This window comes from Poecilia mexicana, unplaced genomic scaffold (genome assembly GCF_051168715.1).
Source record: "Poecilia mexicana isolate PSO_F unplaced genomic scaffold, ASM5116871v1 scaffold_2, whole genome shotgun sequence".
NCBI classification, from domain to species: Eukaryota; Metazoa; Chordata; class Actinopteri; order Cyprinodontiformes; family Poeciliidae; genus Poecilia; species Poecilia mexicana.
Genome location: NW_028263371.1, coordinates 49,850,435 through 49,922,523, shown reverse-complemented (window position 1 = coordinate 49,922,523; position 72,089 = coordinate 49,850,435). Strand labels below are relative to the sequence as shown.

The window sequence follows — 72,089 nt, the reverse complement described above, 5'->3', positions numbered from 1 at the left end:
GAATGTGTGAACACATGGAAGAATGAAAGATTGTAATGTAAAGTGCTTTGGAGTCCTCGGACTTGATAAAGCGCTATACAAGTGTACAATGTATCAAAAAAGGACATTTCAAAATTACTTATCTGCTTTGAAAAAAAATGGAAAGTTTGATTTATTGATCTTTGGAGTTCAAAATGTTTGGTCAGTGAAAAACAAAAAATAAGTTAAAATAAATCCGGTATTCATTAATATTTTGTATTCCTTTTTATGTATTTACAGCACAGAATGGCATGCAAATAAAAGGAAGCAGAGGCTGCCAAAATGTAAGGCCAGGTCTTTAATATTTGTCATGAGGGGGAAACCACAGAGAGGGTGTTCCCCTCTCCAGCTGGGGTGACCACTGCCTGCCTGCTGGGGCCTCCTGTTAGCAGTGATGTTTTATCCCCGTGAGTCCAAGATCTCTGGAAAAGCTGAACTCCATTTGCCTGGGCTGGTTGTTGACTTCTGGAAGCAGAACAGTCAAAGCCAGCATTGGGCCAGCCACGACTGTGTGCAGCTGCTCCAGGAGCGAACACCACAGAACCGCTCAATGAACCACTCGGGGAACCACTCGGGGAACCGCCAGAGGACAGTGTGGAGAACCTCAACATGTGTCATAGCCACAATTTACAGAGCTATGTGTTGTGAATCAGATATGTGATGCTATGGCTCTTAACAAAGTTATTTTTGTGATGGTAAATGAGTTTTACCAACTAAGAGCTTGGTTGCAAAACTATGGTGTTGTTGTTAAAGCCCCCTTTTAGCATTCCCATGTAAATCTGATACTTATAATCATTTTTTGTACATTTTCTGATGTAAACATGAACTGAAGGCATACCCTATCTTATCAAACTGTTCATTGCAAGTCTGTTGTATACTATGTTATAGATTAGCATGCACAACAAATTGCAACTGACTGAGCAAAAAGAAAGAAGAGACAAGCATGGACAAAAACTATATTGTTCAGTTTACTTGTTTAGTAGATGAATAATGCTGCTCCATGTAAATCAACTCATCACATTTCAGAGTAAATGTCACTATTAGATTTTATGAATTTCATTACAGAAATTTGCCATTTAAGTATTTGGTAAATGTGTGCACATCAACATAATCTCCAGTTTGCTAATGCAACATTTTTGAGTGCTACTCTGAGAAGCTTCTATCCAATCATCATAGATGAAAATATTATGTTAAATTCGGTGTCAAGCTTGATTGAAATGGCAGGTAGCCACATTGATTAGCCAAAATGCCTTCAGGTAAAGTTTATTTTTTAGTTTTTTAGTTTATTTTTTTATTTTTTTAAACTTTTCCATACAGTCAAATTTGAAATTAAAATTCTGCAGAAAAGGTGTATGGTCACACGAAACAAATATAAGGCTATTTGAGCACAATGAAAATAAGTGTTTTTGTAGTAGTCAAGACGAGGCTTCTGTACTGAATAGCACTAATTTAGTAGACCAGTGTGGAGGGGTGAGAACAGGCTGTTGTAAGTAATGAAAACCCTAAGTATAAAAAGTGGCATCCCAACATTATTTTTATTTTTCTATTCTTAATTTGTCGTTGTAATAAGTTATCTAGTGTTATTTCAGTTATTCGGTGCGATTCCACATACAACCGCTAGGATGCGCCTGTCGCATTAGAAGGTTGGGCACAGAAGAAGAATAAACCTTGTTAGATGCTAAAGGCAGCTCGACGTGTGTGTCTCATCTTTTCTATATCACAGGTCAGTAAAAATGTATTTTGATCCATATATACTGGTTACCTTTAACAGTTGAAGAGGTTAATATATCAAGAGTCAACTAGTGAGTCAAGTTATGCAGTTTGTGATTAGTATTGTGTAGAAACGGGACATCTTTTTGGAGGCTACTTAATGCTAATGCTAGCGGACTCTGTGTGTGTTGAGCTAGCTGAGAAATGGCTGAAGGACTACTGAATTCACTTTGAACTTTTCTGAACAGTTGTCACACAGAATACATTATTTTGGTCTCTTTATTTTTAAAATTTATTTGTGGGTTATTGCAAAAACCAGATGAACAATATTGTTATGGCATTCAGTGGCTGCTTATGTGAAGCTTAATAAAGAGACAAAGCATTAAAGGACAATTGCACCTTTTTCAGTTTTGTAGATTTTTTTTGTGTTTTGTGTAAGAAATGAAATGCTGTTATTCTGTTAAAACAATGGCTACAGTTGAAAGCTAAAATGCTTAAATATTAAAGTATATTTTATTTGTGCAGGATAAAGGTTGTAAATGCTAAATAGTTACAAGCGGATTCATTTTATTTTGATCGTTAGAAATACAAAAGGTCTGAGAAAAGGGACAGGGTATTTGAGTTAAAGCACTACCTAATAAAATTAATATCGTTTAGAGAATTGAAAGCCATCTTTGAATTGATTGTGTCATTTGATAAAATTCATAATGTTAAATGGAGCAGGTTAACAGAATTATTGTTTGGTTTAAAGGGATATTATAGCCATTAGTGATGTACTTAATCTATTACAGTTACTCAGTGATACTTGAATTATTTGATACTTGAAGTATTGCATAAGAAGTATTGTATATGGAGTATGTTCATTACACAGGAGAATAATCCTTTCTGTTGGATGCTAAAGGAAGCTCAACTTGTGTGTCTCATCTTTTCTATATCACAGTGTCACACGAAGAGAGAATGAAATTTCCCCATTACCCTCAGTCCATCCAAGGTCGGCAGGTAACACAAGCTGGGCACCTGTTTTAGTGCATGTGAGGAGATTAGGTATAAGGATGACTACCTTTAAATGATTTAACTTCTCCTCAAATCGATACGTACATGTTAGAATATGTATATAATTAAGATTATCCGATGAACAATAAACCCAAAACACAGACTGAGGTTGGTTTTGGATTAGATAAAGCAAGTTAACATTAGCTCCTTGAATGTCCCATACAATTAAACTACCTAGAGACAATGGTCTTTGACATGCTATTGGCTGGTATATATTTGGTGCTTGAACTAATAAAATAGGCATTTATAAGTGTTTTTAGCGGGGTTCTCAGGTGTTTGCGGAGTTTAGCTAGTGGTGGTTGGTTGTAGTCCCTAAGCCCCGCAAATATGAGTTCAACAGTACAAACTTTGTTAAAAACAGAGGATGATAATATGACTTCGTAGGAGTCTTACCATCCTGCCAAAGTAAACAAAACCATTACTTGACAGAACTAGCCTGGGCATTGCCTTCTGGTGCAATTCCGCTTGAAATAATTCTCACTTCCAGCACAGTCCGTATTTTCTTCTCTTGACTTGGATTTTGTTGATTGACCCAGTCAATTAACGAACAGAACGGGAAGTTATGAATGATGACATCATCTTTCTGCATTGTTTTAGAACTGTAGTATGTCTGTAGATTTAGCAACAGTAGCGGAGGAAGTGAACGAAGCTAGTAATTCCATATTGGCTACATTTATACTGAATTAACATTAACAGCTGCCTCGTTTGGGTCTGCACTTCTCTCTCTGCAGGGGAGGATGGTTGTTTACAACGCAGACAATTTCCGAGAAGCATCGAACTTACACACGTCATGGACAAATGTTAGCAACTGGGTAAAATTTAGAACCTCAACAGAGTCCATGCATCCAGGAAGCAATTTTCAATAGCCGAGAGCCCAGACCCTCTCTACAAAGTACATAACGTAGTGTTTTTACCAAGCCATGACATAACTAATGTAAAAGTAAAATAACAGTTTGAATCAATGTGCATACATTGAAAGAGAAACATGCTTATTTCCAGTAAGACTGATAGTGATTGTGGTGTACCATTGGAGGTTAGCAGGGCAGCTGTTCTGTCTATCTGGAACAAATATTCCCAGGGTATTGCAATGACACAGAGACACATAATGATCAGTTTGGCCACGTCAGTCCATTAAAAGTCACACTGTACGCTCACACAAACACAAGGTTCCCAGACATTTTTGGTGATGTAGCCTCATGCCCTCACTGCCATGTGTTGGAGTATTGCAGAGGCAACCACATCAGGGTCTTCTGCCCCTCCCTGCTCACCCACAGCATCAACAGTGGGTGAGCAACAACAAAATGTCAGGTTTGTGAAATGTGGAGTAACTGCTGATTCAATGGAAATATTGAGCACGTTTTCCACGCCTAATCCCAGATATTGGACTTCTAATTTCCTCTATAAATCTTTCAGCATAAAAAAGTATGCCCACATCATGTCTATTTTACTATGTTGCTTGGGATAATATTGTATTTATACTGTAATGAAATCTAACTGACATCCTTGACTTTTCTTCCTGAAACCAGTGTATATAAGAGATTGTCAGCTCTATACGTAAGTGATATGCAATATACGTTTAATGCAAAATAAATGTATGAGAAAAATACTTAGTCATTACTTGAGTCTAAACATGTGATTTTATTTGTACTAAATTTAAATTGGGGTGATTTTGTTTACCCCAAACAAAATCACTCCAATTACCCTAATGGGTAATTGAAGTGGATGTATTTGTTTTGTAAAACTGAAAATCAAAATGTCACTCTTGTGAAATAGATGAATGTATTTTTTAAATTTTTTACCAAAACAAGCATTTTCATTTTCCAAATGATGCCTAATTCTGTTAATCTTGGGTAACCGTGTTTTATATTGCCAAGAATAAAAACATTTAACAAACTATATTTAACAATATTCTCATATCAATAAAAACATATTATAACACATTAAAATACTTCTCACAAGTTCTAAGACAAATGTTAAGTCTTAGAACACTTGCGTGACACAGGTAGCAAGTACGTAAGGTTATGTGGGGAAAGACTTTAAAGTGATTCCCTTCCAGATTGTAATCATCTGGATACAATTGAGTTAATACAGTTGACTCCTGTCTCAGATTAAGGGTATGCTAAATACCCCAATGATAAGCCTACATTTTGAAGCTTTTTCTCCTTGGTCAATTCCTCTCTGGTTCCTTTGTATCAAGTCCCTGTAACCTCACAAGAAGGTTGTGATTGCAGAAATATGGTTGATTCCATTGCTAATGACGCGATCTGATTTAACCTCTGACCTCACTTTGTGACTGGCTAAAGAATATTGACTCAGAACAGACAGGCAAAATAACTTCCCTTAACTTGGGTCTCACATTCCCGTCACCAGATTAAAACAAAAAACTGACAGGAGATTTACAAGTCCACTGTGATGAAACACTTTGTATTGGGTTCAGTTTTACTAGTCACACCCAGGCCTCTTTACTTTCAGACTTGTGGAATCAAGAAACCTCTCAAAAAGAACCTAAGATATCTTGAAATGCAACATCTTATGTCTCAAAATAACTTTTAGACCAGCAGAGGAGAAAAGTAATGAACATCATGAAAGTATTGCAGCCTTTTCTAAGGGTTTGATATTTTATTTACAGTTAGAGAGCTATTCTCCACAAAAGAAGAGAACAATTGTAAACCTTTCTTAGTAAAATTGCCCAAAGAGTGCTTCTATTACTCATTCAGGAGTCTACAAAGAAACGTAGAACATCTAGCACAGTGTTTCTCAAACTTTTTTCAGGCTGACTACCACTTAATCCATTTAACAAACACTCACGGACCACCTAACTTGACATTGCCCCACAATAACACAACATGTCAATATATATTAATAATTTTAGTCTCTTAACGAGCTTATTGTTGTTCTTTTTGTTCATTTATGCTGTTTTGCAAATGTGACTGGCCACGGCAAAACCATGAACACGTCTACTCAAGGCATTTTGAGTTATCTACATATTCTGAAAGTGGATTCAAATCTTCCCAATGAGGTCAAACACATGGGAATAAAAAAATAAGTGTTTAATTACTACCAAGTGTTGTGTGCATTAATGACATTTAGGGCTATTTGTAATTTTGAAACACAATAAAAGAAAAATAGACTTCAGTTGCTTTCCATAAACAAACATTCTCTTCTGCATCACTCTCAGCAGGTATGACTTGGCTTCCTCTGTTATAAGTAGTCCTGGCGTTGTTTTTGTTCCAATGGTATATTCAGTCTTTCTTTAGTGACACTGTTTTAAGCCATTTAGCCATTGTTAATTTTAAGCAGAATTATTTGGTAAACTAATTGTATTAGTCACACTTTGAGATCACTTAACGGAAAATAAACGGTTGTTTACATGCAATACTTTACGGACCATTAGGGGGCGTCCGCGGATCACCAGTGGTCTGAATACCACAGATTGAGAAAGACTGATCTAGCACTACAGGCCTAATTGGTTCATCTAAGTTCAATGCTCATGCTTCAACAATGTGACATGGACAGGGAAAAATTGCCTCCTTCCAAGGTTGAACCCAATGCTGACAATGACAGTCTCACATTTGCTCAAACATATCTTGATGATCCTCTAGACATCAAGACATATGACACTATATATATATATATATATATATATATATATATACATATATATATATATATATATATATATATATATATATATATATATATAAAACATCTGTAAGATATTCTTTGCACTGACAAGAAAACATCTAAATGCTTAGCTGGTTCTAAGCATTTTGAATTAGCTAAGCATCAGCAACAGTAAAACAGAACAGAACTGCAATTATTTCTGCTCTCTACCAGAAACACCTGAAGGGAAACGTTCTATTGACCCGATGCTCAAGCAGGACTATGATCCAAAATTCCACTTCCAAACAGCTCAAAACAAAGAAACAAAAATGTTTTGGAGTGGTCTAGTAAAATTCAGCGTTCAGTCACAATGAGATCCTTTGGTTAAGACCTTAAACAGACCGTTGATGCTTGAAAATCTTCTATTGTTGCTGAATTAAAACATTTCTCCAAAGAACATTTATACACACCAACTAAAATACTCATTGTCACTTGGTGGCAATTGTTGCCACCAAGAGTTGCTCAACAAATCATTAGGTTGAGGGGGAAAATAACTTTATTTCTCTTATTGGTATGGATAGCTTTTATCTTGTAACAAAGTAAGTAATTATTTGAAAAAGACACAATAATCCTCGTAAGGGTTCAGAATGACTTGTGAATTCTTTCAACTACTTGTTTGAATTTATTTTTCAGATAATTCAAAACTGACAAGTACTCATTGTTTTGAACTGAGAATCAGTTGATGTTCATAATGGCAAGGAAAAACAAACATAATCAATTAAAAGGACAAAAACAGAAATATGCCTACTACTCAGTAGCACTAAGAAATCAAATGCTGCCGATTCCTTCTGAACTCTTGGTAGCTCAGGCTGGTGCTGATTAACAGTATCCTGAATGGTGTGTAGGAGTGTGGTTGAGTGTTTTATGGGCTTAGTGTAGGAAGAATGACAAGACGACTGCTTTGATCTCACCATCACTTCCCATGAGCAGATACAGCTGGACACTGTGTGTATGTGTATTTGTCTGTTGTATGGTATGAATGGACTTATTACTGATGGAGAAGTACTACTCTAGTAATAAGTGGAATAGATTCTGTCAAACTTAGCTCTAAGTTCATTATGAAATCTACAAAGATCAACTGGAAACCTGTCATTCAGCACTAAAACATGGAAAGGAAACATTCTTTGCGGAAATCATTAACAAAAACGTAAACAATACTCGTGCTCCGTTTGCCACAGTTGACAGATTGACAAACCCTTCTGTGGCTGTAGCATCTCAACTCCATCCTAGCAAGGCCTGCAGTGAATTTGCCAACTTCTTTACAGAGAAAATTGAAAAAATAAAAAAAATAAAAAATATCTCCACATTATCATTCCCAGTGTCAGTGCTAAGGCCAAACACAATAAATGTAGATAAAATAGAGTTTTGGAACGTGACGTCACTGCCGTAGATGGAGGGATATCAGCGCCATCTTTGGTGTCCATAAACATAGCCAACAAAAACAACATTCTTTTTTTAATCCAAGTTACTTAAAATAATTTAGCTATGGTACGAACTTGCCGCGTTATTGAATGTAATAACCGATCACACGCCTGCAATGTTAAAAAGATGGAAAACGGACTTTCTTTTCACTATTTTCCTGCTTGGAAACAACAAGAGGAGGCTAAGCTATCGGAGCTAACGAAAAGAAGACGGATGTCTTGGTATCAGCGGTTGAGACCTGCCGATATTACGTTCTCTAGCATCCCCAGATACCTACAAGTTTGCTCCAGACATTTCTATTCTGGTGAGTGTCTAAATTCGCTTTGTTAGTGTTGTGTCATAATTTTTTGCTATGATTTTTTCCGGTTGTACTCATGCTCCGTTTATGTTGAGTTCATTTAAGTGGGTCAACCTTGTTTAGGTCGGGCTAATATTGTTTAGGTAGCGTAGTCCAAGTTTTCTTAGTGGACATTGAGGTTATTCCATTATTGTGAATAACCTATCATTTAAGTTTGCTAGTGTTATCAAATTTACAACATTAATACTGATGTGTGTTCTGATATGTCCTCTTAAAGGCAAACCGATGTGTGAAATGGATTAGCTCAATCCAGACTGGGTTCCATCGCTGAAAATGGGTCACTGAGGTAAACACTACAACATCGTTCCGACATGCGCGTCAATTAAAGAGGCGATACAGCAAGATCATCAACAAGTTACTGAGACTGTTTTCATTATTTAACTCTTCTGGGGTAAATAATGAAAACACAGTAGCGGAGGCAATAGAAGAGGATCAAGTTGGAGAGGCTGAGGAGGAAGAAACCCCAGGAGAGGAGCTCAGCAAGGCTGCAGACTGAAGAGGAACAGGAACCATTTGTGTTGAAATACAGTTGGAAGTGGCTGTTTTCTCTCATTTAATAATTTAATGTATTAAACATTCATGAAACATTTGATTCAAGCACTTCAAGTTTCATGTAAACAGGTGAAGAAATGAATCACATTTTAAGTAAAACATTTATATTTAAAATATTTCAGGTAATAAACATACACATAATGGAAGACTATATTTTTAAATTAATATTTTATGTGATTAAAGTAAATAATTATATAATCAGACATCTGCTTCTTACACTTGATGTAACAAGCAAACTGTCAGGACACTGGGTTTTTGGATTTGTTTTGCTTTATTTTGTTCATTAAAATAACATCCACATAAAGTATGTCTACTGCCTGCTGTGTTTGGGTCCACCGCCACACCATATCATGACACAAACCAGATGAAAGAGCCCATCTTTAAACATTTAATGTGTAATTAAACAATAAAGGTGACAAGTAAATTTTATAAAATAGATCACACTTTAAGTAAATATTTCTTGTATTTAACAAATTTCAGATAAGTGAACATGTAATGAAATAAATCCTGTTCCAGAATTGTATGTAATTGAACATTACAGGTAACAAATGTGATGATCGCCTGAGGTAATACATTTTGTGAAAAAATTTTTAAATATAATTTTGGTTAAAAAATAAAAAAAAGGGGTCAAAATTGAATAAAAACATGCCTTATCTATATAGTTTAGTAGAATAATTTAACACAGATTTTGAGTCAACGGGTCACATGACCTGGAAAAACCCTACATTTTGACAAAAAAAAATTGTTAAAAAAAAAAGAAAATGACTTAAAATGGAAAACAAATGACTGTGCCTCACCTATACAGACTAGTAGAAAGATTACAAAGTGATTGAGAAAATAAGTCAGATGACTTGGAAGCTATTGAGGAAAACATTATTAAAATTATTTAAAATATATGACTTTAAAATCTAATAGAGGATATTGTGTCTCAGGTAAAAGCACAAATTAGCACTTACAATTAGTCAATTGGTCACAATTCAAGGCATTTATTAATATTTGTTTGACAGGAGTGTTTGGTTCGGTAATTTGTTGACAGTCCCTAAGTGAACCTTTGAGCGCTTTTGCTGGGAGCGGTGGAGAACCGCTGGCCGACATTAGCGTTCATAAATCGGTTCAACCTTGAGCTAAATGCCGCTTACTCTGCGGAGCTCGAATATCCAACTTGAAACTAACTTCACTTTGGTGCCCTTGAGGAGGGAGCGGTGGAGAACAGCTGGACGAAATTAGCGTTCATAAATCGGATCAAACTTTAGCTAAACGCCCCTTACTCCGTGGAGCGCGAATATCCAATATCCAACTTAAAAACAACTTCACTGTGGTCAGTAACACAAAGAAAACACTGGTGTTCTGACTAGTTTGTTTTGGTCTGTGGACACCAAAGATGGCGCCGAGCGACGTAAACGTCATACGCTGTGACATCAGCTCCAAAGCACTATTGCTGAATTTTACCAACTTGGCCATAAATTTTAAATCAAGTAACCTCCTTCTCTTGATAGCCTACCTCAACTTTCCTTAAGAACATTCTGCGTGTCATCGTATCTGATCTGATTCAAATAGTAAACACTTCCTTTCTATCAGGATTCTATTATCCCTTCTGCAAAAGTCAGACAGCTGCTCCACAATGCTCCTACTTGCATTCTCACTAAAACTAAGAATATACAGTACATCATCCCTGTTTGAAAGTCCTTATGCTAACACCCTGTATCTCAGAGAATAGACGTTAAAATAGTTTTGTTAGCTTATAAATTATTCTATGGGATAACACCAAAATAAATCAAAGACCAGTTGTAAGGCAAATAACTTGTAACGTATCAGAAGACTTAAAAAGAGTAAAGAAATTAAACATTCCCAAGATTGAGAATGGCTATAGTGATTAGGCAAGCAACTGATTAATCAAAGAGGAATGGAGTGATAGGAAGACCAGGACTGGGGCTAAGCTAGAGAAAAAACCACAGCGAAACCCTCTGTGGCCAGCACATCCATCATCATCATGTTTCTGCAATGGGAAAAAAACTGTTGACCTCACCAACAGATGTGCAGTCTGCAAGATTTGATGGGAATGCAAAGAAGAGTAGGAGCATTAAAACTGCATGGATATTCCCATCAATGCGTTGATCAATTTGGTGGCATAATTCTAGATGTTTATCCCTAAGCAGTTTGCGATCTTGTTGACATTCTTGGTTAAGATGCAGAGAAAAGCCAGAATCACATGTGGAGTAAATGGAGTCTCTTAAACATATTAATTGCCTCTTTGCATTAGATTTTATTTTGGTGTTTCAGGATGAAGTTGGTTGAAAATTTATTTGTAGATTCTATAAAAGCCCCAAACAGAACAGAAAAGTCACAACATGTTAGTATTTGTAACTGTGTAGACAATGATTAAATATCACTTTCACTCCATCTTTTTGGTTATTTTCTTAATTTTTGTCTCAAAATGTTTTTCTCACATTCAACCACTGTGTTTCAGCTCTGAGCTGGAAATTCCCCCAGAGTGCACCAGTAGCACCAGAAGCTGAAGCCGCACTGCTTGGGTCACACTGGTGAAGGGAAGGCACGCCACTGGCAGCTGGCCTACCACATTAGAGAGTTATGCTGTATGTATGTGTGTATTTGCATGTGTGAGTATTCCCATATGTGTGTGTTAGCCCATGCATATGTGTATAATAATAAGAGCCCTGCTGTCTGTCGACCACAAAGCAGCAGCTGCTCGGGCCGGCAGATTAGAGGCTTGCTCTGCACTGGATGCCCTTACTGAGCGGTTAGCAGGATGGATGGGATGAATGAAGGAGTAAATGGATGGATGAATAGTAGTAGGAGTCTTGACCTGGGCCTCTTAAATACAATTGTTACACCTGCCAAAACTGTTTGGAAATACTGCAAAAAGGCCCTTATCTTATTATTTGTTTTGCTTTTAACTATGTCAGTGCATGCAATGTATTTTTGTTTTACGGTATGTACAATTAAAAACACCTAGGGGGACATTTTAAATTTACATTTCTTGCAGAAAGAATTGTCTTCCTTAATTGGTTCTGGAGGCTTTGAAATCCAAAACTTAACATTTATACAGGGCAATACACCTTGAAATTATTCACAAATGTTCCATTTTAATCAAAAACTTTTAAGTATTGTCTTAGGAATTTTAAAATAATCTGTGGCACTTGTAGCCATTATTTAAAGCTACCAATCAGGATACCAGTAAAGGAAGAAGAAGGGGGGAGACATGAGAGCCTTTGCTATGGTTAGGAAGGGGCGCCTTCTCTGCAACTACACAAAACACTACCCCGTTAATAGTTGTTTTTGTTAGTAAAAGTCTGTGTGACCTTAAGTTAACCCAGAGGAGGACATTAACTTTGGCCTTGGAAGATGTTTCTCTCCCGGGTTTCCTGTCTATGGTCAGGAGATGGAAGCAGGAAAGGTTAACATTGACAACTACAAAGGGACTTTCTCTTGTTGTAGGATGAGTGATTGAGTAAAAAGATAAAAGATGTTAATAATGAGTGACTGTGTGTTAACTTGTAGCTAAGCAACCCCAAAATGGCTCTCACCCACCACCACCACTATAAACTATAGGCTTGAACGTAATTATTATAACCCGTTTATGATACTTAACACTTTTCCTGAGGGTACTGAGTGCAGGGAAACTGCTAAAGACAGGACTGTGGAAAAAATGTGAACATAGTAACCCTCTTTTAACAAATGCTGTGTTAGCACTAAAGTTAAAAGATGTACCTATTCACCACAGTGCCACACAGCTGTGCAAACCCATTTGTTGATGCCAGATGTCAAGATTACACTTATGGGGGAATACAAGCAACAATGTGCATATATATCCAGCCCCTACACTACAAATGAAAGATTACTGTTCTGACTCCAACCCGTTTTCTTCTGCTCATAAGGATAGCTTTGTACACCTGCTCCATTTACCTCAGGGGCATAAAGCTCTGTGCAATGTATGCCTTCCAGTAACCTGAATGAAGCCGTGAGCTATATAAGCAAACCCCTGCACAGCACCAGACCTGATCAAAATCAAATAAAACCCGCTTTGTGTTGCAGAAGCCCTTATCTGACCGTGTTGATGGTGGTGATCCTAGAGGGGGTCTCAACTTTACGTCAATACAACACAACGGAAGGACACAACAAGTTCGAGAGTTGTACTGAAGCCAACTACTGGTCCAAACAGACAATGACAGTCCAGCTGAAATTCAGGCAAATTGGGGCAATGGAGGGTTTTTTCCATAGAAAGCCTCACTCCTCCAAATGGGACTACCGTCTCCTGATAGATGAATTCTGATCCTTCATTATTTTTGTAAGTGGTGCAGTAACCTGCAACACTCACCCATGCTTATGAAATTTCTCATACTCATGAAGCCACCAAAAGCCTGCATCTAATGTCACCAGTGCCATGCAGATAGGAACTCGCAATATGGTGGAACGTCAGCCCAGAGCTGCTGTTGTGAAGCCCAATGCCAAAAACTGGATGTGTCCATTTTGAGTGGGGCCCAGAAACCAGTCAGCATCAAAACTGTCATGTTTATTTCCTTGTAATAGACATAGCAGGGAAGTGCTGAGGCATTCCTTTGTCACACAAGCTGAAGTCACACTGTCTTCCTGTATCTCCCTAGCTTTAGACTCGCAGGCCAGCCGTCCTTCTTCTGCTATTACTATGGGGGGGGGCTGTGTGTTCCAGATGCTCCAGAGCTAGAGGCTCTGGAGCATGCTTGCTTATCTGCTTAGTCGCCCTTCCAGAGTGACACATACACATACATACACATTGGGCACATACTCTTTTTATTCCAAGAGAATAAGTGAACAGTTCTGTGTGACATGTTTCACTTATTCAGGTGAATTAGTGTAAAAGGAAGCTAAATTCACTTGCGTATCACACATTTCATACTTTTATGCAGTGATAGTTATATAGTATTTTCTTCCCCTTCTTAATTGTACACTAGTTTTTCTTGATCTGTTGCATAAAATCACATAAAAATATACTTGAATTTCTGTTTGGAACATGACAAAATGTAGAAAATTTCACGGGGAGTGAATAGTTTTGCAAGGACCTGTGTGTCATTTGCTACCTTTAATATAGGTGTAAAGCAGAAAATAGACTAAATGTTATTGCGGTGGGTTATTTATTTCACCTGAGCATGACATTGGTCTTAGTATGGAATTCCCCTTTGGGCGGGAGCCATCAGTCATGTTCCCGAGAGGCATCCCACTTCTCCTCTGTTGTGGTTTCTGTAGGTAAGATGAAGGCTATTGCTGTGACACTGGGAGGTAGGTGCACTCTTAAACACTCCTGCCCAGCGTCTGATCTGTGTGATCTCTTTGTTCTCGTTACTCTGGAGCGTGCGTCACTGAATGGAAATACATTAACACGTGTAAGTGAATGCAAGACTCTGCAAGTACACACACTTGTGCAAACATGCACACACTCTTGCTGTTTGTTGATCCCTGTAAAAGTATACTAATGTCACAACCCCAATAAAAGCATAGCTGTTTGGAGTGTGTGTCATGCATTTGGCTTTAAACTCAAAATGAATGAATGTTCACTTACAACAAGGATAATTCTCAGTTACACCACACAACTGAGAGTCACATACCCACAAGGGGAGATCATATCTGATGCAGAGAGGTGGTGACACATAAGCTGCATCATACAAAGAAGAATGTTATTCAGAAGACATTTTTCACAGGCCAGGATGAAGCCTAGTCAAATATGTTGTCTTCTGGGCCTGCCGGTTACAGGGAAGAATGTAAAACATAGATTATGTTGCACTCCTCATAATATGCTTGTGTAGATTCTCACAATGGCAACACTGTGTTTAACAAGTGTACTGTTTTTATGATGTAAATCACTGTGAACTGACTTGTTGCTGACGTGCCATACAGATAAACTTAATTGATTGATTAATTGAATATCATCAAAAAAGAAAACTGCAAACACATCCTTACTGTAGCCTTATTTAGTATTGTGCAGTGCATTTTACACCCTTGATCCCAATTCACTCACACTATGCAAAACACTGGCACTGCGTTGGTGACACTTGTGGTTCACAGACAAGCAGGACTTTGTTTTACAAAAGTTATGTATTCCTTCATGTTTAGATTCACATTAAATTAAATAATATGTATGCCTTAATTTGGAGACTACGAAGAGAGCTGGTTAAATATGTTTAATGAAGAACTAGTCCCCCACCCCAACATAATAATCACTCTTGGAGTTGTAAGACTGCCCTCTTGTGGCACAGGCTTCTTTAACTTGGTCACCTCTGTGGAAATTCTGTACATACTTAAAAACAATGTCAATGCATGTACATACACATACATATGCATCTTCCCACTCACACTCCTGCCTTCAGCATGGGGCAGGTTAGAACACTGTAGCATTAGCGACTTGGCACTCCTCTCTTTGCATGTCCAAATCTGTCCACATCACTAATTCTAAGTCTCATCTGAACTGGATCACCTCTGTCTGTCACATTAAAATTGGTACAATGCACGGGGGAAGGCGAATCGTTGCATTCTGAGCGTTTTTTGTGAAAATGTGTCAGTTTTAAAGAACTGGGCCAGTAAATCAGTTCTGAGTTATGGTAAAAGCGGAAAACAGCACCTGAGGGTTCAGGTGATGGAGGTGTGTGAGCTTTGAGACAAAATAGGAGCTGTGGCCCCAGTCACACCTGGACAGAACAGAAGGTGAAAGTTTTAGTTAGCATACCTTACAGTCTCCACTGTGTTAAACACATGGAATAAAGACAAATTTATGTTTTCATTAGGTAATTTTATCTTTTAACATGAAAATGTTATGGCGTTTTATGTGTTTTTACGCAAAATATTCCTGGAATTCTATTTTCCATTAAAAGACTGCAGAAAGACATGACATAAAGTCAGCTTCTGTCAATAATTAGGTCATCCACAAGGAGCCTGCACATGTAAACATGTATGCATGAGCTCAGTACACAGGCCAGGAGATGTAAATTTTCTTTGCGTAGCTGCCAGTGTTGTCAGTCTACGGCATTGCCCTCTGGGATCATTGGGGAAAAGACAGGAGCGCTGGACAGGAGAGAACAGAGGAAGGAAAAATGTGAGGAATGAGGGGTGAGATCAACCTGGCAGGTCTGTACAAAGACAGCATATGCAGTGAACTCGAGGTAATTTAGCAGAGATGGCCTAGGGATATGTTTTTTTTTCTCTTCTTTTGCACAAATAACTTGCTACTGATTAACCTTAATCTCATCATCATCTCTCACACCCATTCTTTGACACTGTCCCAACTCTCTCTCTCACTTAACCTCCCACAAATAAGACATTTAATACCTCCAGCACAAAGGAAGGACTTTAAAATGTTGGCATCTGAAAAAAGTAAGCTCTGAAATGAAAATAATAATAAATGTATTATTTTTTTTGTCTCATAGTTTACTTTCTAACAAGTTCTGTGAAAAACCTAATAGCATACATATATGGTAAATGTCTTTCATACCAACCCTTGTTGTGAAAATGATTTCAGAGTAATTTCCCTTAAACGAAACACCAGTATTGTTGTCTCTCATCTGCACTGTTGTGTATTCTTCAAACACTGGTGTGCATATCGCTGGCAATGTGAGGGCTCCTTGTCTTACCCAAGGACACTTTCACTAAAGATCACATAAAAACACTGATTCATAGCTGTCAGGGCAACTTGCGAAGATGTGGCCTTTGTAGAGCTACTGTAATTTTACCAGTAAAAAGCTTGCCAACAGGCATTTTTTCATTTTGTATTTTTAGGCCCTTTGCCAGTTGGACTGTTGCACCTGAATTCAGTGGTGTTGTTTTCATCCTTTCATTTTTTGAACTGTTTATAACTGATCTCATGAGTTTATTTGAGCTTAGTTTTCTTTTGTGGATGATTGGATGTTTTTCTTCTAATTTGCTTCCTGTTAACTTATTAAAATAAATAATCTAAGAGTGAAAATATTTCAGTCATAAATTCAAGTGACTGATAGGTAATTTCAGACATATGGTAGGCACCATTTGACCAAAATTTGTAGAAAAAAAATAATAAGTTCAGTCAATTTACCATATTAATTTATCCTGATCATCTCAATGAAGCCAAAAGTGTATGCACATCTAATGTTTTTTCTTACATATGCAAGTTTCATTTAATCTAGTCAAGTGTTGCGCTCTAAGTACGCTTTAGGACAAAAAAAGAAAATAATGTTTTAGTATTTCCAGACTAAATTTGATATCGCATACATGTGACTCCATACTCATAAATCCCAAATGACACTAAGCAGTCCTGGTCTGCCAGTAAACATCCGAACCTTTCTCTCTCTCTCTCTCTCTCTCTGTCTCTCTCTCTCTCTCTTTGTTGTTTTTGTAGAATCAGGATGAACCACCAACTCTCCAGTAACAAAATTATAATTTTGTGTGCTCAATCTGTCATCATATAATTACAGAAATATCAACAAAAAATTTACAAAAATATTTGGGTCATCACTGGTTTTCAGATCTCTCAGACCCATACACACCCCTTGATGATTAAAGCCTGGTCGGGTTGAAGAAGACTGTGGGTTGCAGTCTGTCATGGGTCAGTTAGATAAAAAAAGAAGGTAGGAAGTGGAGAGGACATAAATCAGCCTGCTGAACAGTTTTAGATTAAAGGGTACCGTTACTTGTCCCACAATATGTTATTAATGCTGGAATTACTAATTTCACTGTCTTAGAAGTTTGACAGTTTGGCGGACGAGTCAGCAGTTTTTACTTGTTTGGGGCAGATAACTGATTAAAAGCCAACAAGCTTATAAAGGAGAGGGCAGATACGACATGCTGAGAGTAAAGAGTTAAGATATATTTAAGATGGCAGACATTTTGGTTGAGCTCGTAGAAGACCTACTCATAAATCTGTGAAATGTGGATTATATTTTCTGCCTACTCTGCAATTATACATAAAGTATATTATATATATTTGCTCTGAGATTACAAAAAAATAAATGACTATAGTGAAGTTTAAAATGAGATCACTAAAATGCTGCTTGCTCAAATATTAGGTGTTAAAGGACTGTGTCCTGACAGCGGTTTGCTACTTCCTCCCTTGTTTCCTAATGGAAGTACTGGCATGCCTAAAATCAACACCAACTTAGAAGTTGACTGTGCAAGTTAATCTAGATGATTAGAATATTATTTTTTATTAAAGTGTTTTTGTACGGTAGAATAGGCTCAACATGCCCTAAAACAGAGCCAAACCATTTAATTCAAAATTACTTCATATTTCCCCTTAAATATGTGTTTTTTGTTTGTTTTGTTTTTTGCTTCTTACAGGTACCCTTTAACCCAAAGTAATGCTTTGACTTATTCTTGAAGTTATTTGTACAAAAAAAACCTTAATGGAGAACGCTTCAAAATAGTGGAACTCTGTTGACTGAATATAGGAATTTTAATGCATATTTCTTCATAAAAAATTATCTGTTTTTTAATGCTCTTCAGAAAGGGTGAACTCTTTGTGTTGAGGTCAAAATGGTGGTTTAGAAGCATTTTTAGGAAAACTGGAGAATGTATGACAGAGTAGGAAAGAATGTAGAGATAAAAGACTAACCAATGGCACATTAAGTTGAGTCCTTTGTCAGAGGGCAACAATCAAGATATCAAACATTCTCAGATGTTTTTTGACTTTGGTGCTCAATCTCTCAGGTTATTGGAATAGTTTTAGAAATTGAGGTATTTGTTGTCTGAGTGAAAAGAGGCTGTTATCAGTTAATTGTTTCTGCAGTGGACAGACTGACACCATTTTAGGAACTACTGAGTTTATCTTAGTTTCTCTATTTTATTTTATTAACTATAGTCAGCTGTATTTAAACTGAATGCAGTTATGCTCCTTATGAATAAACTCAGTGAGTAATACCAGCTGATATTACCAGGGTAGTTAACTCAGGTAACCTGCCTGCACTTCACTGTTCAATATTGTGATGTTTTTAGGAGAAGAAAAAAGAACTGGGCAAATAAATATCAGAACATTTTTAGATGACAAATACTTTAAAAAAAACTTTGATTTTGACTGTGTAAAAGATTACTTGAAAGTTAATTTTTGGAAAGTCACTTCTCAAAGTTGTCTTAATGTCCCCTTATTTGTTTATTGAAATGTCTACAACATCGTCAGTTAGTATTTAGTTTCTGATTTGGAATCAACCAAGCAAAGTGATATCTTCAAATTTTCTCAATCGAAAAGTGTTACATTTCAGCTGGTTTTAGAGCAATACGAGGTTCTTTCTAGGGAAAACCATTGGACCATAGAGGTTTGTCTTTTTTCCTCAAATAGCACCTCTTGTGAGGAAATGGTTGACCCCTGCTGATCAATATTTTACAATAATTCCTCCTCGTGTCACTCCCTATCTTCCAAGCTGACAATGACAAGCATGTAGAGTGTGTATGTGTGTGAGGCTTGAGTTAAAGTGAATTCGTCAGCGGGACCATAACGTTTCTCAACACCATCTCGCTCCCTGTCAGGCTTCGAGAAAGTGGAACTCAAATCCAGCGGAGCAAGAGTCAGTTTAGGTCGAGCGGAATATGTTGCAAATGGTGTTAAAAGCATGTACTCCATGGCTACCCTCGTCAAAAATTGATGGAGGAAAAAGCTCACTAAAAATGATCCATGTTTCCTCTTCGATCCCTCCCTGGTGGAAAAGATCATGAATAAATAACACAGATCAAACTGCAGTGTTAGCGCAGATCAAGTATTTGTAAAGAACCTGAAAGGACTGTATACAAGAGGGGCCCTATGAGATCATGTAGATGTACCTTGCATGTTCTCTGTTCCTGTCACATCACATTTAGATCACAGCAAAATCCCACAAGGTAAAAAAAACAAAAAAAAAAACAAAAAACGAATTAGTTATTTTAAACCAAGCCCGTCTTGAGACCAAATTTTTTAAAACAATATAAAAAGAAACTATTGGATAGCGATCGATCATCCAGAAAACATACTTAGCCGTCATTAGTCAACTGAACTCACTTAATAGTAGATAACTTTGAAGATTTAACTTTAAAAGGTTGGTACTGAAGTTGTTTGTTCTCCTCTAATCCAACCATAGCTTGGTCAGCCATGATCTGATATGGCCTATTGATGATCAGGGACTAACATACGCTAAACTTTACCATAAGATGCATTTTAAGCAGCAAGTAGGTGATTGACCCTGACCTAAATTCAGATGTATACCAAGAAATACTCCAGCTGCTGTTCGAAACCCCTGTAATCGCACCCTGAAAGTTTTGTGCATGCTCAACTTTTCAGGGGTGCTCTCTGATAATGCATAAGGCAATTAGATGTACTGGCACTCCATATGAATGCACCAAGTCAATGGAGAGATGATTCACACTTTGTGATAGATTGTTATTGTTACTTGTTACTTTTTTTTTCTCACTGGCTTAAGTTAAATCAGACCAAACTTTTTTGTTTTAAGTTAGTCAATTATGCAAATTAAATCTCCGCTAAATGCCAGAAAACTTAGTGAGCACATTTTTTTTAGAGAATTTTTGTAACTTTATTTGAATTCAGAAGTTTACATACATTTGATCTGTAACGGGGATAATCATTTTTAAAATTGTTTCACTTTGAGTTCTGGTCCATTCCTCCTGTCAGAACTAGTAAAAGTCAGTCAGGTTTGGATTGCCACACACACCTTTTTAGAACTAATCACAACTTCTTTGGATTGAGATCAGGGTAAGATGGTCATGCCAACTGTCTTGTCTTTAAGCCACTTTGTAGCAGCTCTGGCTGCATGCTTAGAGCCATTGTCCATTTGGAAGACCAATATGTACCCAAGCTTTAATTTCCTGCCTGATGTCTTTAAATGTTGCTTTAATATTTCTGCATAGCATTTTTACCTTGTGATGCCTTCTTTTGAAGTGTACGAGTCCTCCTGCAGAATTTGCTCTAACTGGGCATGTCTACTTATGAATGGAAATGAAAACCCAAGTTTTAATGAAAACAAAATAATTGAAATATTTTAGAAGAGATCAACTAGCACTTAAACATATTTTTTTTCTTTTGTCTAACAAAGTTGCAAAATTAAGAGCCCATTAGGCTCCTGCTAATGGTGTTACAAATATGATGATGTCATCACGAACATCCAATTGTAATTGACGACATAATAAATCGACGGGCAAATTTGAATGCTGATTAATTTGATAAACAGATAGAAATTGTTGTGCTGAACTCTGAAGTGAGCATTAATTATATGTGACAAACCTTAAACTTGGATTTTTAGCTTGAAAATTGTTTTCTATAATCATGCACCTTTACATTATTTTTAACATGTAAAAAATAATAATAATAATGCTTATAAAGGGACTGTGACCAAAATGTTGCTCATTTTAGAACATTTTGATAATGTGGGTTTCTGGGAATGGCTCAGTGTCCTCCTGCACACCCATTTTTACATCGATAACAGACTATTTACACCCCAAATTATGACTTTGTTGTCTTAATTTTGTATGAATTTCCAGCTAATTTTATTTTCCCATACAGTTTTCTGCTCAGAGTATTTTGGCAACCTTATTTAGAAGTATGTTTTTATTTGTTTCAATTGCATTTCTAGTCATTCAAAGTGCAAAACAGCTGACAACCTAGGCCAGACAAACCAGCTGTTCCATCCCTGTCACAGATCAGTTTGAACAGCTTTTGTTCTAGGATTTTCTTTGTCAGCAAAACTGAAAGATGGATGTGGGAATCCCAGGTCTAATTCAATGAAAGGTGTCACTAGGATCCAGATCACATTAACGCATTCTGCATTCTTGGTCAGCTTACATGACCTGTATGTTAAATTATAGAAATGGTGTGTACATCTTTGCTTTACCTTCCTTACTTCTTTTCTTTCTCTCTTTTAAACCAAAGGCTTATGAAACAGTGTGATTAACAATAAGTATCATCTGCGATTATATGTAAGTCCACTTGGGCATCATTGAGCCACGCTCTGACCTTTACATTGAAAACATTAAAGCATATTTAACAAGTGATTCAGACATGCTTGTTCATGTCACAACAAAATAAACCAAACTTACCAGCATGATGTTGTTTCAGTCCAAATCTTCTGTCACTCGTGACCTGTTTTCTATCAAAATAGCAGTCACTGTTCAAATAAACTTAGCACACAAGTTCAGACCTGGTGTTGCTCACATTCACAGGCAAGAACCATTCTCATGAAGATTAATGTTTCTTTTTTTTTTCTTTCAAGTAATTTAATATGTGATAATTACTTTTAGGGATTAGAAATTTAGCAAGTCTTTAAGACATATGAGGGTTTTCTCTTTGTTTTTTTTTTTCTATTTAAAATCAAAACATCGGGGCAGAAAGCATGAGGTGAAGAGCTTCAGGTTTGTCCAGTACCATTTGAACTTGCAGTTGGCAGCCAGTGAAGCCTACTGGTTAAATAACACATACAGCAATCTCAGCAGGTTGCTCAACCTTGGTTTCAGGCCATTGTGAAAACATAATACTACCGTGCATACGCCCACTCTGTCACTTAAACGCATGTGTCCGCCAAAAGAAACAGACATGGCTGCATAAACAAACACGCACGTGCAATTCACACACACAGCATAACTCTGAGCACACATTCACACATAAACTATTTATACGCAAAGAGAGGGCTGTTAAGAGCATTTTCACTTGGATCAGCGCACTTAAGGATGAAGTGTGCATGTTGAATCCAGTGTCCATATGGTGCATCAGAGAGCAGCTGGATATTTGGATAAGAATAGATTCGCATGAGTCCAGAATAGCACATTTTACTTCACATCTGTTTACTTTAAAAGTGTATCTCTTGCATTTTTACACATCACTTGGTGACTTCATCACATCCCTTGAGGCACAGAATACACAAGTAAGTCAGAACACTCAACAGGATTTCTCTCTGCACGCAAGCAGCAACTGGTAAGGGAGGGTCTGCACTTGACCACAAACGTGTGGTCTTATCTGGTCTGGGTATATCCGAAGACTCCTAACAAAACATTCAGGTCAAGCAAAGTCAGGAGTAATTGCTGCAATAACTATAATTACAACAGAGAGGCAAACTGAATGAAATATTGTCTTTTTTGTTGTCATTTTGGTCTCTCAGTGAGAGTAACATAACTTGGCGGAGCTTACCCTTAGCCACAATGTACTGTGGAATATTTCCTGTAAAATACACACTGCATTCATCCAGAAGGTTAGAGTATTTTGTCAATAACTCTAGCAGCAATAGTAAGAAAACATGAATGAAGTCTTGCATTTAGAGCTCAGTACGTGATAGAACTTGTTAGTATGTTGCCACTGAATGATAAACAAAATGCAAAAGTCACAACACAACAACAAAAAGTTATGCTAAAATGGAAACTTATCATAGCAAGTTTATTATTCAGTTTAAATATACTTTGTGGCTTTTGCTGTTGTGTTGTGATATTTGCATTTGGTTGACTTTTCTGGGCCACCGTAAAGTTCAAAATTAAATATATGAACCTTGTAAATAAAGACCGTTATTTTGAAGTTAAAGCTTAATCTTTCTCTACCAAATATATAGTGTCAATCAGCAGCAAAAATAACACTTGATGGATTTTCTAGGTTTCTTACCAAGTAGAAGAAAAACTTTGATAATAAGAAACGCCAAGGTGAGCCATGTGACACCTAGAAATATCCAAAACTCACAGCTAAATGCATGAGTCATTTGTGACAAGAATTTGTAATAGTGGTTCTAAATTATATAAAGTGGGAACATTTTTCAGCATTTTTATGTCTGTAATGTTCAGATTAAATAGATTCAAATTAGGGCTGCCTTTACCTTTGAATACCTGTGTCATCTTTACGTTTCTGCAACCCAATTATTCAGACAACGGTGTTTCTTTAAGAGTGGTCTTAATTCAGTGAGATGTATTCCCATTAGAAAGCATTGACCCCCTCGGATGTTTTACCCTTTCATAGCCTTTACAAAATTTAATGTCAAAGTTAAAACAGTTTTCTTCAAAATAATGACAAATAAATAAAAATGTATACATTTTAAAGGATGGTGTGTATTTCTAAACATTCAGCCATCTTAAATCATAACCAAGTTACTATGTTACCGTGAGTTTTTATTGAAATGCTGCATATATCAAACATATCTTAAACCTAAATTAGAAAATAAAAAATGCTTGAGTATGGTTGTCTTGAAAAACTGAAAATATTAGTAAAAAACATAAATCGTAACGTGCTGTAAATAGCTGCACCTTTTGTAATATAGTATGACAAATTCATGTCGTCACTGATCACAATGAAGCCTCTTTCATGAACAGTCTGTTTTTATTGTCTTACAAATATTAAGTTATCCACAAAAATAAAATAACTTAGATAATAACCATATTAAAACAGAAAAAATACAAACATACATTACATTTAACACTTAGAATACATAATGCTGACATCTTTCAAAGTTCTGCTGGACACTGTTTAGTATGTGCAAACTACTTATCAGTTATACTGGTTCCACAATCCCAGATTTCCGTTTTTCTGTTTTAAACACAGAAAATAAATTGCTTTAAATAAATTACACCATCTGATAAGTAGCTTACTTAAACTGTTCCTTATATATACTTTGCAGCTGACATCAGAATATCCTTATAGTACACACTGATAATTTGTGAAGCGAGTGAGTGTACATACAACAAGAAGCTTACAGTGTTGCACACAAGACACTGCATCACAACACAGGAAGACTTTGCCTGATCTCACTTAGGGATGTTCATAGTGTGTGTGCAACTGGAGCTCGTTCGTGTGCGCTCAATTTCTTGACACACTTGAACATCATTGATGGCATTTCTGCAGCATTACTCTTTTTCTTTTTATTTACAGTGCTGTTTAGATCACGTCAAAGATAAAATGTGGACTTGCTGGGTTTAATGTGCATTCTGACCATCTTCATACATCACGTATCACATCACACAGACCACACACGACACACTGCAGAACTGCATATCTGTGCTGTGTTATTTGGTGGTCTGAAAACAGTGGCACAAATTTGTGTCTGTGGTTATTGTTTAAGTGGGTCCACACACTTAGTGTTTAGAAGTGGTACTTGGAAGTTAATTTTATTTCTTCCCTTTGAAGAAGGTGAAGGTGTGCCATGAGGAATCCCATAAAGCAACATGCTGTCTTTTGGTTGACTTTACCTTCAGCCTGTCAGTTGTCATGGCTGCAGACATGTAAAAAGCTCAGTCCATTCTGAAAGTTGATTTTAGACCTAGATCTTCTCTTTCATTACTATGATTAGGACACGTGTTCTTTGAGGGATGTCATAGTTGTTTTCAGGGTTATACTTTATTACACACAACATAACAACATTGATGGGAGGATTTACAAAGTATCAGTTAAACCTGCTCTGTCTTATGTGCAACATGACAGCTGCTATAAATAAATATCGAAACTCCTTAACTGCCCTTCAAGAAGGCACAAAATCCACAAGTGCTGAAATATTATTTGTTGTTTTGAAGTAAATCTGTTAAATTTCTACACTTGTGTGTATAGTTAGTGGTCAAGCGACATGAAAATGGCTGGATTCAAGCAATGTCATCAGTTGCTGATTGCGCTGCTTAGTGTATGAATTGTTTAAAATATACAAAGCAAATCAGAATTTCAAATAGATCTTATACCAATAAAGCTAAGAAGAAATTTTACTTTCTTTCTGAAGCAATCCTCTTTGCTTAGTAAGGTTGAGACTACGACTGTGTTCCATAGTCTCCAAAGAAGGGTGGTGTGTGGCAGCTTCAGGCACCTCCTGCATGTGCACGCTCTACACCGACCAACACAGGTTTCCGTTTGCCGCATCAAATGCGTCACACTGTCCTTCCAGGACTTCTCTGCAACAAAAAAAACTGCAGTCCATGACAAAAAACATTGGGGCATTTGTCTGTCTTTTAATTCTTATGTTTGGTGACTTTTAGTGTGTTTTTCTTCATTTGCAAACGCTGACCCACTCTGTTATCCTGCACTCTTCACAGACCACATAGCAGCACCAGTGGAACTTGCAGTTGCAGCGTTCGCTACGCGTCTGCTGCAGAATGTTGTGACCCCTCCCGCAGCACAGGCTCTCACAGTTGTCCATCCCCGGGCTGGTCTTGTTGCAGATCCGGCCCTGTGTGCCCGCCGAGTCTGAGCTAAGGTCCCGGTCACAGAAATCAGGTGACTTCTCAAAATACACTAGCTCCCTGATGTTAAGCCGCCGGCGATGTGAGTGGTGGTTCTCTCGATGACTGTGATGGTGGTTGTGGTTGTTGTGGTTGTTATGGTTCGAATGGTCCAGCTGGCCGTTATTCCTGTTTTGAGCCTTGATAAGGGTGGCAATGTGGAAACGTTCTTTTAGGATTGAACCCACCAGCCGAAACTCTGGAGTGACCTGCCAGCAAGTCTTGAGCTGGCAGCTCCCTGACGTCCCGTGGCACTTGCATTTCCTTCGCATGTTGTCGAGCACCACCTGGAAGACAACAGAGGTCGACAGGAAGAGGAAATGGGGAGGAGGGAGAAAAAGAGGAGATATGAAGAACAAGAATAAGGTTGATTAATGATTTTCTTCAGTGATTTTGGCTTTTAAAGTTTTAGGCACTAGTAAATAAATGCAAATGTTTTTTATTGGAGGTTTATGTGACAGAGCAATGCAAAGCTGCGCATGATTATCAGGTGATGGAACAGTTATACAGACTGTTCACTTTGGAAATACACATTTTTGACATGTAGCAATTATTTTCATCCTGATACTCCTAAATAAAATTCATGTTGACTAAATTGCCACCTACTTAATAAATAAGTCCAAATGTGTGTAACAAATTTTCTGTATAAACAGGCTGTACGTGATATTTGAATACCTCACACATAGCAAATAATATATCTCGGGATGAAGTTTAGGAGAAGATTAAAGCTGTTAGGTCAGAAACCAATACGTCCAGGCTTGAACATTTCACAGAGCACTTTTCAATCCAGCAATAGAAAGAGTATGGCACAACTGTAAACCTACCAGGGCATGATTGCCCAGCCAGACTTACTAGTTCAGTTAGGAAAGCATGAATCAGAGAAGTATTCCAGCTGCCTATGGTAACTCTGGAGAAGTTGCAGAAATTTATAGGTCAGCTGGAAGAATCTGTTGACGATTACTCATGCACTCCACAAATCTGGATTTATGAAGATGACTTGATAAAAAATAAGCCACAAGCCATGTAGGTCACAAAGCAAATATGTGGAAGCAGGTGTTCTGGTCAGATATGACCAATATTTAACTTTCTGGAGAACATACAAAACACTTTGCATGGAAGGAAATTAAATATATAACTTATATTATCTTAGTATATATGAGTATAGAGTATGTTGCCCTGGAAGTAGGGATATTGGATTGATGAATGGCGATACATAAATTGTAATCCTGAAAAAAATATTGTTTTCCACAACCCATGTAAGGGACAACAAGATGCAGTAAAGAATGTGCTATTGGCAGATGAGTCATAACTGAACATCATCATTATCGCACTGTGAATATCATCATGAATGGAAATCTGCACTGTATGAATTTTTTTTTCTTTTTTCTCCAAAGTCCTATGTATGCTTAATGCCTTAAAAACCATTACATAAATAGACAGCTCCCCAGTAGGAAATCCAGGTGGTCTGACTCTGAGTATGTGGTTAAACCTACTGATATCAAATAACACAGTGGATGCAGGTGTTACCCAAACAGACAGCACTGTCATTATTCATCGTTTGGCATGAAGTAATGACTCCAGGGATGACCCTCATGTAACAGCATTGCACACATAAGGGCTTTGTGGTATTTACATATTTTCACTTTAACGGTTTAAGAGGATGCCAGACACAGTCGGTGTTCATCATAAGTGTGCAGAAGGCTCTGATAAAGCTGGTTAAACTACACTTTGACACACAAAGTATCACAATGCTTGAAAATAATTTTAGGTGACTCAACTCAGGATCTTGGTGCATAAATATAACCTCATTCATTTCATTTGGTGCACAGATGTAAACAAACAGAAACAAGTCCTACAAGAGCCATGTCCATTTTTGTAATGTGTACACATATGTGTGTTGGTGGGTGTTTATCAGTCAGCACCAGTCCAAAACTTTAAGATCCAATTACCAACAGGAACACCAGGCCACCCAGAGTACTGACAGATGCTACTGCTGCCGCCCCTATCAACAGACACATACACACACACACACACACACACCCCCACACACACACACCTACACACACCCCCCCACACACACACACACACACCCCCACACACACACGTCGGGCACTAAAGATATTCTAAGCAACAAAGCTCAGAGGCTTGTAGAGAAGTACTGCCCTTGCCTGTCAATGAACTACTGATACATTTTTATTTTCCTTCTCATTGTGCCAAAAACAAAATTTTGCAAAGTTCTGCATGTTCCCAACAAATGTGCTAGATGTTCTTCTTGATAACAAATGGCTTGCAGCAATATCACGAGCAGGCATGAAGTACAAAATACACCCTTTCACAATGATAATTTATGAATAACCATGCAGCTCCTCATGAAGTGACTTCAGAGAAAGTGCGAGAAGGTCACATGTTTAATACCTGACCTACTTAAAATCTTACTATGACAATTTTTTTTAACATTCTTGGTATAATTATGCCACTGGTTTCTTTGGTTCTATCTGTTTTATTCGCTGTTAGAACAAAACAAAACCATTCAAATCTGCTGAGGTTTCTGGATCGGCGCACACTACCAGATCTTCACAAAGTGTCAGTTAAAAGATATATTTGTTACTTAAATGACATTTACAGGTACATTGTAGCTCCTGTTTGGATATCTTTATTTCACCATCAGTTGAAGTATGTAGAGTGGCTCTCAGAAGTGTACATACTAGCCTTACGATGGCAAATTTTGGCAAGTAAAAATTTCTCAAAATTCTTTGTTTATATGATTTGTTTTGCTAATATATAATTAAACTGAAAAATAAAAAATAATTTTTAGAAAAGAAATAGAAAAAAAAAATACAAAAAGCTTCAATAATCTGCTTGCATATATGTCCACATCCTTAAAGTGATGGGTTGTTGAAGCACGGTTTGTTTTTCTTTTCTTGATGGCATTCTTGTTTTTAATCGTACTGCATGGATTTACCTGAACTTATTCATGTATCTCATTGTACTGGATGGTTTCTACATGTAACAATCTCTCAATATAGAGAGGGGATTTACTAAGAAATTCTAAAGTTTTAAAGAAAGAACCCAGTCCTGGTTAAAATCTCCAAGAACTTTGTTGACAATGATGTAGCACATCACCAAAAGAACATCACTTCATGACAGTAAAGCATGGCAGTAGCAACATAATGCTGTGGGATAAATCTTCTTCCAATTAAATCAGATATTTTGTAGAACACGATGATATACCAAACAACTATAAATACAACACTACCAGTTTTGACCCCAAACCTTCAGGTCTGTGTTATAAAGTTGTAGATAAAAGTGTCAATGGCTCCTCTTACACTATAGTAGAAGATGTCAGACATAGTGATTTGCTGCTGTGGTGGATTTACATCAGAGATTCAGCAATGAGTGGATGTCACGTTTCTCGTGTGAATTAGCTAAATATAAAGCTCATACTTCAAAAAGTTTAAGAGGTGGATGGAGGAAAGGAGAAGCTCTCTTAGCTGGACAAATGAGCAGCCATCACAGAGAATGATTTTTAGATGTTGAACACTGTTTCAACATCTTTGTTCAGGAGAGAGTTAAATCACTAGTTGGTGCATCACTTGCACTAGCAACCAAAAACCACCGATTCATGCTCATGAGGAGGGATTTTCTTTTGCAGAAGATTTTGTCTAAGCAGGCAAATAATCCTAAGATCTGCACCCGGTTTAGCTAATATGTTTATTTTGATTGTACAGAATACATAGACCCAACAATCTGCCATGTTAAGATTTATTTTTACACTTTCAAGATCCATTTGATCAATTCGGTTTAAGTCAACAATACTTCATTATTCCAATGGGAAATTAAATATTGTTATATCATCCAAGTACAAGTCATGCAAATGGATAGATTTTAAAAGTACTGACATTATCTTGTAGAGTGAATGCTGTAATGATCATTTAAAAGATGGCAAAATATTTTAGTATCATTGCATGATTTGGTTACAGTTTGTTGAGATAAAAAAAATAACACACAATTGCACTTTTTGTTTAAACAATGTTGTGCTAATTTAGAGGTTTGAAAGGAAAGTTTAAAGGAGTTGTGATCAGTGGAGAGTGGATAATAAAGGCTGTAAGATTTTAGGATAAACAACAGTAAAACAGTTCAAACAGCACTTGCACTGAGTTTAGAGAGCAGCTTTGCAAGTTTTTAGAAAGAGTCAGAGGCAACCCCAGAATCACAAACGTCCGGGCCTTAAACACACAGCAAGGTCTGTAATCATGAAACGCTCCAGCCCACTTAAACCTTAAAGAGACAAACTGACCTAGGAGTCATAATTGCATCCACATTGCTACTGTTTGATGACGGGTCATTCACAGCGGGACAGGGGGTTCAAAGAAGAGTAGAACTAGAAAAAAGAGCTTCTGTGCAGTGTTATTCTAATGGTGTTTGGATGCATAAAATCTTTCATATACAATACAAAAATTGTATTTCTTTTTTTTTTTAAACAAGATTGAGGATCATATTTTCAGAAATATATGTTCTGAGAAAAGGATGGGAAACTGCTTTAAGATGGATAATTCAAATAAAAAGTGAAATACTCACTGGACTGCAGCAACTTTACCTATACACAGTCCTTTTTGGTAGCGCATTTCTGGCTCGAATAACTCGGCGCAATGCTGCTTCAATTGCTTTTGACTGGTATTTGCAAAGCAGCCAATCCAGGAACTGCATTTATTTTTCTTGATGCTGATTGGCGGTAGCCCCCAACAAAGAAAACAAGGAAGACTGTAGATAATAACCTCTGCAGCGATGGTTTCCACTGTGTGTATTAATGCATATTAATCTATTTTTGGTGTGTGAACTACAAAGACTGATAGGAACAAGCATTTTCAGACAGGGGTCTCAAGCATCTCATACTTCACCATACAGAATCTGGTCTCCAGGCTGCCACAGACTTTTTGGGCCTGCCAAAAATCTGTGAGACATTATATATTAGACAGAGGCACCAGAGCAACAAACTTCACAATGAATAGCAAATCAATGATTTGATAATAATGTTACCCGATCTGAAACCATGCACTACAAACTCTCTGTCTGCATTGATGGAGATGCCCTAATCTCAACATGCCAAATACTTTGTCTTGTTGGCGTTGCAAAAAAGTTGATAATTTTTTCTGGTGTATCAGTAAATAATCATGTGTCATAAAACATTATTGCACTTAGTCAGCATGTGTGGAACAATAAGAAATAGTGTGGCTGCAGCTAATGCCAAAGATTAACTGAGTCAGTACAATTCTTTAAGCAGTAAAAAATACTTCTGTTAGAAAATAGTTCACAAGTTAGATCAATGTTACTTACTTCCATATGCTTATGTGTGACTACTGGTTACCACAACCATGCATGAGACAGTAGGAAGTCATTAGCTGAAGTCATTAGACACTTCAGTCGACTGTCTAAGCCCATTACCAACAGTTTCACAATCATCTTGATAAATTAATTCAGTTTTATTTATGAAACATCAAATTATGAAATGAACAATCCAGGAATTCCTTTCATGGTCGATCAAGACTTGATATTTAATCTAGTTTTCCAAAACAACAGAAAGAAGGAAAAACACATTTTAATCAAGATGAACTGCTGGCAGAATCATACTCAGAGATGATTTCTGCCAAACAGCTAAGCAGAACAGATTACTTTCAGTGGAACATGTACCACAGGCAAAAGGAATGTTGCATTTTATATCTTCGAACTCTGCACGTCATAGCCAATTAAGTTTATAGTCTCTTCCTTCACAGCTGAGGTTTGGACTTGAATGGAAATACAAAAAAAAAAAAGTTCTTTCAAAATAACAGAAATTGCATCTGATTTCAATTTTTACACTTCTGCCAATGTGTCATCAAAGGAATACCATCTGTTAGATCTTTTGTGGGATATATTTGTTCATTAAACCCATTGTTAACATATGCACACCCTACGCCCTAAGCGGGCAAAGTTTAAAACAGAGTCTGCAAACCCCATAAACCTCAACAAAAGAAAAGAACTGTGAGTGAAATGTGCTCTAGGTGTTTAGGAAACACTCTTTTGGCATGTAGATGAAAGACAAAAAAGGTAAAATTTGGGCCATTAACAGGTGACAGGAAATAAGGAAGCTGTCTGCTCTCGCTCTAATTGAAGTGGTCTGCCTGTAAAACATGTGATTTGATCCATCAAACAAAGAGCATTAGCTATGCGTATCTAGTACAAGAGGAAATAAAGACATGGGCTAAAATTGGATGACTGATCAAACACTTCCTGTCTGAGCTAAAAACTTTGTGGCTTTATATTTCCCGACAGAGAACATTCAAAGACTCGAGGAGGTTGATTGAAGATCACAGGAAAGATTGTGATTTTTAGAAACAACAGAAAAAGCCCTGTTTCATATTATCTTTACCAATGAGTATGTTACACAAGTTTGGAGCAAAACCAGAAAATCAGTTGGAGAGTCCGAAAATTAACCCTAAAAATATTGATGTTATATTTAGGACAGATGGAAAATGAGATTACAGGCCAGGTTAATTTGTGTGTGTTGGTATTATCAGCAAATCACCTCTACATCTAGCTGATACCCTGTGAGCTCTCAGATATTTTCTGCTGTTACTTGCCATAAAGATTAGATTGCTATCTGTAGTCACACCTGATCTCATCCCATGCTTGAGAGTCTTAGACATGTGAAACAGGATTAACAAATATAGGTCAAAGGCTTGGATACAGAGAAAAATGGATAGTTGAGAAAAGAAAAACAGTTGATAGTTAGTGTAACCAACCTGTAACATAAACAGATCCTGAGTTTCTCGTTTTTCAGTCATGTGTTTTCTGCTGTGGCCTTTGGTGTCAAAGACGTTTTGAGGTACTGACGTGTGAAGCTGTTGTTTCTATCACTATAACAGAAACAATAACTTGATATATTTTGTTAGAATTATGCTTCAGCCTTTCAATAGATTTCCAATCAATTGTGGGATCATTTAAAGCTTTTCTGCTTGCTCCTTACTAACGGTGTTTTCACACCTCATAGTCTGGTACAGTCGGTGCAATTGGGGGCCAAAATTGCAACATTTGTACATTTTCAACTGGTCTGATTCGCTTTCGCACTGAACTGTGTCAAATAATCCAAACAACCTTTTTATTCCCTTGCCTGTGGTGGCACCAAGAACCACTGAAGGAAATGACACGAAAACCTCTGGACAAGATATTGAGTCCAAATTCCTTCTTCACAAAATGAAAACAAAAATGGAGTGGCGTCAAATTTTAGCGGTTGTAGGATTTCTCTAGCATGAGGGCCTTTGCTTCCTCTTCACTCCACATCAAACAACGAGCCATTTCTCCAGCTAGTGTAAGACAAGCACTTTTGTTTTGTTTGTATTTCCCCATTTACCCTGCTGCTAACATGGTGGAGCTGTGTCTGGGAGCTCTGTGAACCGGAGTTCAGCTGAAGACTGAAGATCCAACTCCGAGCTTTGGGGGAAATAAGCCTCACATTGCAGAAGCAGGCGTTAATTCACCAAATGGCTGCAATGGGAGATCCAAAGATTCACCAGAGGAGCCATTAAATCCGGAAGGCACTATAATTTATTACAAATTACTTCTCATGTGACCTGGCCTCTCAATATCAGGGGTTCAATTATCTGTACAAAATATGATCCACGAAAATCATAGGCACATGTAGGCAAAATAAAAACACCTTTTACTCTGCCTATATACTACAAAGAAAGTCAATTGTGTACCATATTTAGAACAGACATCTGGCAACTTTTAATGGGCTTAAGAGAGTTGACAGAGGCATCTATAAAACAACCCCAGACAGAGATCAAATACAACATATTGGTGGCAGACTAGGACTGGAGGCGACAAAACACAGTAGACCAAAGGAAACTACATACAAGCCACAGAGTAAAACGAAGGAATAGCTGAAGAAAGAATTGCATTTCAGAACCCTGCAGTTATGTGCCTATGAAAAATTTTGGATGCCTCTTGACAATAGTCAATAATTACAGTGATGATTTTTCAGAACATACAAACTTAATGAGGCAGTTCGGTTCCTGCATGCACTTGCCTGTTGCAGCTATTTCATAACAGATATTAAGACTCAGGACTGCAGTATGCCAAAGGAATAGTGTTGGTACACGCTACTAGTTTTGTCACTTCAATTAAGGTGTGAATGAGTCAATGGGCAACTCTGCAGTTATGAATCAGGAGGTGATGACCAGTAGTGAGAATATGAGGAAAACTCTAGCAGCATGACAAAGACCTAAAAAAAAAAAAAAAAAAAAAACATTGAATGTGGTTATAATTAGTCTTTCCTGACAGCTCATTTCTTTAAGCAGTAAATTATTGTGCCTCCCACCTTGGACTAATCTGAAAACCCGACAAGGTAATGCGCTTGTTTTTCTAAGTGATACCATACCATACCAACTTTATTTAAAAAGCACTTTAAAACAACCACAGCTGATACAAAGTGCTGTACATTAAAACACAACATAACAATAATAATAATAAAAAATAAAAACTCTTACAGTTTAAAAACAAACATACAATTTAAAACTAGATCCCGCTGGAGTTGAAAGCCAAGTAAAATAGATGGGTTTTAAGACGAGCTTTAAAAGTGATGTTTCGAATTGACAATTAGGAACACATTTTATAAGTTGTAACACGGGCTGGATGCAATAAATGATGTATTCTGCATATGGAATCACACACATTGAGCAATGTGTTTGCCAATAACAACCAGCTCTACTGTGCCAGTAAAAATTAACCTCTTATTCCTAGTTTAGCTTACTGCTTTAAGTTTGATCATTGCACTAAACCCTGTGTCATTAACAAGAACCTCTTTTGGGAAAATCCTAATCTAAGGTCTGCGTGTCCCATGGTCGACCCCTCTTGACAGATAAACAGCTCAGACTCCAATCGCAGCCTTGTGTTTGCCAGTTCAAAGGAGATCTGCTAAAGAACCCTAAAGCCCAACAGAAAGCCCAGGCAAAATCAAAGCACACAAACAAATCCCACAGCAACACATTAAACCCAGACATCACTTTAAACAAATCAAACGCCTTGCTTCAAAAGAGCAGCTAAGCACGCGCATATGAATACACATGCTGACACAATGACATGCAGTTACAGGGCAAACGTATACAGCCAGGCAATCTTAGACTGTGTGTGCAGTTGTGTCTATGTATGCAGCATTTACTCACTGTTAATTACACACAGTATCCCCAGCTCTCATTTAAAGACTCTAATAAAATGTTATTACAGACATAAGCACTTCCACCTGTTGAGCTTTTACTGTGCATCATTTGCCTCTGCACATACTCGTGTGTGTGTGTGTGTGTGTGTGTGTGTGTGTGTGTGTGTGTGTGTGTGTGCATGAGTAAAGCAGACACATGTACTCTACTAATATCTGCACAGTGTGTGCGAGTACAGATTTGCTTGTTCTGTATCTTCAGAAAGGGCCTGAACGCCACCAAAGGACATAAAATGTCCTCTTGCGAACTGCCGGAATAATGCAGCACTAAAGTTTCTTGATCAAACAGTCGATTCCTTTTGTGTGGTTTCTGAGTAAGTGAATTAACCTGAATTGCCTCTTATGAGCAGTTTATCATTGCTCATGGGTTAAATTAGCCATTAAACGATCTGGGAGTCCCAGTTTTGCTGGTTTGGGCAGATCTCAAAGGGGTGCCGTTCAAATTCATTATGACTTGCTAATAAATCTTAGAGAGCCCCAGTTAAAGCTGTGTTAAGCCCTCACATACACAAAGTTAGTCCTCGATTGCTTTAAAACATCTGCTTTACAAAAACAAGTTTTTCTATTAAAACTCCTCTAAAGTGGCTGATTAACTTTAATCACCAGCTCTTTCCGTTGTTGAGGAGTTTGGCATTTTGGTACAAAGCATTGCTTCCATTCACAATGTGACTTGTCCTGCAAAAGTGTTCACATCCCCTGGGTGTTTTTATTTTTTTAAATTTTTCTCACATCACAACCACAGACTTCAATCTAAGCAAAAATACTAACACAGAGGTTTATGAAGGTGTAATAGATGGATTATTATTGTTTTGTTTCCCCAAAAAATATGAAAGAGAGCATGTATTCGTATTCGACCCTTAATAGTATTCATAGTCAATTCCAAATTGACTGAAGCTCCATCAAACTTAATGGAGAAACGTTCATTTTAAGTCCCCAGATTCTTAACTGGATTTAAGGCTGAATTATTGCTCCATGTTCTGTTTGGTTGTCTTCAACCCCTCCATCACACCCAGGAACCTCTTATGTTTAATGTTACTAATATGCAATGCATAGCTTCTTGCTTGCAGGCCAGAAAGTTCAGTATTTATCTCATCTAACCAGAGCACCTTCTTTCACAATTTACTGCACATGGTGTGTGTTAAATTGCAAACTGGTCTTCAAAAGGCTGTCTTTCAACATCTTTTTTTTTTTCACCATTGTTTGATAAAAGACATATTTGTTTAGTGCACTTGTCTCCTAACCCTGACTGTTTAGATGAATGGCCATATCTCTGGGTTTTCTATTGCACTATACTCTTTCCATTTTCACATGATGGATGGAATGGTACTTGGTGAAATCTCCAGAGCTTGGGGCGGTGTTTTCAAACTTTACTCCTGACCTGTCATATTCTTCATGATGGGGTTTGTTCACTAATGATGCACTGTATTTTATTTTGGTATATCAGAGTACAGAGGGTGAATACAACTGCACACCACAATTTTCATTTATGTGTAAATGAAAATTGTGTAAACATTTATTACTAAGCATCAATAATTTTTCTTTCACCCCATAATTAGGTTCTAGGTGATGTTCATCTGTCACTAAAATACAATGGAGTTAGTGACGTAAGATAGCAGAAGCATGAGTGCTTCTCCAAGGCACTGTTTCTTTATGTAGATGATCGTTTTCACTGTAAGTAGTTTGCTTAGATTGTAATCACAGTTGACATTTGTTCAACCACCTACAGTGTAGTAAAAATGAAAATGATAGATATTCTTATTTCAGCTTTATAAAGGCAAGTCAAATTTGACTTGAAAACATAGAAGAAGAAAAAACGGGGATATAAGCTATCACTCAGATGTTGAGCTACAAGCTACAGATGGTAAAAAGGAGTTGAGACAGGTAGCTGCCTTCCTGCAAAGCTGCAGCTTTCTTTCTCTTTGCTCCCCTGCAGTCTGGGCCTGATGGTAAATCGTAATTACCAAGACGCTTGCCAGTAACACAGCAGACTGTTGTGTAGCCAGCACTGTCACCACCTGCCTACCTAATGAAAAGACAGGATTCAACAGAACCTTGACATGGCTCTTAAATCTGCAACATGAACACACAGATGTGTGCCAAACATTTATTTTTGAAGTGCACTCTTTAAATGATAAGGATACTCCGAGGGAAAAAAAAAAACTATTTAGCCAAGACATTTATTGCTTGCTTATGTTTTATTGACTTCAAACTGTGAACTACTGAACAGCCATGTGTGTAGCTTACAGCTGCTTAACAACAGAGGAAGGCTGGACTGTGTTTTTGCAGGAAAATGGATGTGGAATGGATTTTTTTTCAGCAGTGAAAAGCAAAAAGTATTGTTTTAAAACCTGTTCAAAACTTGTAGCTTACGTAATAGAGTTATTTATATGATGCCACAAACTGTCTTTGTCATTTTTAGTTTCAGCCAGAGAGAGGTTGGAGGAGGTAGAGTAGGGGAGAAAGAAATGAGGGAAGGAAGGGCGAATCTCTTTCTACTTTCCGCCCCGCTGTTTGAAGTCTAAAATCTTTTGCAGGGTTTTAAACATCTGTTTCCAAACTGCCAGCAGTCACTAATTAGGGCTAAAAACAAGACGGGACATCGTGAGAACCCTCGGGTGGGCATGAGGCAACATGCACACCCCGTGAAAGGAGAAAAAAAAAGAAAAAAAAAAGAAAAAAAACCCCACGACATTCCTCTGCTTAAAGACTACTCCTCTGAAGGGGGGAGTGGGACAGGGGAAAGACCGGGCTGGAGGGAGGTGAGGTGGTGATAGCAGTAGGTTGCTGGAAGGAAAAGACACAAGAGATGGGTAGGCGTTATTTTACAGCCCCACCTGTCAGTGTTTTCTGTTTTATACAAGGGACCTTGTGTATGCATGTACATGTTTGTGGCTTGTTTTTAATAGGGCTTTATTGTACTTTACAACTGAAGTCGTCAGATGTGAGCTGTTGCAGTTCTTCACTGACTCATTTGCTTCTCCATCTTCGCCTCCACCTTCTGCTTTTTTCTCTTTTATTGCTTTATTTCTCCCTAAGTTATTTACCTTCACCTATAATTGGCTCTGTCTACTGTTAGTGCTCACTGAAGTAATGCTCTCCAGCCTGTGGCCACCTGTAACCTGTTGGAGAGCAGACTCAATATAAAGCTGGTGTGGTACTTAATAATTAACTTCCTTCATTAGACAAAGAAAAGAGTCCATGAAGTGCTTTTTAAAAGATAATTAAGATTCTGTGCTCTGCATTCTAACTAATGTTTTGGAGATCAAGGCATCAGATGTCTAACAACAGTGACATTTGAAGAACACTTTATCTCTACAAAGGTCATCAGAGGCCATCAGTCCTGTCAGAAAGCAGGGGTCTGGAGTCTAAAACCATCACGACCACTGAGACAGACAGAGGAGGGATTTGAACTGGCAACCTACTGGTTACAGGTCAACCCCTACCTGCTGAGTCAGCGTTGCACCCTATTTTATTTTATAGTTTATATAGGAACGCTACAAATATCCACACTGCTGTTAATCTAGTCTATTGATTTTTATTATAATAAGGTTTTCTATAACACAAGGCCACCACAGTAATTATGTCTGAAGGGAACGCGTCTCCCTCACATTTGAAAAATATTTGTTTTGGACCCCAAAACATTTACAATAGAATATTACTTCCCCCAGCAAAGTTACAGCATGTAAATATATTTTACTTGTTAAAATTATCATTATGTGGTATGGCATAAGACAGAAAATGTATGAAAAGAAAGCTCCTCTGCCTTCTCCCAGTCCTCCCAGTACAGACATACACCATCCAGTGAGACATAACCAGAGCCAGGGGGTGGGGGGCTTTAGCGCTGTCAGCCACGCTTGTTCTAAAACCCTCCAAATTGCTTTCTGCTATGCTACAACTGGTTCACCACAAAATTTCCTGCCATGAATGGTAGTTAGCATGGACACTGATGATGCTGGATAATTGGTTGTCCTATATGTTTTTTCTCTGTCATTAGTACATTTAGCACCATGTACATGAGGATGATTGACAGCACTAAGATGCTCCTTCTGTCTCTGTTTGGTTGATTTTGACGGGGCAATTTTGCAGACCGCTAGTGACATTAGGAGAAGGTGGAGGAGCCTGATCTTTTCACAGACTGTCTCATATTACCCTGTCACAACATGGTAACAGTTTTAATAAATATGGAGAAAACATATTTTTGCAAAAGTTACTTAAATGATAGTTTTCACAGAGAGAACTTGCAAACTCCATGCAGAATGATTTGGACAAAGGATCTTCTAGTTGCAAGGCTACGTTGCTACTAACTATGCCACATCCAGCACAAGTTAAATATGTAAAAAATGTTGACCAAAATTATATTTTGAATCAGTGGCCAAGAAGACCTCGAAAATAACATGCCAACACACTACATGTTCATTAGCTATCATGTCACAATACAAGGGGATCACATAATAATGAAAATTAATTTGACAAATTATATCTTTATCACTGTAACTTGAATTGTAAAGCTGCAACGAAGAGCATATTGAATTCTGCACATGTGTTGTTTCAAATTGTACACCAGTGAATGGTAATGGAAGATTTTAACAATACAACATCTCAGATTAACAAAATGTGTCTTGTTAATGAGCATTTCAACTGGATATGTCATTTTATGAAGATAAGCAAAGAAAACAAAACAAAGATACATGTTGTGTCGTGAGACAGCCTGAGTCAATCTGCTTCTTTTAAAACCTGAATTACAATGCAGCACTCATTCAAAACAAAACAACAATTGTGTAACCGAAACCGAGTCAGTCTGTTTAAACAAAATAAGAGGCCTCACAGAGTAAAATATAGGCTTTGTTTAGCTTAGCAATTCATTATTACTCATGTTATATCAACTCCCCTCACTAATAGAAACCTTTTGTCATCAATCTGACAGGCTGCCAGTCTTGGCCAGGATTGTCTTTCATAAGACATTTTTAATCTCAATGGGATTTTCTTGGTGAAATAAAGGCTAAATGCAAAAATAACATCAAATAAATGGCTATATGACTAACTAATGTCCAGCTACAGCAGAGAGGCCAGCTGTTGTTGCATTCGGCTGACGAACGCATTTGTGTTTTGTCTGCAAAATCAAGGGAACAAGAAGTAAACTGATGAAAAGATACGATCCCAAATTACTCTGGAGGAAACGGGGGAACAATGAGCAATTTACGGTTGCTACTTGTCTCTCTGCCACAACAGAGCTGGTCGCTGCCCAGCTTATCAATGTCATAAAATTTTTTGCTTGCGTTCCCCCAAGGGCAAATCCTTTAGAACTAGTCATCAAAAAAAAATGCTTGAGTGTCTTTTCAAAAGGTGGCGGTTTTAATCGTTGCCTTTGAAAAAAATAAAAAATAAACTGGCAAAATTCTCAACTAATTACAACCTCTTGCACCTCCATTAATCTTGTCATAAAAGACATTAATCAAGAGTAAAAAATGTGTTGACAAAAGACAGCCAGTGTGACAACCTTATATCATTATATCATTATCATTTCTGTTAGAAAAAAAAAACAAAAAAAAAAACCTTTGAATTTTGAGTTTCTGTGAAAACAAGATCAGCGGATCCAGTCTTAGAAGAAACAGCAAATGGAATGCACCTCAATATATTCTTAAAAATATGCACTATATATTTAGACTCGACTGTTGTCTTATCCATAAACAGATACCAAAGTTTTTAGTAGCATGTGAAAGAAAAAGCTTGAAAATTGCAATACATTTGCACAGAAAAGACACATTAAGCGTTGGACAAAAACTAAGGAATTATGAGTTTAGAAGTAGGGAACCTTAAAGATGACAGAAACTATCCTAATAATTAAGTCTCAAATCTCCACTTCCTCAACAGAGAAACAGTGTTCACTGCATTTTCATTCAGACTTACTGTTTTATGAAGAAAAGTACTAGTTCTATTATACTAACTATTTAGCAACATTAATAAATATTTTTGCCACTTTCTCTCTATCCTTCTGGAAACATTATGACCAAATTATTAGTGTCACACAACTGAAGTGACAGATGTAGCAAGTTTGTGAAGCTTGTGCAAAGCTTATTATAAACATTTAGCATCAGACCTGAAATGTCTTGTCATCTAGATCTCATTGTTTTATTTTGTTTGTTTTAATTTGTTGGACAGTCACAGAATTGAGCATCAATGTAATGTAATAAAAGAACCACTTAGATGAACAAATGAAAAGTAGGTGTGCTTTGATGCATAATGATGTGATGCAATTATTTATTTGAGAATGAAAAGAAAACTTATTAAATCAGCAGTCTCTTATGTTTGTATGTATTATTTGAAACTAAATACCCAGGTCTATGTATTGCAAATAAGAATAAAGTAATGTAAATGTAAACATCATAGCTCCAGTAACAGCAGTAAGAATTGTTGTTGATTTTCTGTTTTTCGATCTATTTTCAATAGGAAGTGTGCAATTTTGCACAGAAACTTTTCTGCACTGTTGACCAATTGAGCCATTTCATCTTTTGTTATGAAACCAAGCCACATAATACTACACTCTAAAGGTCAGCACAGAAACAAACTGCAGTGTTGAACCAAAAATTGTTGTTTTTGTTTTTACAGAACACTGCAAATATTGCATGAAGATAGTAGCAATTAGCATTATGCAGTTGAAACCAGATATTTACATAAACTGATTACAAAGACAAATGCATTGTTTTCTCACAGTCTGAAGTTAAATCAGACCAAACTTTTCTTGTTTTAGTTTAGTTAGACTAACCAAAATTATGTCTATTTGCTAAATCACAGAGAACATTATTTTGTAACTTCCATCAATTTCAAAAGTTTACATGCATTTGGTCTGTATCAGGGACCAAATCTATGCACCTGAAACATTTTAAAAAACTGTCGTTTATACATTTTTTTGCTTTGTGTCAAAACTTTCAGGCTTCCACAAACTTCTAACAGGCTAACTGACACATTAAGTTAATTGGAGTCACACCTGTGGATGTATTTCAAGGCCACCCCTGGAACACACGGTTTCCTAGTTTGACACGATTGGAAATTCAACAGAAATCAGCCAAGATATCAGGAAGAGAATTATGCAACTGCACAAGTCTGGCTCATCGTTTGAAACAATTTAACAGCACTTGAAGGTGCCGCGTTCATCTGTTCAAACAATTTTATACAAGTATTGACATGATCGGAATGTCCAACCATCAAAATGCTTATGAAGATGGTTTCTGTGTCCCAGAGATGAACGTCTTTTGTTCCCAAATGTGCAGATATACTCCAGAACAAAAACTACCTTGTGGTAAAGGCGGTGTCATCATCCGCAGTCAAACTGTCCTGTATCTGACATGGGCTGAACGGCCCCTCAGAGAGGAAAAAGCCTTTACTTAAAATGAAACATGAAAATCCAGATTGTAGTTTGCAGATGCACATAGGGACAAATATCTTAATTTTTGGAGGCATGTCCTGTGGTCTGATAAAAATAAATTTGAAATGTTTGGTCATAATTGCCACTGTTATATCTGGAGCAAGAACAGGGATAGTTGCCCCAGCTAGCTGCCAAGTATGTGGGTGGCAGCATCATGTTGTGGAACTGTTTTGTTTTGCTGCAGGAGGAACTGGTCCACTTCATAAAATAGATGGCATCATGAGGTAAGAACATTATGAAGAAACATTGAAGGGACCTCTAAAGACATCAGCCAGGAAGGAAAAGCTAAAGGACAAAACAGTCAGTGTTCTCAGTCCTATGGAGAGAAAATGTGGGGAGATGTAAAAAGGCATGTGTGAGTGAGGTGAGCTACAAAATGGACTCTGTTACACCAGTTTCGTTAGGAGGAATGGACCAGAACTCAAGCAAACTATTGTGAGAAGTTTGTGGAAGAAAACCCAAAAGGTCTGACCACATGTCATAGAGTTTTAAAGACAGTTATCCCTGACACTGACCAACTCTAACTAAGCTAAAACAAGAAAAGTTTGGACAGTTTCAACTTCAGACAGTGAGGAAAAATGGAATTGTGTCTTTTTATTCAGTGTATAACTGTATTTGCACAGCGTATTGGGGTATAAATAGCTGTGACCAAGAAATAAAGAAATATCAAAAGTCACGATTTATCAAATCTAATCACCCACATACATTTTCATGTTAGAACAACCTACTAGTCAAGAAAAGCTTAGTTGTTTAGAAACAACATACTATTTTTTTGGGAGGGTCCTGTATTATTTGTTGACAGACTTCTTAAAAGCCTTGTTTATATGCAATTTTACCCCAACACATCATGTTATAAGTCTCAGTGTGCTAGTAGATCACATTAAACGTTTCAACGCAGTTTTGTTGGACATGCCTTGCGTTTTGTGTCCCGACTCAGAGATTCTTTTACATTTCTCTTTTGGCTTGTAAAACTCAAGATGGATACAACAAAGTGGCAAACTGCAAGCCTCAACGCAGCAATCCATAAACCAATGGCTGACATTATTAGTGATTAATGTAGTAATTAATCTTTAAATTGCTATATAAACAGTTTTAAGAGCCCTTCGTATTATGTTGTGCAGACACTCACCTGCCTCCCAACTTTATTATTATGCAACCTCATTCTTGCATGGATGTCTCTGTAGGTTTCGCGGGCATCCAGGAAGTCCCTTGAGAACTTTTCCCCGAATTCCACATCAGGGCTGCAGCCACCCCACTCCCAGGAGTCTGGCTGCATTCCGGAGAGCTCGGCGGGGTAGTGCTCCATCACACCGTGAACCATCCCTTTCCCTCTCTGGATGGCCTCCAGCTGTAAGCGGCTGAGCTTGAGTCGAAATGCCTCCTCGTCCCCGCGCCGCTTCTCGTCGCAGCCGCATGCTTTCAGTTTTCCCATGGAGCAGGCATTGGCCACTGCGTGCACCACCCCAGCTGCTGCGATCGCATATGCAAAGGCACTCTCTCGAAAACCTGTGGGTACAGCCAGTTTATAAGTAAAAAAGCTCAAGCTGAAGGACACAGTAAGCTTTTAACAGGAAAAAAAAAGCATATGTTTAGAAAAAAGATCATTTCAATGTAAATGACTGATGCTTGAGAAAGAATAGCATCAGAACGACATAAATGAAAGCATAGGGGACAATTAACAAACACAGCAAAACACATACTTTTTAAATAAGGATTGTATGTGTCAGACCAGCTAAAAGAATTTACTTATTGTGAAGGGTAAGACAAAAAAGGTATAGTTTTTTTTTTTTCAGATAAAAGTCTGAAAACAAGTCTGTATTAAGATAACTTCATTTTATCTCAATTAAACCAGCTTCGTTGTCCTGTTCCTTGTCCAGCTTCCCTGTCCTTTCACAGAAAAGTAACCCCACTTTATGACTGTACCACCACTATGCTATACTATGGGTGTAGTGTATTAAGGCTTATCTGCAATTTTAGGATGTTTTCACAACCGGACAGTCTTTTGGTCGACTTTATTTTCTGAACTAAAAGCAGACTTTTTTGTCAGTTTGTTTAATGGGGTTTGCTTTCACACTGTGCTTTTCTGCAAGCACAATGTAAACAAAGCCATGCGGGTGACGATCACTGCCCCCATTTGACAGAAATGATGGGGGACAAAGCACAGCAAAAACTAACTTTTGTAAGTTCTTCTTGCTGCATTTCAGTTGTTGATATTTGTGCTGTTATTGCAACTACAACGCCATTCAAAAAGTCATGACCCGCTCATACAGCGAGGGTTGGGATTTTTTAAATTTCTCAACGACATGGCCAAATGCGAGCTGTAAGCTGAATGAGACAGGATGTTGACTCACAACATTCTGCCAGCAGTATCGCTGAGAAGAAAACAGTATGATTTCAGTACAATCAGTACATGCAGCAGTACCATTAGCAACGTTGAAGGGCTCATTTTTACCAATATGCCCAGTAGCAGTGAGCCATGAAGCCCAAAAAGATGTAATATTCTAATATTCAAAGACGCAACATTTTCTTTACACCAAACGAAACTTAGGAAAGAATTTGTGACGCTCAATGACTGCGCAAATCATCACTCAACAGCTTTGCATACCTTATGAGAGATATTACAAATATTGTTTCCTTGTATCATATCACTAAGCAAGCAAACACTCAAAATGCATGAGGAAATACAAGAGACAATAACAGTTAAGTAGTTTCTCCTGGTAGACCAGAAGAACATGAACAAACTGTTACCACTCCCATTCAACAACACAAAAGGCAATCACCGACCGTGACAAATGTGGCTTGTGTCTTTTTGTGTTTGTCCTGCTGCTATAGATATACAGCACTTTACAAAGGTAGTCAAACCAACTGACATTTATTACAATGTCAAGTTACAACCACACCGACAGGGAAATCATATGTGATAGACCAACACCAAATAAAGCAGAACTCAAAAAAAATAAAAATAAAATCTAGCTGGTTTTACAGAAATTCTTAACTGAAGACAAAATATCTGAAAAGTGCGGCATCTTTTTAAACTTTACGTCAATGCTTTTGCAGCCCATTTTCAGAATATTTGCAGCTGAAATACTTTTTGGTTGGTAGCTACAAGGTTTGGAAATTGGAACACTGAAACTGTTGCCCTTTTCTGCATGACAATATCAGCTTTCATTTCTCTGCCACAAAGTCACATCTCTGTGTAGAGAATATTCTGACAAATGAAAATACTTTGACATAAACCACTCACTTGTTTCTGTGGTTAAATATGTAATGGAATTTTCCTAACTGAAAAAAATAAATAAATAAATAAATCATGCCACAGCATGATGCTGCTGTCATCATGTTTCAGAGTATAGATAGTGTGTATCCTTGGTTGTCATGTTGCTGTTTTTGCTCACTAATGACCCTTGAATGTCACAAAATGCTTCATTTATATCGACATAACATTACACAGATGGACTTGATTCACTAATTTGATGGCCTCTGAAGCTAAACTGTTGCAATAGGTTTTAATTAGGGGGATCATCATAAAGAGGACAAATTACAAGTCAACAAAACACACAAATCAACACACAATTTTTACCTTTTATTTTTTTACTCCTCCAACTCCCAAAACTGTGCTATAATTGTGTTGGTCTATCATATAAGATCCAAATAAACTACATTGGATTGTGGTGGTGACATGACAAAATGTGGAAAACATCAAGACCTATGAATGTTTTTGCAAGGTCTGCTTGGAGATTAAATAAACCAGCACTAATAAGAAGTCAGGGATAAAAATATTTCTGACTTTGACCTAACCTACTCCTTATGTTATTTTGATCTTTTGTACAGATCATAATCATCAGTCAGCTTGATTACTCATTTGTGCTTCTGGATGATCTAGTTTGATTCTTCCTCTGACTTTCATCTTTTTAAATGTGGTGCTGAAAACTTAATGAAAAATGTATTTGTTTATTCTAGACAAGCTGCTTGTGCCATATTGTGGCTTTTGCCTTGTAATCAAGCCAAATTGGCTCGAAGGATCACTGCAAGAACGGGACGTGATTCAATACCTGTGTGTGGGTTCTCTTGACTGTGTAACCGATGTAACCTCGACAGCTACACGCACATTTTTCTCCTTGATAGCAAATGCAAATTAATGTGTCATTTTTAGGTGCAGTCTTACTTTGCACAAACAGACGTGTGCATGCATTTGCACTGTGAGAAAAAACCCAAATATTTATTTATGGAACTCTTGAATAATACTGGTTGAAGGGAGACATATTAACCCGTCCCATCTGGGGTTTCTGCTGTTAGATCTGAGCTTTTTGTCTATGAAGGTGCCATCAGTTTCTTTAAAAGCAGCCCCACTGGGATCCACTTACTGGTTTAGAAAACAGTGAAGACTAGAATGGAAACTTGTAAAGCAAACATGAAAAGAAACCACTCAGGGGTTTACAGTGCAACAGTTTGAAAGGGGGAAATGATCCAAGCTGCTTGTTGGAGTCATATAAAACTATTAACTTCCCTTTTTAGTGCAGTTTGAGGTTACTTCCTTCTTTCTACACATGTCAGAAAACGTAAAACTGCTTTGTTTTTGCAAGAATATGGTGTAACGTTTGACGCAGTTGCTGCCGTACTGAAATTCTTTGCTCAGCATATATAGCCTAATGATGAACACATAAAACGTCAAAGGCAGTCGTATACGGACTAAACAAGAGAGTCTTGCACAAAATAAGAACAGTCATTTGCAATGGCACAATAACGAAAGGTTTAAAACTTTGTATTCTCAGAGTATCTAAACCAAATCTGAAGCATTTTACTCATGCGGACGGATTGGAAACAAATTGCACATGTTTTAGGGGCACCCTTTATGTCAACAATTACAAGTGCAATATGCAAAAGGCTGAATCAGGAAAAAAAATATTTAAGAAAAAAATAGTCTTTGATGTTTTCCTGAACATAACTCTCTACCTTTTAACATTTGAATTTCAGTTAAGAATGTAATAAAATCAGAAGCCAGAAATACCTTTCTGGAATTTACATAAAACTTTCACCCAAAGAGTTTTATATGTTTAAAAAAAATGTCATCACAAAAATGTCGTTATTAGTATGTGTTGATTTATTACTTGGAAGATCAAACTTTTATTCATTTCAAGCAAACACCTTCAAGCTGGGTTGTGATGATTCACTGCGGATCCACCTCAAAGACTTCTTACGAAGACAATTCAACAATTTTGGCTGCAAAGAAGAACCCTTCTTTAAGCATCTCAGCTGTCTCACATAGATACCAAAACTCTCAGGACTTCACACAAATTATGTATAGAGTGGTGTGTGTAGTGTGTGATGCTTTAGCACTTGCATAAATTTAGTTAGTTGCTGGAACTGTAAGTTTTGCTGTCAAATTGAATTGGAGGACAGTAATTCAAAGCACACCAGCACATTGACCTCTGGATGGCTCAGACCACATAAACAAAACAAAAGTTTTGAAATGGCCTAGTGAAAGTCTGGTCTTTAATCAAATTCAGATTTTGTTGCATAACTTTAACTGTGAAGTCTTTTATTGTAAGCACTTGCTTTTTCAAAGTGACAGGTATGTTTAAATGACATCATTATTTGAAAATAACTATTTATCTAGGGTTTCTATTTGTTGATAAGAAACCATTTGAACAGTGCAAAAATGCAAAATCTCATCAAGCACTTTAGATTTAGTTTCTAGTGCAAATATCTTAGTACACTTGAAATAAGACAAAACTAACTTAAAAGTAACTTTTCAAACATAAAACATACCGGAGCAGGTTTTATGTCACATATAACAGGAAAAATGTCTTGTTATAAGTGAAATAATATGCCAGTGGAACTAGTCATTTGACAATATTAAGGAATTATTGACTTAAAACAAGCTCCTATATATATATATATATATCTGAAAAGTTACTTTTAAGTTAGTCTTGTCTTATTTCAAGTGTGTTAAGATATTTCCAGAAACTAGATTAAAAAATGTTTGATAAATTGCAGATTGATTTCTGCAGTGAAACATTTAAGAGTGACTAAAAATAAAAAAATAAAAATAAAAATAAAAAGATAAAGTAATGAATTCTGTAAAATCCTTTTCTACAGGACTGAAAATGGGAAATTAATGACACACAAGTGGATTTAATTTACTAACTGAATTCTGAAGACACTGCAATTATTTCTCAAATTTTGAGCAAAGAGTCTAAATACCTTCTAGTTTTAAAATTTTAATTTGGAATTTTTTATTCTACAGAAACCGACTAAACAGGTTTATTTCATTTTTATTTCTTCATTATGCATTACTTTCATTTGGCTTACAAAAAAAAAAAACATTCACAGAGGTTTGTGGTTTCAACGTGACACAATTTGAAAAAGTTTGAGGGATATGAATACTTTTAAGGACGGCACATATATTTCATAACACCTTGGGAAGAAATGTGGTTGGTTGTATTGGAGTGCTGTGCGGCTCACCCACTCTTAACATCTAATCAGCTAGTGCTCTGCGACTTGCTTAATTGGCAGCTCAGGGCGATGGGTTCACCTTAACCCCCCTACCACACTGGTTGTTACATAAAACAGAGAAAGGAAAAAGGTTTTTTAGGCCTGGCTTGAAAGCAGTCTTTTTAAAATTGCCTTCTTTAATGGCTTGGAGCCAGGAAGTTAGGAAGCCAAAGAGCCAAGTTGACGAGTAGGTATGAAGTCAGAGGCGGCGACCGCATTCCTTCAATCAAATCAATAGCACTGCTATAACTCCACTGCCAATTTTATGAAGGTACAAGCACATCGTGTTGAGGCATAGCCCGTTTAATTAGTTTATGTGGGATGGATCAAAGGTGGTTTAAATGGGGGCCACATCCCAGAACCTTAAGTACCTCTCACAAAACACTTGCAAGTCAGGCCTGAGACAACCTTTTCCTGTCTTGGTGTGAATTAGGTAAGGAGCAAGGTGGCATGAGGGTTTGAAGTCAACCTGCTGCTTTTAAGCCTCTGAATTGCCAAGAGAGGCACTTACAAAGACATGCTGGTGGGTAGGTGTGAAACTGAGAGTGGTAAGAGTAGTACCCCAGTCTAACCAATGAATACGCTGGCAATTCCTGCTTTCAGATGTCTGCTTCATGGAGGTAAGCAAGCTTTGTCCAAGGTCAGACCTTTCATAAAAAGTCAATAACTGAACATTTTAGTGTTACATTTATATATTATGAACTAAATGAATACTTAAAGTATTTCTGCATTAGGCAGTTTTATGTTAATGGAGGCCAAGAAAGCTTGTAGTCATTGTCACTAAAGACAATGTAAAGCATGGCATAAATCACATTTTAATTATTGTATCAAAATTTGCATTTTGTCATGTTGGAAGTGACATAAAAGTTTGATTTTCTATAACCAAAATCTAAAATTAGCTCTTTAGCTTATAAATTATAAACTGCCATCTTGTTTTCTGAAAGTTGCAGGTGAATTATAGTAATTAAAAAGCTATCTTTGGTTATTTTTTTTTTTTATTATTTTTATGAGAAATAATACTCTAACTTAAACTTTCATGTACATAACTTGAAGGAATTCCCCATCTGCCACCTCTACCCTAACAATTTGACCTGCATAGGGTGGGAGAGGAGAGATGGCACTTAGGCACACCCCCATACATCGAAAGCTTGTTTTAGCTCCTGTCCGGCTCTGCTCTGGGCTCCTCCACGCGGGTCCCCGGAAGACTTGGGAACAAATCAATCTAACAAATAATTCACCGGCTGCGGCACGCCCGGCTGAACTGATGGCAGAGGAAGTGGCAAAATGAATTAAAGTTTCAAAGGAAACTGTCACTTTGTGTTACAGAAACCGACTAAACAGGTTTATGCTTTTGCCTCCGAGAGTTGGGAAAGTGCTGAGAGCAAATTCACAAGTACTTGCTCTGGCAAGGGAAGTAAAAGCATTAGGAGCAGGCGCAGTGACAGATAAGGAGAGGCAAAACGAAAGAAAGAATGACAGAGTGAGACGGTCCGATTCTCCTACTTCTGTTGATCCACGTCTTGCTTGGGTTCCTCCTTAGCCTAGTTTTTAATGCAAGCTGAGTAAGAATGAACACGAGCCCAGAAAATTCACAGGAGACCATCAGCAGAGATCTGTGGCGTAGCCTGAGGATCCAACAGCTTCTGATGCAGCAAAATTAGACTTCTAAATTGTTTATATTGTACTATCCAATGACATGTCTTGCTTTTTAAAACTATTAATAAAGTTAGTTAAACAATTCTGGTTTGGCCTACTCCGTCTATGCATGTAAGACGGTCATATCTAGTTCCACAGGCAGTTTTGCTGAAAAGCATGGCAGATTTCATCTAATTCGGGACTGTAAACATGTCTCACTGAAAGCACCGCCGCTCTGCAGTAGCTGCACGCAATAATGGCTGCAACATGTTAACTTGTATCCATTTTTCAGCTTCTGTGGAGGGGATCGTATCAACATGCAACAGATGAATCATCTGATTTAAAGAGGTTGTTTATGTCAGTGGTTTGGAGTTTCTGCACCCGAGGCGAACCAGGGATGCCAGACAACTACTGTAGCAACTGCCTGCACTAATAATGACAAACAGCCTTTGAATGAGGCAGTTATGAGGGAAAGTAAGGCCAGCGGTGCGCAAGCTTACAGTGCATTGAAAAAAAAGTTTCTTTTCAGTAGTAGCACAAACTTACTTAAGCCTGAAACTCTAAAGATCTGCATGAATGCTAGAGATGAAATACGCACAGTGTCTTGCTAAAGTATTCATAGCTCTTGGACTTTCTTGCATTTTTTTTCAGTTTACAGACTGAAACTTCAGTGCTTTTCATTAACTTCTTATGTAATACTTCAACACAGTGCATACAATTAAGAAATGAAAGAAAAGTGATTTATGGCTTTAAAATAAAATCTCAGAAGTGTGATATTAATTTGGTTTCATTTCGCTGCAGGCTACAACTGTTTTTTTTGTTTGTTTTTTTTGCATTTAGAAACAAATTTTTTCACCTTCTTTCATTTTAGCAAAGTAACACATTTTAGATAAGATTGGGACATTCAAGAGTCACTACAGAATCTCACCTGTACTTCAGACAAGACTTTAAATGGATCATTTTAAAAAATGAACATGCTTTGATCTGGGTCATTCCATTGTAGCCCTGACTGTCTATTTAAAGTGATTGAATTGCTGGAAGGGAATGGCTTTTTCCCATTCCCTTCCAGCAATGGAAGACCGTCATTCATAATCCAGTCAACCATGACCAGCTTTCCTGCGCACAATTATAAAAAACATGAGGGAAACATGGTAGTGGCAGCGTAATACTGCCACTACCATGTTCCGTTGTGGAAAAGGGTGTGTTACGGTAAAAAGCAGTTTAAGTTTTCCTTCACACAGACAATTTTTGCATATGGGCCATAATGTTAAAGTTTGATCTCATTTTACCAGATATTTACAGTCACAAACCTTAAATGGGATTTTTTTTTGATGCCACTTAAAAAAACTGTGCATGTTAGTGTTAAGCCAACATATTAAAATCTAAATGAAATGCATTGAAGTGTGGTTTTCAAAATATATTTTCCACTAATCTATCAATCAATCAATCAATCAAATTTTCTTTGTATAGCACATTTCAGCAGCAAGGCATTTCAAAGTGCTTTACATAATTAAAAACAGAGCCAGAGTCATGTAACATTGAATAAACAGTGAGAAAGAGAAAGAGAGCTTGAAAAAAAAGGTTGATACACTAATGTATCAATATTTGTGGAAAATAATGCAAAAATAATCTGGCATACAAAATAAATTAACAGAAAACTAAAAGGAATCTTACTTTTCTTTAAGTTTTCTTCCAAACCTCAGAGCTGTTTAGTAATAGGGACCTTCTGGATAAATAATAATATAAACACACCTCCAGATATATAGTTGCCAAGTATATTTTCTTTTTAATTTTGTTTTGCACTTTTTTTATGCTGAAAATAATATTTTATTAGGAATAAATTAACTGAAAGCCAACCTAACCCAAAACTGAAACTATCAGCCACATGTTCCAACTGTCCAGGTGCTCCGGCTACTAAGAAATTGATGCCTTTTCCAGTCAATGACCTGGGATGAGACCATCTGAAGGCTTCTCCGCTCAAAATATCCCCTTTCATCCTTTGTGGCTAACTCGCAAAGCTCCGAGCACAACAAAGCATCGGAGAAAACCGATCTGCAGCAGGTTTGGTAATCTGAAGTTGACTAGTTTCTTTTGAAGTTATCTGCTCCTTTGTGTGGGTTTTTGAGGAGCAACAGTAATGTGGTTGGGAAGGTCTGCTGGTGACTGGAGATAACCCGACCACTGGACGGCATCTTGCAAGGTGGCATTGATGAAAATGCAAAATGATCTCTTTGTGCAGTTTTTTTTTTTTTTTTTTTAAGCTTTGAAGAACAATATTATATTAACCGTTGTTTGGGATCTTTTGTATCGCTGTACTGGCTAATCTCTCTGTAAGCCTGTGCTTTAAAGGGACTTCATTGAAGTGTATTTGAGGAGAAAACCACAAGCCATTTGAAATCTAAATTTCTGGTACTCTGTGTTGACTGCTGAACTTTATCTTTTATGAATTTGAACATTACTTCCGTTAGAAAATTCTAAATTTTGCCTTTCACAACTCTAAGAGTTTTTTTTTTAATTGGGATGCAAACAGCCACATGACAGATAAAGCAAAAGACTCAGAAGGGTGCAGTAAAACTGACCTCTTTTAAAGACTATGCTGTCGTAGGGGATTTTGTTTCTTGTCTCCAGGCTGGAGCAGTTCCAGCGGTGCCCTCTGAACTGGTGCTGGCACTCGTGGATGGCGATCTGGATCCCCTGGATTGCCGAAGCCGTCACATCCGGATTGCGCATGCACACCTCCAGCTGGCGTTTCGTCAAACCGGGTAGCGTCATGCAAACTGTGTTGGCATTCAGGATGGGTTCAATGTTGTGAAGCTTCAGACCTAAGATCTCATTGGAATCCACCCTGTGAGGAGCAAAAGTTGGGGGTTATTAGCAGGACGGCTCTGTGGTCCAGACCTTCTTGCCTCCGCTCGGCCAGGTTTTGTTAGACACTAAAGTCTAGTTAAGACCACCAAGTCTCCTTGAATGTGACCCCAATATTCAGTTCCCACAGTAACACAAAGATGGCTCAAGTGCACAGTCTCCATTGTGGCTGGGTAGTGTAAAACGTAAAAAAAATACATGATTAACTGTCACACAACCAGCTCCAGATGTGTCCACTTTTTTAAGCACTTTCTTGCTTTGTTTGTTTTATTTGTGACTCAGATGATAGTTTTTAGCAGTGTTGCCATTTGTAAGTGCAATAATACATCATGAAACTTATTTTACATTAATGTAAACAGTCTGGAATTAAATAAAACAAGACGGTTGTCATATAATAAGCCGATGATTCTTAAGTGCCATTTTTAGTACAGCAGTGGAAAACCCCCTGTGATGTTTCCTCATAAATCATGTCTGGAGATATAACTTAGCAAACATTTTCTAATTAACTGTAAAGTTATTTTCAGCCGAGAGAAGTTTGTGCTGCAGATCAATCATGTGAAACAGCATTCAGCCGACGGCACTTTCAGAGTTCTTTCCAACTCGACAAAGAAGCAGTAACGGCAGCGAGAATGAAAAACTTGAGCACTGAAAGATCTGAAAGGTGTCCAGCTTTTCCTTTCATCACCATTACGTGTAAATCACAGACTGTGTGCTTCTGTGTGCCTCACTCTGATATACCTGAAGTCACCGGCATGTGTAGCTCTTGGCAAACACACATCAGCAACTGCTGTAGCACACCTTAACATGCAAATACTTTGGAGTAAGGCAGAGTGCACAGTTGCTTTTACAACTAAGCCACTTTGCACGCCACTTCTGTGTAAGTTTCTACAACTTATAACTGCTACAGAACTTCACTGGCCACATGTTATCTGAACAGGACGTACATGATTCAAAGGTTTTGACAACTGACCAAACCGTGTGCTTTCAGATGCAGATGCTACCTGATGGGATTTCTGCAAAAGTCTCACTTTGCAAAGATTAAAATCACATTAACATTTTTTGCTTATGCGTTGAACATAAGCAGGTTTGTGCATCATTTACTTGCAAGAATAAATGATAACTTTTATGATAAGTTGCAAACTATTTGCTGAACATATTAAATCTATCTCTGCAGAATGGTGTTTGTAGCTTATAATTTTTTAATGAAAATAAATAAATAAGGTGATAAAAATAAAATAAGTTAACATCGATGTAAAAAAACAAAAAACAAACAAAAAAAAAACTTTATAGCAACTCACCTTTTATCCAGCAGACAGATAACCACCAAAACGCATGTCAGTCTGAGGACTGAGTGTTCCATGTTTGCGCTCAATAATAATAATAATAATAATAATAATAACAATAATAACAATAATAATAATAATAATAATAATAATAATGAATAAAAAGTAAATAAAAGTTGCAAAAATTACAGGAGGAGTTTTCAATTCAAACTGGTTCCAGTATAACTCTTCTAAGTTTGGGGATGAATAAACCAAAGTCACGTCCGTCTAAAAGTTTGCGCTGGACTTGACAGCTCCGACAGCCCTGCGTCCAGATGTGCCAGCTTCATTCAAGAAAAAAAAAAAAAAGTTTCATCAAGCTCTAAAGTCACTGACAGGCAGGGAACGCTGGTTGCTACAAGTTTGAAGAAAAGTCCGTTCTTTCGCTCTCGAATACATCCGCGCTCATGCCGGTGTCTCCGCCAACGAGGAGTTTCATTGAGAACATCCGAGATAAGACAGACGGCTTCTTACCTATAGGCTTCCCTAAATGAAGTCTGCTTGAGTAGTGATGTTTAGTCCTCTAAACTCCTGCTCTTAGCGCTCTGCCAGCCCACTTTTTTTGCGTCACTCGGGGAGTAGAGGAGCGTCGAGGGAGGTCAAGTGCCTCGTTAAGGCAGGATAGAGATCCTGCGAGATAAGGACACCAAAAACACTTAGCCTGCGCCCTCTGTGAAGCAGAGCAGTTATATATTCTCTGGAGGGGCGATGATGCTGCAAAGAGGCGCAGCGCAGATTTAAACTTAGTTTAGGTATTTAGAGGTTTTTATTTCGGGCGCCAATTATAAAGTTAATTATAAATCCGTGAAAACTGGTTCTTTGCCCTTTTTAGCATGTTAAGTTATGTTTATAATAACTGATCAATTTGCAAGCTATTTATTGGCTGTCGTGGCACAGGGATGTAAAAACTGGACAAAAATAAATGTTTATGTTTAATGTTAATTAAAACACATCTGAGCTTATCACGTTGTTTAATTCTGTGCATTACGACGCAATTTACAAATGAGCGAGGAGAGATTAAAAGCAGCTGCGCTTCTAGCATTTATGGGGGCCGGGTAAGCTCATTATTCCTGCTTCGAGAGGGGTCCCACTTTCATGTACCATCATGTTTCGGGAAGACCTTGATTGCCTGGTTTGGATAGGAGGAATCGGTGTAGATATGCACAAAGGAAAGGAATGATAACATGTATTCATCCAGATATGATCTGTTTCTTCAGTAAGCAGTTTTATAGTCGTTAATAACTTGTTGTCGTTGTTGGTTTTGTCCTTCAGATAAGAGAGGCTGCGATCAGTTCCACACTGATGTGGACTGAAATGCCTGGGTTTTCAACTTGAAGGGTACTAGCGTTTGTAAGATTTATCATTCAGACTTAATTTAGATACACATGACTTCATATCAGAAAAACTATGAGCCATAAAGTAAAATTCAATTTTTTTTATGGTGTACTATTACTTTTAAGTTCAGTCCATTTACTTTTACAAGTTCAGCTTTAGTAACTGTTTGGTGTTAATGTTGCCTATGGTAACATAACTATTTACTGACGGCTTAAAAACCTTTGATGTTTGGTTGAAAACAGTTCTTCTGACAATTTAAAACAGATGTAGACATGTCCATTTTGTCCTTTGACAGCAACACTTCTCCAGCATTTTGCAGAAGTGATGATTTCCATCTTTTCGTTAAGTAGCACATTAATCATTGAAACATGACATGGCCTGTTGAATCATCTGCAGATCTGTTGGTGCACATCAAGTTTCAGGATAGAGAAATTTTGATGCCACTGTCTAAAATTGTTTCTGTGTGACAGCCCCAGAATGTGTGTGAGGAAAAAAAGCAATAGAAGGAACACAAGCAAAAACAGAAGGATAAACTATAATAAAAGACTGTATGAAAACTGAATTAGACTTGAATAAAACACAAGTAAATTCAACGTTAGAATTACCAACAAGAAGTGCAGTAAAAAAAAATAAAAAAACAACAGTGTGACAAATGTTATTCTGAGCATAAATGTTATTGTGTATGCCTAAAAGAATATTTCACTTAAACCATATAAACTTTTATGAACTAAATGGGAAGGAAACTTCTGGTTGTCGAGGAAAATAATTTTTTATGTCTGTTTGTGCAAAACTCCATGGGCCTGTAACATCACCCTGACTAAATTAACAGTTTACTTTAGAATGCAATTTTGTTCTTGAATCTTTCCTGGAACATCAACTAAAACTTTATTTATTTAGCCAACTCAGTTTATATATGGGGGAACATCATATTTATATAATATACAGACTCTTCAGGTTTATGTTCTGACCATCAAATTGTATGGCCTACACAATAATGCACTTGGAAAAGTTGTCCGGCAGATAGTCACAAAATTATGTTGCAAAATCAGTTATCAGGTTTTATCATTTTCTCAAATCATGTAAAATAAAGTTTGCTGATCAAAAACCCTTAACTCTGACTTTGAACTCTTTGACCTCTACATTTTCACACAACACTATATACAAATGAAGTAAACTGGCTGAATGTGTTTCCTCACATTTCCTCTAATTCGACTCTCTTCTGACAGAGTATCAGTAAAATAAATTCCGGAGAATATTTCTGATTTGCTGCATCCAGTTATACCTTAAAATTATTTCAGTTACTCAAAATACTTTCTTTGTTCACTTAGTTTCAATAAAAAAAAAGAAAATAAATAATTAAAGCTTTAAGTCTGTCAATGTGAGAATCTTTCTGTTCTGTGAGTAAAAACAATCAAGAAGAAAAGAGGACTAATTAAATTGTTGGTTCCATTTGCTGCTCAACCTCCTTTGTGTGTCATTGTCTTTAATCTCCCTATTTAATTGAATATAAAGTACAACAAAAAAGCTACCATGTTGATGAATACCACATGATATCACTCATCCTGGTGCTTTGAGTAGCTTAGAATAAAGATTTAGAAACCACAAATAAAAAGGCTTTCCCCACCAGTGCAGGGAAGCGAGCATTCTGCCAGTGTGGAGTCACCAGAGTGGTAAAACACAACATGGGTTTAGGATTCAGACGTTAATTAAGTTGCCATACACAAATTTAGAAGATCAAGAAAAACAAACCCCATGAAAAAAGAAAATCTCATACAGGAATTTATTAATGCTCCCTGACCTGGAAGATTGGGAGAGAGTTGCCAAATTTGTGCCTAATTATTTCAAGATGTTTGAGAAAAGCTGGATATTGTGTCGACTCTGTGGTTTTGCTGCTCTGACTTCAGCTCCACAGCACAATATGTTATATGCTTACATCCACACTTCTCTGTCACAGATGATAATGGAAAATAACATCCCCTTATGAGTGACAGATGTTTGTAAACACGGCAGATATTTTCAACCATGCTCTCAACTGCGGTAATGAAAAACAGAATAAACATTTACTGCGATGAAGTCAGGCATGGTCAGAGTTGTCCAAGATGTGAAAATATGTCAGAGTTTAGTGGGGCTTTTCATATAACAGCGCAACTGCCAGGAAAAGATTTTAAAAAGTTTTGTGAAAAAAATAGAACATATATCAAGAAGATAAGACAAAAAGCATCAAGATTTTGGAAAAACTTTTGGAACAGAAAAATAAAAATCACAGGACAAAACTGACATCAGCCAGAAGACTTATGGAGTAAAAAGTCTACATCTTCAGAAAGTATGAATGTGAGAAGGGAAAAGTATGAGTCAAGTGTTTAAAATATTTATAAATATGTGAGCTGGTCTGTTTAGCCAATAATTTATGAAGAGCACTAAAAAAACAAGTAATGCATAGCAAAAGTGAGCTTATTACAGAGATCCGTTTTGTACTCTTTACGTGAGTCACATCTGGGTCAAGTATGAACCTATAAAAAGTAGATTATTGATGAGAAATCAGAAAGAAACTAAGTAGATAATTAGAAATCTGATTGGATAATGTTTAGCAGACTTTGCTGAAATACCAAGCTAAATGGCAATTTAGCTAATCAAAACCTTTTCTCAGAGCAAAACAAAAACTCACTTGTTAGTGCTATTTGTTACAGACTATATAGTGGAGCAAAACAAAGTAAGTAAGGTAATAATAAAAAAAACTTCTTGATTTAACACAAAGATTAGAATAGGCTAATTCTGTTGACTATTTTTTTTCCTATGAACCAGTTGTTTGTTAATAAGATAGAAAAGAGTGCTTACCTTCACCTATTTATTTTAGGTGAAGGTAAAACTGTCCCACTTAAGCAAAAATAACAGACTAAGGAGTTTTTTCATCTGAAATTTAAAATGTTTATGTTCTTTGTACAGTTTGGGCTTAATTACTGTTCTGAGGGTGTTGTTCTTTCAGCAAATGGCCTGTTTTTAGAGTCTGTATTCTCTACACTTTAAATTAGTTGACAATTGTTTCAGTAATAGAATAATAATTTTAATTTCCACTCCAATTATATTTGACTGGTAGGTACCTTATTAATTTTTGTGTTTCAACAGCATCAGTGAAGACATTTAAAATAAAACAGAAACAAGACAAATAGTAAAACAAATAGTAAAAAAGAAACACTAGCTATTCAAGAAGGATGGATTCGTCAATAATCTTTACAAATTTAAAGTTGAATTAATGAGCAAATGCAATAGACTGGTATTAATGTTTGCAAGAGAGGCTAATGTCTGCTAGCAGTTCCCGTAGCCTTCTATCCAGCACCTTAGAAGGACCAGCCCATGTCTGAATGTGCTTCTTTGTAAAATGTCTAAAGCTTAAAGCAGGTGGAAGGTGTGATTGATGATTGAGTTAATTGCAAGGAGCATTCTCAACGCTGCCACCTGCTGAACTGTCTCTGGTATTGCCCCGCATTTGGAACTTGCCTTCCAGCTCTGTTTATGTATCCTGTTGTAAGCTGTTTGGGCTGCCTCTCCCCAGCAAACCACAACAAAAACATAGTCACCACGATTTAGTTGAAGGAGCACAGTATTGGTGTACAGATGTTTAAAGATCTCAGTCATCTTAAACAGCCTTTTTACAGCCTTTCCATGAGAATGGTCAGGTTCAGCTCACCATCCAGCTGTATTCCCAGGTACTGTTGACTAGAAACGATTTCCATATCAGTGTTTCCCCAGGGGATTTGGTCTGGGGGCGAGGGGTGTTGTGCAAAGACAAGCACTTAAGAAAGACATCTTTCCTTGTTTTCTTTTGATGACAGAAACCACTCTGTAGCGCAATTGATTGCTGTAATCAATGTAACATGAATATGTCTACATATTTGATAGAACATTCCTAAGGGAAAAAATATCTTTCTTTTTCTCTTGTTTCTCTCTCTCAATCGTTCAATCTTTATCTACCGTATTGCTCTCTATTTCTTTCTCTCTCTAAAGCCAGGAGTAGTTCTTCCCTCCAACAGCTCAACCTGATCACAACATTTTATTCAGTAATGACTGGAGTTGTTCTAGGAGAGTTGCTCCTCCTCTGACACACAGGAGACTAAGTAGTCACTGTTTTAAATGTTTGCAAGATTGCACTCAAACCGAGCAAGTGGTATGATTTTAAAGGTTCTGGATATTGTCAGACTGTCATGGTTGACGTGCCTCTGCAGTGTCACAAGGAGAACCATTATAACACAGCTGGTGTGGCAAACTGGGGCGGTGGTCCCAGTTAAGAAAGGAGAACAAAGAGTGTGTTCCAATTATTGAGGGATTACACGAGAGACTTGTGTAATCTCCATGGGGAGAAATGTGGTTTTCGTCCTTGCCGTGGAAGGCTGGACCAGATCTTTACCCTCTTAGACTTACTGAGGGTTCATGAGAGTACACTTCTCTTGTCTGCATGTCCTTTGTGGATCTGCGGAACACCTACGGCCTTGTCCACTGAGATGTTTTGCAGGGGTGGCTGTGAGAGTATGTGGTATCTGGGTTGCTTTTAAGGGTTTCCTAATCCTCGTGTGCCCAAACCAAGAGTTGTGTCCGCTTTCTTGTCACAGTGCATGTTGGACTGCGTTGATAGGGCTTCCCCTTTTCAATGAGTTGGGGTCAAGCAGTTGAGCTTAAGGTTAAGTTTACATGAGACTGCTGGTTAGAAATTGTGGGTATTTTCAGAAGTTAGTTGGGAAAATGTTTAATATTTGAGTCAAGTGTGTAGTTGTCAAGCCAGGCCACTATATGGCGCTGTGAGTTTAGCATCTCATGGAACGCACATGGACTTTTTTGATCCTTTGCTTCCACCCCACTAGCTAGCTTCCACCTCATTGTAAACATTAACCCATCTCTGTCTCCCATGAATATTGTGCTAATGTAACAGAAATATTACTTATCAGAAATTGTGTTGAATTAAACAGGTTAAGTAGCACAACACAGCACAGTGCTACCAGCCATTGTTTTTGTTGTTATCTGCTTGTGCATGCGTAGAATAAACCTTTGCTTTCACACCTGCAGTGCACTGCACAACTCTGTGGGGGTTAAAGAAAAGTTTCACTGTGAGACCTACTTTCAAAAGGTGCTGGTGTGAGGGATTCACACCGGTTGCTCATGACGTGTAAACGAGTGGTTGGATTGCAACAATAATATGGTTCAACTGAGGAGCAACTTTGTGTAAACGGGGCCTAAGTATCTAAGTGTCTTGTTCACAGGCAATGACAGTAAAGCAAAGCTTTCAATTAACTAGTCCAGCTATATTGCCAATCCTCACCTACAGTCATGGGATATGAATCATGACTGGAAGAACGAGATCCCGGATGTGTACGCTACTTTATGTGAAAACATTTGCCCAGCTGAATAAAATAAACAAATGAAATGGTGAATAGTAAATGGCCTGTACTTATATACTGCTTCACGAAGTCCATTGGACCCCCAAAGCATTCACCCATTCACAGACACAATCAAAAACTGACATAAGAAATTGTCCTTTTTATTAGAGCAACAAGGACAATAAAATACAAACTCAAATTAAAATCTGTAGCTTCCACTACAAGCTGTAGTCTGACATGTATCTTGATAATACTTAGGTAATTTTAAAACACAGGCTTGATGACACATAATGACTTTTGAGTCTTATATAATATAATGACAAGAGTGCATCGCAGCAGCTGACATTAACTCTGACACACTCAATCAATCTTTATATTTTAAAAATGACTGGGAAATTGTTAGCCAAAAAAATATTCTGAAACATATGACCTTCTACATCTGGACTGATGTCCATTTTATATCTTTTAGATGTCCATCTAAATTTGTATTTATCTTGTTTAAGACTTCTCTCCAATTTTTCACTTTAAAACTTGTACAATATTCGTCTGTTCAACAGACAATATGCTCAGATATACTTATTAAGCATAACTTGGGAAATACTTCAGTTCAACTTCACTCCTCTGTCTTGAGATATTTTTTGAGAAAATAGCTCATTTCACAGTTCTTAGTAATGTTCACAAGAGTTTTGGTCTTAACATGATTTTCCTGGGAAAGAAATGATATTTGTCTTCCCTGCTGCTGTCTCTCTCCTTTGCTTTGTTAGCTGGAATGTGAAACTGAAGAGCATTTAATTTAATAATAAAACCAAAACACTGACTCTTTTTCATAAGAGGTAGTTTTTCAAACAGCTGGGGTGTTTAGTTCATTTTAATCTTCACTGTAAGCAACTGAGTAAAGCGCTTGTGGTTTGAAATTAAATATATTGTGAATATATTTTTATTATTAGGAACTCTATGTACATAACGCTAATTTGTAGCAGCCTTCTAAGTTTTTTTTTTTCATTCAGTTTTACCGTGTAAAAATATGTCACGTCATGTTTTGCAAGAAGTTAAGAAGTGGGATGCGTTGTACAAACTAATTGTCTAATTGTGATGTCCTCTGTGATTTTGTGATGTGGTTAAGTTGTTCTGACATAAAATAGAATAGAATGATCTCTGCCAAAGTCCTTCTGTGCACAGCACTTTACCCTATCCTCCTCTGTGAACCACATTACCCAACTGGGTGAGTGTTGTTGAAATGCATAGCACTTTGAGCAGTCAATATGATGAGAAAAGGAGAGTACTACAGCAAAGCTTATTGATGTTTTGATGGGCTGAGACTGTGGTATGGATAAGTTTAACCTTGATTGTAGGACTACTAGGGAGAAAACACTGATATTCAAAAATATGAAGGCCATATTGAAATTGTACAGTAAAAACATAGACAACAACCAGAACCTTTGGAATATTATTTCTTCCCATCATTTGACTACCAGAGCAGCTGAGACGTTTTGCACAAACATTGTTTGAGGGAAGGACTCTCTTACCAGGTATGTAGCATAAAGCTGGAGGTGTCATGGTTTGGGCATGCTGTGCGTTTGCAGCAACCACCAAGCTCACTTTTTGTAAAATTTACCATAAATTCTAACAATGTATCAGTGAGTGCTTCAGAAAATTACTGGAATATCTCTGATATAATTAAAGCGAAAGCAGGAGTCGATCCTGCAACATTACACAATTCCCCCTCTGAAGTTCAGCAGCAGCTGGCTCTATGCTTGGCTAAAACTCATGGCAACTTGACTGATTGTGCCTTTCCCTTGTAAAGCTACAGGTAATGTTTGAATACAAAAGCAATGCATTACCCCCTTCTAAAGGGTAGAAAAATCCGATTGCATTGTGATTTTGCATTTTAAATGGTACTTTCATTGTTTCTGAAATATCAGCGGACTCCTGGTTACTGTCTCCACTTATCACAGCACAGGAACATCCCAAACTCAAACCCTCCCACAAATTAGGCAGAAGGTGGTTTACTGTGATTGAATTTACGATAAAGTCAAAAATAATTACAACATACTGGCATTCAAAAATAGCTTGTGGGATTTTTGCAAGATCCCTAAACTTCTCTCTGCATGTCCTAGCCTCCAGTAACCTCAGCAAATGGACCAGTAACACTAAGCAGCACACTTCATACACACTGTGAGCAGAAAGGAGTTTTTATTGGTCGAGATGGCAATGCTATGAAAATGAAGGCATTTTTATTGTTCTAAAAGCGAGCGCCTTGGATGTTTTTGACATTCATAACATAAGTTATGTTTGTCCCACCCTTGGTCTCGTTTCTCTGAGAGGAAGGTTCAAGCTCAGGTCATGTTTCTTGGAGATTTTTGGACCAAGCCGAAGAAAACAAGTTAAGCGGAGGAGCATGGCGGGGCAGAGGTTTGTCAATTACAAGCCTGCACTCTGGTAACAAACTTCTAACACACACATTTTCTGTACTAAACATTGCAGACCATAAACAATATTAAAGGTGCATAAATAGTGTAGGAGGATGGGCCTGTCATTGTTAAAGTTTGTATGTTTTTGACACTTCATTTGCGAGTGACTTTAGGATGTGGAAGTCAGATGGAAGAACACAAACAATGCAAATGGCTTAGAAGGTACTAAGCTGGGAAAAAAAAGTATTTTCCCCCAAAGAAACTGTTTTTTTTGTTGTTTTTTTTCATTTACTCATATATTTCAAATCATCAAATACATGTTAGCGTCAGACAAAGATCATTTGAGTAAGTGTAAAATTTCAAATGATGATTTCAACTATGAAGGGAAACAACTATTCAAATCAACTTGACGCAATTTTAAAAAGTAATTGCTCCCTAATATTGTAAGCGCTTGTCACTCCTCATGGTGCCAAATATATCAGGTGACTGATTTTGATTTTGATTTGTTAGCAAATGTAAGATGAGTCTTTCTGTTAATTTTTTGTATTTATAGTCACCAGGGGCTTTCACCTTGGAACATGGATAGTATTTTTTTGTTGTTGTTGTTTCTTTCTTATTGGTGCATTATGAACTCTGACTTTAATTGAGATACGTAACAAACGTTGTTTCTCACTGTTATGTCTTATATCTGTGTGCATTAGATGTTGCTTTGGGTTTTGGATGATGTTGTCATTTGAAAAATAAGTTTTTGTATTTACTCAGGTTATTGATTATGCAGCTTCTACAGCAGATTTAGCTATTTGCTGAAAAGCCAACTATAGACAGATTTTCAAAGAATATATCTGAAAAAGTCTAAAGAAAATGCAGCTAGAGAAGGTTAAATACCCAGGCACAGTGCTACTTAACATGTTTTTGTCTGTTATTTGCAAACAGCCAATCAAGGAGGGTCAATTAATTTTATTGACACTCACTGGCTGTACCCCCAAAGAATCTGGATAAATACAGGTCTAAAGTATTTGTGGATTTGAACTTTTCTTGGGCAGTTTCAGTCCCTAAGCTGCACAAATACCTGGGGCTCAGCTGTGTTAAAAATTTGTTTGATGATCTGAAACATTTTAAAGTAACAAATCTTTAACTTTTTCATAGCACCTCGTGTCATGAAGATAGAAAGGAGGAAATATAATTTCAATAACCCTAAAAGCATTGGGGCAACACTAAAACAAAGGTTTAAGATAAAAAAAGAGAGACAGACATGAAAGTTGAAGTTACCTTTTCTAACACTCTTCCCCTCATTTTTTTTCTTTCTTCCTATGAGTCAAGTTTTCCTCCCCTGTTTTTGTCTCCCTAGACAACTGAACTGAAGCAACAAGTAACACTGTATGACTTTGTCTTTCCTGAGAACAGGGAGAGATCAGCAGGTAAATCAGCAGGGATCTGAATTTCTTCACTGACACTTAATACTATCTTCTGCATCCTGTGTTTCTCTCCATTTCAATTTATTATTAACAAACTCTTCAGTAAACACCAATGCGTGCTTTGTTGTAGATGTAACACACCGTACTTCTTCAGCACCAGTAACACATGCATGTTATTTGAAGTAGGAACAAACATTGTTTCTCACTGTTATGTCTTGTATCTGTGTTGCAATCCCATTCGGGGGCCTCAGTGTGGCTCCAACCAATTAGCTAGTCTTTGGAGGGAATGAAAATATCCTCGGGTAGTGTGACTGGCTTTATTTTAGATAATCCCAACGACTGACACAATGCTCCAAGGGGAGACAAAGGTTTGCAGAGGTTCTCTTTAACAAAATAGGCATCAAAGTAGGATTCTGAACTACCGTGACTGTTCCTTTCCCCTAGTGAATGAAAATATTTTTTAGGTCGTATTCTTTGTGGAAAAATTACCAAACCAACTTCACATTCGGTTTTGTTTTTGCTTTGCTTGTTTAATGCGGTTTTTGGACTTCAGTATTTATCTTTTCTTAAAGCAAGCAGCACAAATAACATTTATTTAGATATGTTGTTTAATGCACACACATTCTTCCACACCAGAGCCCACTGCACAGTTTTCCAAGATATGACATATGCATTTACAAGACCTAAGACCTTTGGAAAAAAAACAGGGCCACAACTTCTCATCATCCTCCAACATACTAACATGAACATGAATTCAGGCTTCTTCATACATTCATCTTTTGATTCACACCAGAATCATCTGGTGTCGTTGTACCTGAAAAGCCAAATCTAGTGGCAAGATGCTTTGTCTTTTCTATCTTGGGAAGTGGTGAAAGAAAATGGGCATTTTTGTCACATTACATTTATATTTCAAGGAAACCATGAGTTAAAAATTACTGATTAAATGTTCATGGTAAATGAACACACTGAAAAGTATTACTGTTTATAGGAACTATTAAAATTCCCAACCAGTATAATACTAGTGGTTTGACAAAGTATTATTATTTTTCCTCTACTAAATTATTTAATTAAAATTTGGGTTATTCTCATAATTTCAGTGTGAAAACAGTGAAAAGATAAATAAAACACACAATTAATTCAAGTTTTTAAAAAAAATTTTTACACATCTTCAAAAGGATTACTCATAATCCTGAAGTGCACTGTATGCCCTCAGTATGTGACCTCTGAAGATCAGCGCTCCTTATCGTCTCCTTTTCACCACTAACAGCATATAATGACTAAGAAACTTTTACAGAGTTAAAAACAACCGTTTCGTGTGCTGAACACGATTATCAACAGGCGTCTGGAAGCACTCTGGTAAAAGAAGAATGTGGCACAGAAACACAACAGCTTTCTTTAAAATTTCATTGGTAGATTTAAACATAAAGCTGTCTTGTAGTTGTTTGGAGACCAGAATCCTAAATGAAATACGTTAATTGAGTTATTCTGCAAGTAAATTGTACAAAACCTATACATATGGATGGATTTATGCACACACATGCGAGCCCACACGTTCGCACTCACCAAAATGAGATGTGCTTGTTTTTCGTGCTGCCTCACTTACCTTAGGGCATCCCTAATTGGGGATGATTGCAGCATGTTTGCGTGCTATTGTTATCTGAAAATGTTTGTTACTTAGAATCTGTGTGTGTGTGTGTGTGTGGGTGTGTGCGTGTGTGTGTGTGTACACACATGTGCTTTTGTGTGCGTGAATGTTCTCTAAAGGTATGCAAGGTAGAAGTTACAGCAAATCCAAGAATGTGTAGGAGCTTTATTTTAATTACAGCAAAAAGAACATTTACATGAGTTACCGAAGTTGCTAAGATGAAAAAATATCAATCAATTATTTTTCTTGGAGCACACAATGCTGAACTTTAGTACATTCAATTGGGCCTGCGAAGTCTTTTTAAATCAACGTATCAGATATATATTTGCATTTGGGATGTACTTTTTTTTTGTAATTTTTAAATTTGACTTCTATTTATATTAGCTTAGATGATATTCAATTTTTTTTTTTTTTTTGCCATTATCATAATCTAGTCAGTAAAGTTGGAAAAACTTAATCTCAAACATTTCTGTAGTTCAGCTTTCTGCTCCTAGGCTGCCATCTTGTGTTCAAACACCAAAATTGTGTCCACATATTTGGAATCCTAAAAACTGTAAATACACTTAGCATGGACCAAAATATCATATTAATTTTAGATTTTTAAGGAAGATTTTTTTCCCCCACGTTGTATTAGTTGTATTATCAACAAACCTTAATATTAACAAGAATAATTGTGTCTGAATGTTTGAATTTATTGTGAACTTTTTCTTCATTAATTGGGAACAAAATAGTACATACTGACTCAAAAATGTACATATTTCACTGCTATTATGATGGCCAATATGAATATGGGATCATTCTGGCTGGATGTTTGATGACTCATTTTATAAGAAAATGCAGAGTTCATTTAAAAATGTTTCCTGATACAGACACAACATCTAAACATGATTTCTTTTAAATTTGGCTGAGGTCAGAACCATCCCAGAAGGTTAGTCTTAGGTATATTCTAAAACAAAATTATTCATTCTACTGGAATGAGCAGTGGTCCCTCAGCTTCTGACAGAGACTGCAGTTGTTGATTTGAGGTGAACTCTGCTCTCACTTCACAAGCACCACTGGTAGTGAACCAGTTCATCATCATAATGCCGCCACCACCATGCTCAAGAATTTTCCACAGTGTTGTTAGTTTTGAAAGCTTTTATTGACCAGTGGCTTTTTATCTTTTTGTTGCAGCTTATATCATAGTGTGAAAACATTGACAAAGTTGCGTATTCCAACTGGAGAGTGATTCTGAAGTGGTTTTGAAATAAAAGACGACTAACATTCGGCTTTTGAAGAGCTCCGACCAAAACTACACTGAAAATTGGAAGCCAACCCATTTTTAAAGGACTCTACTGATTCTGAGAAAAAGAGCAGTCAAATACTCAACCACAATTGTGCTGGAAGCTTAATGATGGTTACGTCGAGTATGTGGCCCATGTGCAATTTGCTTTCATATCTGTGGGGATTAGAAAAAAAATCCACCATTTTTCAAACTTGTGCACTTGATTCTTATTTTTAAAAGTGATTTAATCAATAGTTCAGCTTAAATGCGTCAATAGAAGGCCCAAACTGTTGTGCAATTAATGCTGATGATGAGCGTATGTAAATGTCTGGATGTAAATCTATGAATTTGATTTAGCCCTGCTAAGCTAGTCCCTTGCCATACTGGAAATAAACTGTGCAGTTCAGACAGTATGGAAAGTAGCAGGGTCTGTTACAGGCTCTTAGTGAACACAGAGGGAATTTTGTTCTTTGTTCTTGGAGATTGTTGCTCATTTATCTTCAACCCTGTTGGGGAAAAATTGGGAAAAGATGCTTCTTGTGCTCATCACAGTTTGCCCCAACACATGTGCGAGCACTTTGGTGAGCTTTTTTCTGTTCGCTTCATTTCAAGGCTTTTCAAGTGTGTTTTTGCACAAACAGCGATGTTTATTATCTCTGTCCAGGAGTGAAAGAAGCCTGCCCCGTCTTCACACAGGAATGGACCCTGAGCCAAACCAGCCACAGCTGACAACAGCTGCCCTTGGTCTCCCACCAACTTCTGGCAGCAACGGACTCACATCCCTAGATAACAGAGAAAGAGCAGAAAAGTTGGGGTGGAAGATAGAGTTTGATAAATGGCACAATTTAATGGAGGGCTTTCAATTGAAAGAGAGAAAGAGACAAAATCAAAAGAGAAATGGGGGCTTTTAGGGGTGTTAGAAAAATGAAAGAGGATGAGTAAAAAAAGATACATTGCGAGGTCATCTCTTTGTTTGTCCACCCACCACAATGATGTGGGTCAGCGAGTCTTTCTCAGAGCAGAGAGTGTTGTTTCAGGATGTTGCAACAGTGACAGGTTCCTTTAGGAAACCGCTCACATTTTTCCCACATAGGATTTTTCTAAAATGATTGCAGCAACTTTGCCAAAGTACATTTTAAACTGAAACTACTTTAGCTGGGTTTTATCTGAGAAGCAATTTATCCAGCTTAGCACGCCACTCATGTTCAGGAACAGCCCTGTGCAAGATAAGTCAAGTCCAATCCCAAGACGTGTTTGGGTGTACAGTAAATGACATTTCAGGATCCCGAGGCAAGCACTGCTTAAAAGTTAAAGACGTACCGTCGTGCAGAAAATGGACTATTATGTCTCTAAGCACTGGAAACCTATTTGGGTGGGCTCTGGAACTTAGACAGCAGCTGAGCCATCACCTCCAGGGCCTGCATTAACTCATAAAGATCACTGTCTCTTCCAAGTGCTCAAGCCAACGTGGAGGTTTTGTACGCGCATTAGTTTGATCGTGTGTGACTTTGAGGAGGTGCGCGTCTGTATTTTTTCGCGATTGAAACAACTTTGAGTGCACTTTTTTTTATATGCAAAATACGCAAGATTGCTTCATTTCACAGCTCATGTTAAACATGTTTCACAGTGTGTGTCGGTCTCTCCCACTCCTGTAATTACAGTCATTGGTATCAGATTAAGCCCCACACAGAGTTGATCTCTAGATGTGCCCTTTGTGTAAGCAACATCTCTCTTCTAGATTGATAAGGCATTGGGGGAGAGTTCAGACAAACAGAGGAGCATTTTAGTGTTAAGATACTTCAGCTCTCTCTATCAATGTTTGTTTTTCTTTATATATGTGTATTAAACTCATTTTCCCCTTTTGCTTCGTTTATTTCAGTGCCTTGCAAAAGCCTTCTTACTTCTTGATCATTCGAACAATTTGTCTCGTTAGAAAATCACTGATTTCAATGTATTGCTATGGGATTTTATCTGACAGATCAACACAAAGGAGCACATAATTGTGATTGCAGAAAGAAATGTGTGCAGCTTAGTGTGCAGCACCTTTTACTCTGACACCCCTAAATAAAACAAGTGATTTTGTTGTAGAGAACTTAGTAGTAGAGTTAAGTTATTAAACAAGCTTTCATGTCACTGGGGATTTTGCTTTGTCCTCTAGACATCTATATCATCCAATAGGCCAATGGTACCTTGGGAGGAGCTTCAAACAGCCTCACTTCAGATGGAGGATTCTGCTGATAGGATAACATTCTATATCCTTTGACGAAAGTCATTGTTGATAGTCTCTTACAGTATGACCCAGCAAGAAAAACCTGGAAGAAAACATGTGAGAAGTTCACCTTCCAGCATCCCCATAACTCTAAACACAAACCAACAGTTAATGAAACAGTTTCGAGCACAGCGTACTGTTTTAATGGCCCAGTCAAAGTTCAGACATAAATCCAATTGAGAATTTGTTGAAAATGTATGTTCCCATATGTTCTCTATCCAATCGGACTGACTTTGACCTCTTCTTTTAGGAAAATAATTGGAAAAATTGTAACTAAAAGTTGGTAGACACATACCTCAAAAGATGTTTCATATCGGTTTAAAAACATGAAGCATTCCAATAAAACATTTGTGAGGCAATTTATTCTTATTGATGCTAATCTTGTCATCATTTCACAAGAAAGACAAATGTTTGTTTTTTTATTGTTTTGTTAAAATCTCTATGAAAACCCTCTTACAACCATCCCATTGTTTTAAGCAGGTAAATACACATTTTATGGTGTAAGCGCACAGAAAACAAAAGCAGACCACCAAGGCTACACTGTGGCTGATAAGCAATGACAAGCCACTATTTGTTTGACCGATTTACTGTCTCCTCATAATTCTGCACACCCATTTACAGTGGCAACCCTTCATTAATGCTTTGTGTGAGCCAGTGTTTTTATGCAAGCACTAAACAGTCAACATAGGTGGAGACAAAAACTCATCTCTCTTAGGGATGATCGTGCATTCCTCAAAGGGCCACATGGAAAAATACTCCCAGCATGGCCTGGCCACACTCTCCGACAGACTTAAACTCACACACACACACACGCATACACACACACGCACACACACAGGCAGCCATATGCACACAGATGCCGGCAGGCGACTATATTTATACCAACGCTTCAATAAATCTATCCACTCGCTTGTCTATTTTCTCTGGCTTTGACTACGCAACACTCAAAGTTTGTGCAGGTTGAAGCCCGGAGGAGAGGAGTTTGAGAGGCCAGTCAAAGCTAAGTACCCCCTGGCATTTTGCTCTTCTTTTGGCCTTCGTTGCCATGACTTAAGCACAACCCCTGGCCAAAAGTGTGACACACCATTCAGCAGAAAATTCCTTGAAAATATGAACTTGTGTCAACTTGTACAGCTCAAACAGAGGCAGGCCTGCTGCCCTCCACCTCACCCATCCTCCATGACCTTGTGTTTTTCTCATTTCTGCAGCATAAACACTTAAAAAACATCTAATTTTGTTGGGTGGCCTGTGAATATAAAGATCCAGTTTTTAAAATCTGAAAATGGACAACATTTAATAACTGCAGAAATATCTTTTTTATATACAGAAGAGTGTTAGCTATCCAACATGTCTTGGTTATTTCATATCTTCTCATGCTGTTAAGCTGGACTTTTTCCAAAAAGAATCAGCAGTTTCTTTCTTTACCACTTTTAGCTGAGCAGGTTGAGTTTTGGTGAC

At 37.3% G+C, this 72,089-nt stretch overlaps 1 protein-coding gene across 1 annotated transcript; it reads right to left on the bottom strand.

The window, feature by feature from the left end:
- Positions 1 to 24,037: 24,037 nt before the first annotated feature.
- wnt10a (wingless-type MMTV integration site family, member 10a) lies at positions 24,038 to 55,811 on the bottom strand. The gene is made up of 4 exons (XM_014986004.2): positions 54,903 to 55,811; positions 53,319 to 53,584; positions 43,739 to 44,115; positions 24,038 to 26,223 (listed from the first exon to the last, which is right to left on the bottom strand). Exons 1-4 carry the CDS (start codon positions 54,962 to 54,964, stop codon positions 25,705 to 25,707), a joined length of 1,224 nt encoding a protein of 407 aa, XP_014841490.1. The 5' UTR covers positions 54,965 to 55,811; the 3' UTR covers positions 24,038 to 25,704.
- Between the last annotated feature and the right edge of the window lie 16,278 nt (positions 55,812 to 72,089).

Coding starts and splice junctions, on each gene's coding strand:
- wnt10a (XM_014986004.2), bottom strand. CDS start 54,964: ATGGAACACTCAGTCCTCAGACTGACATGCGTTTTGGTGGTTATCTGT. Junction 53,585..54,902: donor ATCTGTCTGCTGGATAAAAG/GTGAGTTGCTAT, acceptor TGCTCCTCACAG/GGTGGATTCCAATGAGATCT. Junction 44,116..53,318: donor CAGCATAGTCTTTAAAAGAG/GTCAGTTTTACT, acceptor CTGTACCCACAG/GTTTTCGAGAGAGTGCCTTT.